Raw genomic sequence first — 70,318 nt, 5'->3', positions numbered from 1 at the left:
GGTTCATTGTAGAGTATGCAGTCAAATAAGAGCTTTAGCTAGATGTGACCAAAAAAAATTGATAAGGTTTTATGGTTTTGTGTAGAACAAATGGAAAGATTAAATTAAATTGAAATAAATACAAAGTTTTATGTTGTTGTTTGGTTGTATACCCTTATAGGGTTTTTTTTGGCAAAGATGCTGAAGTGGTTTGCCATTCCCTTCTCCAGCTCATTTTACAGATAAAGAAACTAAGGCAAACAGGAGTAAGTGACTTACCCAGCCACATAGCTAGTAACTGTCTGAGGGCCAGATCTGAAGAGGTACCTTCCTGAATCCAGGGCCAGTACTTTATCCACAGTGGCACTACCTAGCTGCCTCAATTATAAAACAACAATGTTTTGTAATGGGGTAAAAAAAATGTAATTTCACAAGTAAAAGATGGTAGAGATGTGGTTAAACATCAATTCTTTTGAAAAATATTTGGAGGCTTTAGTGGATTGTAAGCTCAGTGTGACTCAACAGTAAAATGGCAGCTAAGAAATTTAACATAGATTTAGATCTATAGAATTGGCAACATTAATATAGTATTAAAGATAGTAGTATTAAAGTTATATTACCATGACTGTATATTAATGTTAGATAATGCTATATTATATATTATATAAATTCAATTACATGATATTAATACTATATATTAGCACTACTAACAGTAATAATAATGTGTAGTATTAAAAACCTTAAACTATATTAAAGAGGCTGGGTGGTGAAGTAGATAGAATACCAGGCCTGAAGTCAGGAAGACTCATCTTTATGAGTTCAAATCCAGTGTCAGACATTTACTAGGTATGTGACCCTGGGCAAGTCACTAAATCATATCTTCCTCAGTTTCCTCATCTGTAAAATGAGCCAGAGAAGGAAATGGAAAGCTACTCCAGTATCTTTGCCAAAAAAATCCCAAATGGGGTGACAAAGAGTCAGAAACAACTGAAAAACAATAACACCAACAGTCCCTCTCTACCCTGATCAAAATATATTAGAAGTCTTATGTTTAGTCAGTTTTGGGTGCCACAAGAAAGATATTAATAATCTGGAAGGAATCTAGAAGAGGGCAATTAGGATGATGAAGGATCTTGACAACATGATTTATGAGAAACAATTGAAGGTACTGGGATGTTTAATCTGGAAGAGAGAAGATTAGGCGGTGGGCTGCATTATGACAACTGTCTTCAAGTATTTGAAGGGCTGTCATTTGGAAGGAGGATTATACTTAGTTTCATCAATAAAAAAAGGAGTTTGGGCAATGGCATGCTAGTAAATATTTAACAACTGGCTCTCTGGGATGGGGAGGAATATACATATAACACACTTTAAAATGAATGAATATTTTCTCTTTCTTAAATCTAAACAATAGCAAAACAATAAACAAATCCCTGTTTTGTAGCATTTTCCAATTTCCACGGTATAAATGCTGACATTGAAAACTTAATAACGAGCTCTTACAAGCCATTTAGCGAGGAACCCAGCATGTCTCATTGAATTAGATGACCTCTAAGATTACTTCGAACTCCAAATCGGTGATCTCAAGACTCATTCTACCTAGTCCACAGGGTTGAACTAGAGCTATGAGTAGGAGCACCAAAGGAAAAATTCAGGCCTGATGTGAGGAAATATCTTCCAATAATCCTAGCTTTCCCCAAGTAAAATGGGCTGCCTCGAAAGGCAGTGGGTTTCTTCTCAAAATGAATTTAAGTAAAAGCTGGATAACCACTTAGTGATATTCAAGAGTTTCCCTTTTCAGATCAGGTTTGGACCAGATGATCTCTGAGGTCTTTTCCAACCCTGAAATAATTTGGGATTCTCTGTGAACATTTAGCTGGAAGTAGTGATCACCAAGATCAATATTTTTGCCTTTCTTATTTCTTATTTTCTAGCATTGATAGCCCATTTGAATAGGTCAGACTGACTTCATTGTAATTACTTTTGGTATCCCCTCATCTTTAGCTTTTCTCTTATTTTGATGTTTCTTTTGACCTTTCTTCTAAATCGTCAATGGTCTAATTTCACAACAGTTATTAATTCAGATATGACTCCTATATCAGCAACCATTTTTTCCTGTCTGGTAGGAGACAACTAATCTCATTTTTTTTTTTTCGCAATGCTTGTCCTCCGACTCCTCTCTGGAAGGAAGTGTTCATAACAGCTAAGCATGAGGTTTTGTACTCATCTATAAGCCTTTGGGCCCCTTTTATCTCCAGTCTGAGTCATCTTTTCCAGCATACTTTTTACCCTACTCTTCTGTGCTCACACGCACCTTGAAGTGATAGATTATTAAAACATATATTGAGTAGAATTCAGGCTCCTTGAGGGCAGAAACTCTTTCCTTATCCCCAGTGCCTTGTGCAGTGCACCGTACATAGTAATTAAATACTTAATAAATGCTTGTTAAGTTGAGGGGGGGAAATCCCCACCAATAACAAAGTACATAGATTGACTTTTTTTTAGCAGAGTTGATAAGTGTCTTGGTAGAATTTCTTATTTTTTCATTTGCTGCAAACAGATGTTGGCACTTAAGCTATAATTAACTTCAAAGAAACTTTTTTGCTTATACTCATCCTGATTCCTAGAAAAAAAATATGAGATGACCAAGCGTTCCAGGAATTGGGTGCACAGTGAAACTATCTCCTCCAGTTCCTGTTTGCCTCTCCAAGGAAAATTTGTAAGTCAGCCTTCCATTTAGGTGCAATTTGCTTTTTTCTTCTGGCTTAATTTGTCACAAAAATATCAAAATTGATGTAGCTAGGTTATCTGATGCAGACGTCTCCATTTCTCCCATTCCTTGGTAACATCATAGCTAATCATCAATACTTTAGAGTTGTATCCTCAGCTTCTCCCATGTTTGGTAATATGGTGTAGATGATAATGGGCCAGTTCCTTGATGAATCAACAATCAAATGTTGCAAGTGGCCCTTGCTCCCTACTTTTCTTGGTAGTATCCTGATTGGTAGCTGATACTTTCCAGTTCTTTGAATAGGAAGCGGAAATGGAACAACCCACCCTCATCCATCAAGCAGCTGACAATTTAAGGATAGACACTAGACCTGTGATTTCATTGATATAGGGAACTCCTAGATGAGAAAACTCCTTTTACCAGTGCAGGTTGTCACCTTCTCCTATATTTATAATCTTAACAAGTTTCCTAGAGCAGTAAGAGTCAAGGTCAGCTAGTCAGTATGTTAGATCCCTCTAGCTCCTAATCCTGGGGCATATTTGCATAGGGAGATACTGATCAGCTTCCTAACCCCTACACCACTTAGTTCCTGTCAATGCAAAAGTGCTCCCCAATGAGTCAAAAGACGTGGGGGAAGGGGCGGCATTTTTCTTTCATAGATATAGGACTCAAACCTCTCAATTTAATATTGAGGCCCCAAAGTATGAGATGGATCTCTGTCAAGTAACGAAGGTCAGAATCTCTTGCTTCTAAAATGTCTTCTTGGCAGAGATTCCAATATATACACAGGTATTAAATTATAGTAGGTGGACTTCACAAAGATTTCATATCTAGCACAGCTACAACCAAGTTAATGATTTAGAGGTGATCTATTGTTGTTCAGTTGTTTTTCAGCTGTGTCTGACTCTTTGTGACCCCACTTGGGATTTTCTTGGCAAAGACACTGGAGTGGTTTGCCATTTCCTTCTCCAGTTCATTTTTACAGATGAGAAAACTGAGGCAAACAGGGTTAAGTGACTTGCCCAGGGTCACACAGCTAGTAAGTGTCTGAGGCCAGATTTGAACTGAGGGTTATGAGTCTTCCTGAATCCAGACACTCTGTCCACTGTACCACCAAAGCTGCCTTAGAGGTGATCTAAAACTGTATAATTCTTAGTACCCACCCTCAGTTCCCTTTTCAACTTCTCTCTCACCATTCCTAAAGAAGCTAAAGGAAGCTGCTCAGAACTGAACGTCATTTTTAATGTGACTTTGCTTCCTGTTTGCCATAGCCAAAGGATTCATCAGCAGGTAGGGCTTTGGGTTCATATTCTTATGAGGAGGGATCAGACTTTTTCTGTTTCCCCCGGTAGGGAAGAATTAGGAGAAACAATAATTATAATGATATATAATTATACATTAATGAAAATTATATACATATATAATTATAAATGAATAATAACAATAATATGTATTTATAAAGCACATTAAAATTTGCAAAGTGTTTTACATATTTTAGTTCATTCCATTTAAGCCTTACAACAATTCTGCAAGGCAGATTCCAAGCATTATTATGGCCATGTTACAAATTAGTCTCTGTGGATCAGAGAAGTAAATGATTTACCCATGATCATACAGCCAGTAACTGTCAGAGGCTGGAGTCAAATCTGTTTAACTTTAATCCTCTACCCAATTTGCCACAGAAGCCAGGAGAAGCTGCAAAGAGGCAAATTTGGGCTTGAGAAAAGGAAATACTTCCTAACAAATAGAGTGACATAAAAGGAATAAGAATGCCTTAGGTACTGAGTGTCCTTCAGAGAAGGTCATCAAGCAGAGGCTGAATGACCACTCACCCAGGATATTGTAGAAGGGATTCTTCTTCAGGAAACATTTCAATTATGCAGCCTCTGAGGTTGCTTCCAATTTTGATTCTGTGATTCCATAACGATTAGCCAACTTCTAGGTTGGTTCTCAACCAGCAGTATTTAAAGTGTGACTGTTGACTTTCCAAACTGTAGAACTTGCCAGAGCATATGATCTTTTGGCTAAGAACTCAAATCGCCTCCATGTCACAATAAGAAATCAGAGTAGAACATTACATTTCACCCTATCAAATTTCAACTTATTACGTTTGACCCAGTCTTCTAATTTGTTATAGTTCTGCCTTCCAGATTCTCCTCTCTCCTATCCATCCTCCACTCAGCTGCCAAGAAAATCTACCTAAAACACGTCTAACCATGTCATTCCCCTAAACAAGGATTCCAGTGCCTCCCTATTGCCTGCAAGATAAAATAGAAACACATCAGGAAGGCATTTTTCAATCTGACTCAAGCTTTTTTTGGCTTATTTAAGCACACTACTCCCCTTCAAGCACTCTTCATTTCCAAAATGGGATATTTGCTGTTCCTCAGACTTAGAAATCCATGTCCTGCCCCTATGTCACTGCCCAGGCTGTTCCCCATGCCTGGGATGAACTCCCTCACCATCTGGAATCCCTAACTTGCCTCGAGGCTCAGCCCCTATACTGCTCCTTGGTTAACAGCACTCTCTCCTCTCTCTTCAAATTGTCATGTAGATGAACTGAATATTTGAATGTTGCATCCCTGTCCTGCCCAATAGAACTTAAGCTCCTTGAACTCAGGGACTTTTTTGTTTTGTTTGTTTTAGGCTTTTGGTTTTTTGTTTTGTTTCTGTCCTAGCTTTGAACCCTAGCCACCTAAAGTGGTAGTTTTCACATAACAGAGGCACCTACTAAATCCTTGTCAGATTGGACAGTCTGTCATCGAACATGTTAACTGTCTCTCTCAGCTTTCTATCATCAGCAGACTGAATACATATGTCATCTAAGCTTTCTTGTCATCTATGCTACCCAATTGAGTGCTAAAAATATTGAATAAGAAAGAACCAATTAAGAATCCCTGTGCACTCCACTTTTAGATTCTATTCAACTTTAAAATGATATCAATCCATTAATGACTATTATTTTGAATTAATCATTCAAAAATTATTTTGAAATGAATCAATCATTCAAGCAGTTTCAAAGTAACACTATCATCAAGCTTCCACTATTTTGTCTGCAAGCATTCCATAAGAAACTTTATTAAATGCCTTCCCATGACCCGTGTCTGGTACATGCAAACACACACACACACACACAAAGGGAGGGGGGGAGAAGGGGGGAAGAGGGAGAGAGGGAGAGAGGGAGAGAGGAGGAGAGAGGGAGAGAGGAAGAGAGGGAGAGGGAGAGAGAGAGAGAGAGAGAGAGAGAGAGAGAGAGAGAGAGAGAGAGAGAGAGAGAGAGAGAGAGAGAGAGAGGCATTCCTTTCATCTCTATGTCTAATAATCCTATCAGAAAAGGAAACAAAGCTAGTCTGGCATGCCCTGTTTTTGTCTAACCAGAATGGTTCTTAGTGATCATTTTAGTCACTTCTAAATGCTCATAAACCATCCATTTAATAACACATTGCAGAACTAGTCAGGAATCTAAGTCAAGTACACTAGCCTATAGTTTTCAATCTCACTTTAAAAAAAAAATCCATTATTGCTCTGCTTCAGACAAGAGTCTATTAGTTAAATCTCATTACAAACATGTGTGGCAGCTGTGCCATTAACACAAGACACTCTTGTAATGCTTTCTCAGTCTCTAGCAGCATCCTTAAATCTGTGGGTTCCATAATAGGACCCCTCTCTCCTAGGAATAGTACTGTACTGAATCAGTGACCAAACCTTTTAGTCTTAAATAGGGCACACCAAATACATAAGAAGGAGAAGAGGATCAGTCCATACATTCAGAGATACATTCAGAGGTGTACAGTAAATGTTTAACAAAAAAGTATATACATGACATATTTTTATGTTTAATCTGCATTGTTTATACTTTCTTAAGTGAGGTTTATCTGGTGTTTGGGGAGGACTAGCACTTCTGGTATGTGGGCTTGCTGAGGGCTGCTCATCTTTGGTGCCCACTCGGCACTCAACTCTCACCTTTGGCTCCACAAAGTTGTAGCATGCACAGCAGTCACACCCTGGTAAAAACCTTCTTGGCATACGGCTGAACCAGGTTGAGGGTAATTGATAGACCTCAAATCCATTGGTGAATTAGGGAAATGTCTAACCCAAGCATGTAAAGACTTCCCCTGGCAGAATGGGTGGATAAGAACAATTTGTTCCAATAACCATGAAGGAGGCTAAAGAAGGAGCTGTGGAATGCTTAGAGCTTGGTCAGACATTGAAGATGCCAAAGTCATCCACCGAATCCTGGGCTGTCGCCAGTCTTTGACTTTTGCCTTGCCGCTGAATTTCAATGACTCTGGAAGAGAGAGTACAACTCTGCCTCCCTTTAATGCAATTCATGTACGAGTGAAGACATCAGTCTGTGATGTCATTGGTCTTTTTTGAAAATGAAAGATGAACAAGTCTAGACAATCAACAGAATAAATCAAGCCCTGATTTGTAGTATTCACCAATTTCTGAGGTACAAATGCTCATGCTGAAAATTTAACAATCCACATGAGCTGACTCCAGCACACTGCTGGTTGTTTTTAGATCCAGTAATCTTCTTAGATAGTCATAATGCGAGAGAAGTCCAGACACATTGCCTGTATACCGGATAACATCAATTATATAAAGTGATTGGATATGTGGAGATGACAGCCAACAACAGGTAAAAGTACTCTGCTGGTTCTAATAGCACCAATCACTAGCTGAATGAGAGATACAGCGTTAGTGTTGTGTTTTGAGATATAGAAAAAGTAGCCTCACTCCATAAAGCTTAGCACTGAAAACTGTGTACACTGGGGGGAGGTTACCACTCTTACAGGACCTCAGCACCTCAACTGATTACATGAAGTTGTTAAACTGATCTTATATCTGATGGTGCTGCCTGCCCACTAGGTCAGTACTTGAGACTCCAACAGGAAATTGTATATATCCCACCCTTGGTAATAGAAGCCACACAAATTGTTCTATTCTCCAGGACTTGGCCTGACTGATCAGGAGATTTGACTTAGAAATCTCAACTTGCTACTCAGAAGAAAAGAGAAATATATTTGTATTTGAGGAATGAATAAAACAAGTGAGAGTTGGGCAATGCTCCAGTTCTTTTTCCTCAAATATTTTGAGTGTTTTGAGCTTTTAGTGCAACCTAATTTGATAAGGAACACCTTGGAAAGGCTTGTCCAGTCATGCAAAAATTCTTTCTTTTTTTAATTCTTTGTAATTACAGGGATTTTTTGCATTACATGTTTGATTAGATAGGTAAAATGTTTTCATTTCCTACCTCAGCAGCAAAAACCATCATATTTACCTCCATTATGTGGAAGCTAGCAGCATGAGAAATGGAAGCCTAGCCAATGCCCTTTTTGCCCACTGACATCCAAGACAGGTAGGGCCACCAGGAAATAGGCTAATGAGCATGGGAACTGCTGAAGCATTGGGGAACAAATATTGGGAATACCCATAGAATTATAAAAATAAGATGTGAATCTGTTTCCAAGTACATATTATTAGCTATGTTATGCTGCCCTTCTGACTTACTATTTGTATGTTTTGTGGGTGCACTTGAGTTTCTTCTGCTCAAGTGCTGAGCTGTGGTTTTGTTTGAAGAGTTTGTTTCATGCCTATCTCTTGGTAACATAAAGTCCTGGAGTTGATATTTGAAGCAACACCTGGGTAAGTGGAATATATTTGAATTTAATGTATTTGGTTATCTGTTTATATACATGGAAATTAAAAATTGCTTTGTGTTCCCAATACGAGAGATCTCTTCTCTGGGTCACTCAAGAAATCACTTTACAATGTTTAATAGCAGTGGATCAAGATGAAAATGGTAATGAGTTTAATTTAATGCGAGCAGAGGGAATATAGCCTTGAAATCAACACTGTCCTGAAATAGTGATGACCTATACATGTGTATCTTTTATGAATATATAACCTTTTCATACATTGTCCATGCTCTGCAAAATGGTTGGTAGGTTAATGTGGTAGCAATTAGAAATGAAGTGGACAGGGGACATCAAATTGGGAACAGCTGAATAAACTTCTATGAAAATGTAATAAGGTGTCATTGGACAGAAAGAAATGATCAATATGAGGAATTCAGAGAAATGTGGAAAGACTTGTATGAAGTGATGCAGGGTAAAATGAAGAGAACTAAAAGAGTGGATGCACCAAGATTACAATAATTTAAATGAAAAGAACATTAAAAGGAAGTTAAACTGATGAATCTAGTTGCCAATCTAGGTCTCTGAAAACAATGAAATCTTCCTCTTTCCTCTCAGCAGAAATGTGAATACTATTGGGGCAGAATGCCATATGTCCTGTTAGAGGCAGTAACTATGTAGGGTTTTGGTGCTTAAATTTTCCTTTATACTAAAGTAAGTTTCAATTGCAGAGTAGCGACATTGTGTGTATTGGGTGGAGAGGGCTATATTCAGGAATGATTGAAATATAAGTTCTGACTTTGTAGGCAGAGAACCTTAATTCACACCCTCCTCCTGATGTTTATCAAATATGTGACTTCGGGAAAAATGCATAAACTTCCTGGACCTCAGTTCCTTATTTTCCTCAGCTTTAAAATGAGGATTTTGAGTCAGTGGCCTCTGAGGTCCCTTCCAGCTCCAGAACTGTGATTCTGTATTATCCTATGAATTAACAGCAAAGGTCACAGGATCTAAGCTTTAGAGGCAGGAGGGATCTTAAAGAACATTGAGCCAAACTCCTCAGTTTGTTGTTGTTGTTGTAGTTATGTAAATATTTCCATGTTAGTCATTTTGTACAAGACTCAAATAAAAGAAAAAAAAAGAAAGTGAAAAATAGCATGCTTCAGTCTGTTATTCAAACAATATCAGTTCTTACTCTGGAGGCAGACAGCATGCTTCATCATCAGTCCTTTGGGCTTGTCTTGTATCATTGTATTGCTGAGAATAGCTAAGTCATTCACAATTCTTTATCGAACAGTAATGCTGTTACTGTGTACAGCACTGTCCTGGTTCTGTTCACTTCATTATGCATCAGTTCATGTAAGTCTTTCCAGGTTTTTCTGAAATCATCCTGCTTGTCATTTCTTATAGCACAATAATATTCCATTATAACCACATACCACAGCTTGTTTAGCCATTCCCCAATTGATGGACATCCCCTCAATTTCCAATTCTTTGCCACCACAAAAAGAGCTGCTATAAATATTGTTGTACAAAGAAATCATTTTCCCCTTTTGTGGATATCTTTGGGATACAGACCTGAACAATTTTATAACCTTTTGGGCATAGTTCCAAATTGCTGTCCAGAATGGTTCAAACCCCTTGTTTTGCAAATGAAGAAACTGAGGTTTGGAGAAGGTAAGTGACTCCCCTATGATTAAATGGCTACTAAATATCACTGGCAAAATTTGAACTCAGGTCTTCATGACTCTAATTATCTATTGCTCTGTCCACTGTACCACATAGCTGCTTCTCTAACAGCATCAACAAAAAAGTTTTAAAAATAGAAATGACTGGTGAGCTACATTACTACAGATTTCTTTCTTTTTATTAAAAATTTTCAGGTGAAGAAAATTCACATGATTTGGGGTAAAAAATTCCAGGTTTTGACTGCCTGACTTATTTCTCTCTTATTTGGGCTGGGAGAACGGGAAGGAAGAGAGGTGAGGTATAGGAAACAAATATATTCATACATACATATAAGTATAGACACACAGGTGTATATACATATACATGTATACACCTACATATAAATATACACACATACACACATGGCAGCTAGCTGGTACAGCAGATAAAGTGCCAGACCTGGAGTCAGGAAGACTCATCTTCTTGAGTTCAAATCTGGCCTCATACACTAACTAGCTGTGTGACCTGGGCAAGTCACTTAACCCTGTTTGCCTCAGTTCCTCATCTATAAAATTATCTGGAGAAGAAAACGACAAACTATTCCAGTGTCTTTGCCAAGAAAACCCCAAATGGGGTCACAAAGAATTGGACACAACTGAACAACAACAAAAATATATATACACACACACAAGTATGTGTGTGTATTAGAATTGAAAGAGTGATAAACTTGGAAACTGGAGACCTAGGCTCCCGATTTAGACACTTAACTAGTTGTGTGATTATTAATTAAGCAGGATGATCTCCTTTGGGCCTCAGGCTTTCTCATCTTTGTAGTGGGAATAATAATACATTTACTACCTACCTCATAGGACTGTTGTGGAAGAAGCATTTTTGAAACCTTAAAGTGCTACAGTAATTTGAGCTATTGTTATCATCATGCTATCTTGCCTTACTTGTACACTTAACTGCAAGTGAATTAAATTTTCCTGGTCCATATCCCCTGCAATTGCAAAAGACCTGCATGATGCACTCTATAAATAAATCCACATTCCCTAACTGTGTAGCAAAGGGTCTTTGGCAGTTTCTTTTCTATAGGGTCTAGATATTAATGAGCTTAGCTATATGGGAATGGTGCAAAGTTAAAGGATTGCCAGGAGACCCCGTTGAAGGACGCTGTACTCTGATCAGCAACATAAAGCTAGCGATGTGAACAAGAAAATGAAATTTATTGGCTTTAACTTCATTGTTCCAGAATGGAAAATGAGACATTGAAGTGTATAATTGCTGTTAGCTCTGCTTCTTTCCATTTTGTATTAGTGTGTTCCCAATAAATGGGTCACTCCAGGTGATAGCTCGCTTCCTGCAGTTTGTAGGCTGGCTTTATTAGAGAAGCGACTTTCTTGGCCCCTGGTCTGGCAAAAGACCCGTACAATCATAATATTCACCCACCCCCACCTTTCCTGCCTGCACAGACTTACAACATTGCAAGTCTATCACTAATAACAGGAGCCGAGGAAAATTGTAAGGCAAAGCGAGCAATGGAGAACAGCCGAAGAGAAAGATAATTGCAAGTTGGAACGTAATTAAATCTTAATACAGTGTACAAAATATTTCAGAGCCAACTTAATGGTGTGTGCCTTAGCCAGATTACTCAGAACACAGATTCATTTCAAAAGCTCTCTGTTACAACCTATAATCCCAAAAGACAGCACCACATCGTTTGACTGAATATGGATCCTACCTACCAAGTGTTGAATCAAAACAAGACACTTTAAATATATAGATTTATAGATATATAAAATCAGGTGCTGATCATTTCACTAGTAATCCTCCTGTTGTTTCCTCTTTTGCCCAAGGAAAAGGCAAGGGGCATTCATTTTTTACTAACCTTTTTCTAACATGGTTGATTCCTCCCAAGCTAAACAGTTTTCTCTGAAAATCCTCAACCCATAATTAAGCCTTCCTCTCTGAAATGAGGAGAGTTTACTTAGTAGGGGGACTCAGTGCACAACTACCATCCCCCATAGAAGAGATTAGCTCCTGAGAGAAGGTGGGGGGTAGTGAAGAAAGCTGTTTGGCAAACAAACCTGTAGAGATGAAAGCAAGAGCATGCTGACGGGGAGGAAGAAGTATGCTTGGGTTCTACTCTGGCGGTCTAACTCCTCTAACATTTCCACTGGGTGTTAGAACCATGAGAAATGTTGTGGAGTGCAGAGAGGAAGAAAAAACTACCTAACACTTACATCAATCAGTAAGTATTTATTAACTACAAGCAGCTAGGTGTTTCAGTAGATACAGCTCTGAGCCTGGAGTCAGGAAGATCCGAGTTCAAATCCAGCCTCAGACACTTACTAGCTATATAACCCTGGGCAAGCGACTTAATCTGTTTGCCTTAATCCACTGGAAAAAGAAATGGCAAACCACTTTAGTATCTCTGCCAAGAAAACCCCAAGGACAGTGTTGGCAGACATAACTGAACAACAACATATACCAAGCTAGGCCCAAAGACACTGCACTAGTTATTATAATGCTAAAATACTAATAAATTTTTCACTCCAGGAAGTAAAATGAATTAGTTTAGTGGGATGTTGACAACATCCCTTTTAGTCATATTTGACCTTTGGGGCTAGGGAAGGTAAAAAAAAAAATTACCAGGGAAACTTACAGATTTTTGAAAGCAAACAACCTAAGGAATTATTTATGGGCCTGCAAAACTGATCCCCAGTGCTTCATAATGTAGTTTGCCCCACCTGAGTTTCTGATTTCCTTATTATCAGTCCATGGTGGTAAGTTCATGGAAGGGAAATTTCAATGAGTCAAAAACATTCTATCTCCTCTTGACCTACTGGGTACTAAGTGTTAAGAGGGAAGTAATAGGCTCTCATAGGCTCTCACAGTTACATGAACAGGGGCTTAGTCCCAGGGTTATGAGAAATACCAAAAAAAGTCTCTTGCCCAAAAATATCTTTTCTGCTGACCTGCCATGGTGGCTGAAATTTCTACTCTTATCATTATCCCCTCCTTGCTTATACTGCATTGAAAAGGGGGCAGCTAGGTAGCACTGAAGATAGAGAACCTGCCCTGGAGTCAGAGGATCTGAGTTCAAATTTGACTTTCAGACACTTGGCACATTTCAGCTTTGTGACCCTGGGCAAGTCGCTTAACCCCCATTGCAAAGAAGAATTTTTTTCTACCACCATGTTCACATAGCCCCTGTTCAAGAGACATCCATCCATACTGGCATCATTCCATTAATCACTACTTATTAGGCCTAGTCACTCAACCCGTTCTAAGTGCTATCTCCCAGCCCATATCTCACTATCGCGTCCACAAGGCTAATCTGAGACACTTTGCCAAATGTCTTGCTGAAATCCAAGTAGAATCAAAATATGATACTCTCCTGATCCATCAGTCTGATAACCTCCTCAAAAAAGAGAGTGCATTTAGTCCAACATGATTTGCTATTTTTGTGTCTCATATTGATTTGTAATGATCATTGCTTTGCCTTCTAAATGTTCAGCTTTTCTGAGCACTACCCCTTTAATTAAAGCATTTTAGAATTTTGCTGAGGATTCAAACAAGTTTGGCTGTAATTTGCACAATCAACCTTCTTCTTCCCCTTTCTGAAAATCTAGACAATGTTGGCCCATCTATAATCCTGAAGCACCTCCATACACTGTGATTTTTCAAAGATCATTAGTGGTGCCTCAACACACAATTGAAATCACATTAAATATATTGGATTACAGTTAATGTTGGATTGGTAACTTGAAGCATATGTGGAATGATCAATCAAAAAAGCCTTGGATTTGGCCTTAAAAGGACTGGGCATGAATTCTGACCACTATAAACAAACCATTTCACTTCACTGAGTCTCTGTTTCTTTATCTGTAAAATGGGGGTAATGATGCTGGCAGTGCCTCCCTAACAGTATTATTGTGAGGATCAAATCAGATGATACATGTAAAGTATTTTCTATGAAAATGATGGCTATTATTTAACTCACTGAGAACACTTAGGCAATCTCACTATTTTCTAATTTATTTTTCTTTTCTATTCTGTTAACCATGTTTGTTTTAATACAGGTCTTCATGATTTTTCCAAGATCCCTTATAGCAGCTCAGCAATTTTATCTACCTGCTCTTTCTGTATCTTGGGACATAACTTGCCTAGGACTAACTGTTTAAACATTATAAGGATATCAAAGTATTCTTTTCCTATTACTTTACTTATCTTGAGTTTTCATTCTCTGCTAATCATTTTAGCTCTGTTCTCCAAGGTCTGAAGATCATTCTCTTTGACAAAGGAAATAGTAAAAACAAATTGAATAGTTCTACCTTCTCAACTTTTATCTTTCCATCCATATCATGCAACAGTCTTATCCCTTCTTTGAGCCTCCCTTTTACCCCAAACACAAGAGCTAGACATGAGCCTTTATGTTGATCGCAAGGTCCTTGCCAGTCTCAGTTAATTCTGAACTTTAACACTCCTGGCACTATCTACTTACAGGATCATAACACTTTGAATTCATCCTCGGTCACCTTGACTTGTTTCTGTACATTAAAAAAATATCTAATCAAATTAAGCTTGATTGGTGATAAAATAAAATGTGATAGGTAAATTTCACATGTAAAAAAATTGGTCTTTCTATACAGTCCGTCTTTTTATCCTGTACAAAAATGTCATGATTACATTTTTAGAATTCCTTTCCTGATGTCTTCCTTTCTCTTCCCCTGCAGAATCTTAGGCCATGGGAAATTAACACACTATTGGTTGAGCTGTGAATTGACCTAATTGTTCTACTTTGGGGTCTAGGGAACAATTTTGGAATTATGCAAGAAGAATCATTAAATTCTAAATAAGTTTTGACCCAGCATTCCTAATACCATGCTTATAGCCCAAAGAAGTAATTAATACATAGAGAGGTCCTATTTACAACAAAATATTATTAGAATCACTCTTAGTGACAGCTAAAAGCTAAAATGTAATAGGTGTTCATTGAATGGACAATGTTTGAACAAATTATTTTAAATGAAAGTGATGTTATTTTACTACCAGGAATGACAAATGTAAGGATTTTAGGCAAACATTAAATATGTATGTTAATTGGTATGGAGTAAAAAAATGAGAAAAATATATAAGCTTGTATTTGTGTCTATATAGCTATATGTATATACAGTTATCCCTTCCACATTGTGATTTTCTCCATTGTGGTTTTTGCATATCATGGGTTGGCATAAGAAAATAAATGGGAATTTTGAGTTTTGTGGAAGCTGCAGAGGATGCAGAAAAAGTTAAGAAACTCAGAAATGCATAAAATATATGTGTAGTATTATATAATATAGCCTTTGACCAATATGTAGCCCAAATTTTATAATAAAGTACTGTAAACACCCCATAAAAGAAAAAGAAAAAAAAGTCAGACTTCTCTGGTACAAAGGAAGAGCCAAAAACTTTTAAGTGGATTTTCCAGATTGAAAGGGCACTGCACCCCTAACCTGAATCCAGGGCCGGTACTTTATCCACTGTGCCACCGAGCTGCCCCCTATATACAAATCTTTATACATATATACACAGGCATATACATATATTTAATACATTTCCACTTACATTTAATGACTACAATGATATAGACAAAAATAACAGCAAAATTCAGCTGAGATCAAATTAATTTCAATGGTCAAACTTAGTCTCAGGTAACAGGTCATGAAACACCCTTCCTGTCAGTAGAAAGAATTGCATACATTGTCATCTCTAGTTGCTGGACTGGTTGGGTTTTGCTTAACAGTCTTTCTTTGTTATAAATGAGTATTTGGAGGTGGTATTTTAAGAAATAACTATAGTGTAAAAACATATGGTGTCATTTTTAAAAAATGCATGGCTTTTGGCCATGTATCCTTTTACAGAAGAATCCTTTGAAATCTGTTTTCCCAATATCTAAGGTGCATCATCTGACTATGCTTGATTTATTTTTTCTATCATAGATTCTAAAGTAGACTGGTTCCTTTCCTCCACATTCACTGCTTTGGTAATTTTAAAGTCAATTGAAAATCTATCATATCTGAAATACTTATTCCAACCCAATTCAACAGGAATTTATTAAAGCATTTACTATATGCAAGGCACTATGCTAAATACAGGGTACACAAAAGCAAAACAAACAAAATAAAACAGTTCCAACCTTCAAGAAGTTTATAGGCTACTGAAGTATACCATATGCAAACAGAGTCAGCTGAAATATATGATAAATTGGGGAGGAAGGAGAGAGTACTAATAGTGAAGGGAATCAGGAAAGACTTCCTTTAGAAGATGGCACATGGGATGAACCCAAAAGGAAGCAAGAATTCTAAGAGGTAGAAGTGAGGGGGGCACCAACCAAGCGGCAATATCTTTGAGCTTCAGTTTTCTCACTTACGAAATTGGATTAGTAATACCTTTAATCATTGTGAAACTTACAGGAATACATGAAGCCAAAAGGAAATAATAAATGTAAATCACTTTGAAATTTTTTAAATGCTGAATAAATATCAATGATTATTATTATAAGACTCATTTTTTTTACCAGTTTCAATGATATTCAGTCAGTCTTTTTTACAGTTGGTCTGACTCTTTCTCATCCCATTTGGGGTTTTCTTGGCAAAGATACTGAAGTGGTTTGCCATTTCCTTCTCCAGCTCATTTTACAGATGAGGAAACTGAGGCAAACAGGGTGAAGTGACAGCTAGTAAATGTCTGAGGTTGGATTTGAACTCAGAAAGATGAGTTTTCCTGACTCCAGGCCCAGCACTCTATCCACTGTGCCACCTAACTGCCTCTTCAATGCTATCCAAGAGATCAAATATTCTTTCTTTCATTAAGATATTTTGCTTCCTCTATCTGTTACCCATCCTCTCAGCCCTTCAGTGAATTCTCTTACTGCATATTATCTGCTGGGTATCTGTTCTTCCTTCTATGTCTTACTTCCTACCTTCTGTAGAATCTTATTTCTTAAAAACCTAGATAGTTCTTGTCTTCCCACTCCATTTTCATTTTAAGCCCCTTTTGTTCAGTTCTAAAAGACACTAGACAAATATGTTCTTCTTAAGTATGCCATCCTTGCCTGGCCTCAAGTCTATTATTCCTTTCTTAAGCTCCAGTCTAAAATTTCAGATTCCATTTTTTGACACCATCTTCTTCATCAGCTAGTCACTCTCCATATCCTTTATCTTCTAAAGCCCCTATTTTTAACCAGGAGCAGTGATGAAAATACCACCTATGGCCTATATCATCTTTAGTTTCCCATCCTGGATTTCATAAAACCTAGAAGTACCCTCTAAGTTCTTTATGTTATTTATTCCTACATGAATCACCAGAACCAGTGGTCATCAAGTTTCACAAGTCAAGGGAAGCTTTTCCATATTTCCATCCATACTCCTAATTGGTCATTTCTAGTTGACACATAGACACCTCAGCAGAAAGTCACCCACTACCAAGACTTGTATCTTTTTCATATGGCTACTAATAAATGCCTTCTCTCATGGTACCACATGTGGATCTTCATCAGCATTCTATAACAAAGGAAAGTGCCTCCTTTCCAGAAGATAATCCCTTCCATATCACAAGGGACTAGGAGTACATCACCTCCAAAATTTGTAAAGTCCGTATAAAATTTTTTAGCCCTACCTTCATGCCACAGAAGAAGTCTGAACTTTTTTCTTTTTCTTTTATGGGTTATTTGCAGTATCTCATTGTAAAATTTGAGTTAAGTATTTGGTCATAGGTTCTGTGTCATCTGCTGGCCTTTACATGTCATTTGTGGCTTCTGCAAAACTCCAAAAAAATCTCCATTTAATTTCTTATGCCTACCCATGATATATCAAAACCTTGATGGGGAAGTCACAATGTAGAAGGGATAACCTATTTCATAACTCAAAAAGATTCCATGGTCCTTCCCTTCCTCCTCTGTGTCAGACTCTGATGATACAAATCAGGATTCCTCTTCCTCCTCACTCTATTCTTCTTTGTTTTCACTCAAAGAACTCCATTCTCCCTAATACGTTGGAAATTAGATATCCCATCATCCCTTTAAATTTTTCCTGTGACAGGGAGAAAAAGCTGCATTTTGTAAATGTGTAATTGTTAATTAATCACTAAGGTTTCTGAGAACCACTGAAACATTCCCTTCCCCCTCCATGCCTGCTCAAATGTCAATCTTCGGTTCACTGCAGCTCTTCTACCAATGTGCATAGTGAACTGCCATGGAAAGCTGTTTATTTGCTGCACCTGTTCATCTTTCTACAGACATTTTTTTTTTGCCAAGACTACTAAGTAAGCTTTTAGAGCAGGATTTCCTGCCTTTGCTATGGGGGGGGAGGTGCTTGCCCAGGTGTTTATGATCAGCAGTTAGCAGATTCCTGCCAACACCATAGTGCAAACAGTAACTCTGATCAGCTGGTATATCCTCAAAGGCGTTCTAAAGAAATGTAGCTATTTCTTCTCCCTTCTTTTGTCCTCTCCTCTCTCACCTACTAGTCAGACAGACATTGTCTCCTTGCTCTTCGTTATACCACCATCTTCTATGTGCCATGAAGAACTTTTGACTCTAATTTAAGAGAATCAGGACAAGTTATAAAGGATTTTTTTTTAAGTCAGAAATGTAATTTCATTTGCTCGGGGAACTCCTGGTGAGGAAACTTTATAAATACAGATCAACAGTTGTTCTGCAACTCATACTCTTAGTAAATTATACAGGGTCACATAGCAAGTATGTGTTCAGGTTAGAACTTGAACTCAGGTCTTCTTGACTCTGAGGCCAGCCTTCTGTCCACTACACAATGCTACTTTTAAAAAAGTAATATTATTTTTAATAAGTAAACAAGCATTTATTAAGGGCTATGTGCCAGGCATTGTGCTAAACACTCTTATTTATGCCTGGGATTTAAAGGTAGCTCAGTTCCCAGGGGGAAATGATTTTATTGTGTGTATGTATCTGTGTGTGTGTGTGTGTGTGTGTGTGTGTGTGTGTGCATGTATATATACATACACGCACACATATATATATATATATATATAAAACATTAATCATGAAAGATAAAGCTATCCAAAATGACATAATTATATCGACAGATACAGAAAAAAGTTTTTGACAAGGTATAGCACATTTATCCTAAAAGAAAAATCCTACAAAGCATAAGTGTAGAAGGATCTTTATAAAAAACTTGATATTAGTCCATGAAATAGGGAAACACTAGAACCTTCCTTAGGAAACAGAAGAATAGAGATATCAGCAAACACTACAAATCAGGTCTTGGTTTATTATTTTGTTAATTGCCTATACTTGGAGAAAATGTTAATATTGCAGATTAAATTTAAAAGTGTGTTGTGCAGACAATTTTAGGAGAACTTGTCATTAAACATATATTAACACACACTTATCCCATTCCTTATTATGTGATATGGTTCTAAAAATATTAGAAAGAGCAATAAAACAAAAGAATAAAATTTAAGTATAAAGATAACAAAGAAGAATCAAATCGATCCTCTTTGCTGGTGACATGAGGATTTCTGAGGCCCACAAAAGTTTGTTTTGAAGTTCATTAAGAAAGTCCTAGGAAATCAGCAAAGAAAAAAATTGAGATAGTAGCTTTAGCAAAGTAGAAGTTTACAAAATAGAACTGCAGAAATCAACCGCATTTCCCAATTGCAACAATAAAATTCAGGAGGGAATAATAGAAAAGGAAGTTCTATTCAAAAACAAACTTTAAAAATTCATAAAATATGTAAAAGTTAATCTACCAAAGCAAATTCAATACCTACTTAGATACAATTATAAAACATTATTTAAAGAAATAAAGTACAATTGGAAGTATTCCCAATGCTCCTGGCTGGACAATGCCAATATAATAAAAATGACAATACTACTTAAATGAATTTACAGATTAAATCCTATACCAACAAAACTACTAAAGTGATACTTTACAGAGCTAGATAATAAAATGACAAAATTCATTTAGATGAACAAAAACTCTGGGACTTAAAGTAGAATAATGAAAAAAAAATTAGGAATGAAGAGTACTTCCAGATCTTGAACTATAGTATGAAGTACTAATTATCACAATTATTTGGTACCGTTTAAAAAATTAAAAAGTAAATCAATATAATAGGTGGTACAATAGATAGAGTATTAGGGCTGGAATAAAGAAGACCTAAGTTTGAATCCTGCCTAAGACTATATATTAGGTATGTGATTCTGGGGGCAAGTCACTTAACTTTTCTGAGCTTTAGTTTCTTCTGCATCTGGAGAAAGAACTGACAATTAGAAGCATGTATAGAATGATTTTGCAAACATACACACATATACTTACATATGTGTATGTGTACACACACCCACACACACCCACACATACACACACACACACACACACACACTCACGCACATTTGTGTCTAATGGTAGCCATAGGAGAGTGGGGGAGAAGGAAGGGAAAAAAAGAAAGTTACTTTATTATATATTTGAAAGGAATAACAAGTGGTACATAATAGACTTGCACTTTCATGTGAAATCATTTTTTTCATTCGACTATGTTACAGAAATTCTTGTTTTATTCCATAAATTAAAAATATGATAACTAAAATTTTTAAAAAAAGAGAAAATGAAAGGGTTGGATTTGATGACCTGTAAGGTCCCTTCCAGTACTAAATCCATGATTCTGTGAATAGATTAGACAAGGAAGAATAATAAATAATTGAACTCAGGAATATAATGTTGGATAAATTCCAAAACATAAATGAACTAGGAAAGAACTTCCTATTTAATAAGAATTTCAGGGGAAAATAGAAAGCAATCTGGCACAAATTAGGTTTAGATAATCATCTTCTACTATACACCACAACAAACTAAAACCAGATATGTAATCTGAAGAGTTTAGATTACACCATAAAAAAAAATTAGAAGAGAACCAGATCAGGTACTTTTTATAGCTATAACTACAGGGCAAATTCTTAACCTAAAAAGGGATAAAGGTAATGATAAAAGATAAAGAGACAATTTTGATTATGTAAAATTGAAAAGCTTTTACATTAATGAAATGAATGCAACCAAGAATGGAAGTGGTTGATCAGGAAAAATTTGTATCATATATCTTTAAACAAGGTTTAATACATGAATACAATGGAATATGACTTTGCTAATAATAAGAAAGAATGAATATGATGAATAAGAGAAGCATGGGACATCATGAACTGATGCAAAGTGAAGTAAGTAGAACCAAGGAAACAATATACACAATGAATATGACAATATAAATGGAAACAACAACAGCAATAAAACAATTAAAGCTGAATTGTTCAGAAATTATTATGACCAACCTTAGCCCTGAAGAAGAGATATGAAATAATAACTCCCCCTACCTCCTTGCAAAAATAGGAAATTCGGTGTGGAACATTGTCTATAACATGAATCTTTTTTGATAGTTACATGTTGGCTAGTTTTGCTGAATTTTATTCTTTTTTATTCTAAAAATTATAAGGATAGTTGGAGGAGGGATACATTGCAAAATAATAACAATGAAAATTTGTTTTAAAAAATACCTTTAAAAAGTTAAAAATGTTTTTTAAAAACATTTTTTTTTAAAAAAAATAGCATCAACTATCTCCTAAAATTCTCAATCTATATTTTTCCTCTTTCATAGTCAAAGTCTTAGAAAATGTCGCTTATACTCATTGCCTCACTTTTCCAGCTCCCACTTGATTCTTAAAACCTCGAATTTTAGCTTCTGACCTAATCACTTAACTCAAACCATTCTTTCCAATGATCTCTTTATTGCCAAACTAAATGGACTTCCTATCAAGACAGCTGCCAAAAAGGAAGGCAGACCACCAAGCTCCCACATAATTAGTCAAGCAAAAACCTGACATTTTCACCAGACCTGAGAAAGATCAAGATATCCAACAAGAAACTATAGTAAGTGCTTTTTACAACAATACTGCAAAAAAGTTATCTAGAAGCCCACAGATAAAAGGAATAGGGCCTCTTCATCAAAGTCAGCAATGGCATGGGGTAACCTCCCACTACACCAGAGATAGACAGGGATGCATGAAATTTGCAAGGCTCTATGTCCAGAGCTTGCCAGAGTGGAAGGACCCCTGAGGAAAATCTACCTTACATATGGTTCATATCTAGAGCATCCCTAGAAGGAAATAACAGGGCACAAGTACTCAGTACACAAAATGGGTGCCAGGTACAGGACAGCAATTTATTTCTTCTACTACAGAAAATGATAAAAACACAAATGACTCCAAGATGTCATTAACAAATATTAACAAATACAGAAAATCATGAAACAATAACTCATAATATTCACTGTGCTTTCCTGACAGGCAAAAGCAACTTTGTGAGACTATTGAACAAACATTTCACACTCATCTCAGACCTACACTGTCAGAGCAATTCACAAGGTCCAAATCTCATGACCAGCCTATGCATGACTTGGGCTTGCTTTGGTCTTTGCACTACAGAATCCTCCTGGAAGTGGTGTTCTTTTCCTCCAAGAAGTAGTCCTGTTTTAGGAATTCTTCCTGCTGGACATCTGGCACCCAACCCCATAGCTCCTAAACTCTCAAATTTACAGAGTTGACACCAGGGATGGCAATGTCCTTTTCTCAAGATTGCTGATTGCTAGCCTATTCTTATGGAAGGAAATAGAAAGCAGAATGTGACCAGAGATTCAGGATCCCCAGGCAAGCACATGGTTCTTATGACATGTGCTTGTGGCTGACATTGCCGCATGGGGGAGGGGAAGGGAAAAACTCCCAACTTACCCCATTGGATGTCCATGGTGGAGAAAGCACTGGTTGCATTCCAAAAGAGGGAGGGCCAAAAAAAGAATAAGGAGTTATTTCCAACTCTCTTATAGAACACCAAGGAGGTAGGTTTCTACTGACTTAGTTGTCAATCATCTTTGACATAACCCTCTATTCTTGAGGAAACAGGAAGACTGGTCAGTTGCTCCATCATCCCAAAGAACATGTCCTTCAGTTCTGAGCCAGAGCCCAGGTCCACCACCAAATGTAATTCCGCTTTCTGACAAAGGTCTATTACGCTCTGTAATTTCACCAAATCGATTCAGGGACTCAGTTATCAATTTCCCTAGTCAGCTCCCCTCCCACTTCACTAGAATAAGACTCTTTAAAAAAAGAAGTATGATTCATTCCAAATGTACCAGAACATATACTGTTTTGAATTGTCTGATGGCAAAATGAGAGTTCATAGAGGGAGGAAGGAGGAGGATCTGTTTTCCATAAACCTTCTTTTTCCTTTGCAATAATAAACACTTCAAATCAGTATATGAACAATTTATTTTTCAAAATATATATAGAAATGATATTTATATTTTCTGGGATTCAAGATACAGGAAATCTTGAGTTATTTTTAAAGTCCAATCCCTTGTTATAAAGTTGATAAACCAAAATCCAGGGAGAAATTAAAGCAACTTGCCTAGTTAACAGAGTCAGAGAAGGGAAGAGCCAGTTCTGGGACCTAGTTTTCTTGGCTCCTGATACATGCCCATTCTATTATAACTAGCCATCAGTTGTGTTATTAGGCTTGCAAAATCCCAAATACTTTCAGCTTTACTTTGCATCTGGTCTCTTTGAATTTATATTCTTTCCAACATAAAAATATTATTATTTTTTGTTATCCTAATTCATGTCATTGGTTATCCATCTACACTGAAAGCATGTGGGTCAAGAAATATGTGTTATATCTCACAATTCTCAGAAATAAGCAAATGAAAAGGTAATCAGGTAGTACAGTTCTGACTTGGAGTCAGGAAGACCTGAGTTCCAATCCTGCCCTCTTGGATACTTGGAGGTTTGGAGTTTTAGACAATGTGTAATCCTGGACAAGTCATTTTATCTGTCTCAGCCTCAGATTCCTCATTTGAAATGGGGATAATAATGACATCCCTTCTGCAGGGTTGCTATGAGAATCAAATGAGATCACATATGTAAAGCACTTTACAAAACTTAAAGTACTTAATCAAAACTAGCTATTAATGTCTTTGCCATATTCATTACTAGTAAACAAGGATTTCACTCAAAGGAAGTGTTTGCTGCTCTGAGCAAGAGAGGGTTTACTTAAAAAACAAACAAGAAGTAGAAAATGAGAAGGTGGTACAGTGGATAGAGCAGCAAGAGTCAGGAATACTTGAGTTCAAATCCGGCCTCAGACATTTATTATATGAGCACAAGCAACTCCCTAAGCTCTGTCTACCTCAGTTTCTTCATCTGCAAAATGAGGACAATAACAGCGCCTACCTCCCAGGTAGGTGAAGATAAGGTGTCTGCGAAGATAAGATGACATAATATTTGTAAATCATTTTGCAAACCTTAAAGCATTATGTATGAGCTAGCTGTTATTTTTATTATTACCATTGTTATCTAGAGAACATCAGATACAACCTTGAAATGAAAGCATAATGAAGGAGGTAATCCATAGCAGAAAATAGTTAGGAAGGGGGATGGGAAGAATATGCATCAGATCTCTACACTCCAATGAATAATAACGGGTAATGTCCAATGGATAATAATAATTATTATAATAATTGATCATTATAATAATTATCCAATTTATAATAAAAAAGTAAATTTTAAATATTAATGAGAGTAGGCAAAGACTACTTAATAGTTTACATGCACATGCATGTATATGTGTGTTTATATGTAATATGCATGTGTTTATGTGTATATAGATCATTTGTACATAATTGCATGTTGTCTCCCCCAGCAGATTGTGAGCTCCTTGAAGACAGGTACTTTTGCCTTTTTTTATATCCCCAATACTTAGCACACTGTTTAGCACATTAAAAAAAACACTTAAATGCTTACTGACTGACTAAGGTAGAATTTTCATTCCTTTATAAATAGAGCATCTGATAATTTTTTCTTGTTTTCCTCACAATTTTATCTTTCCATAGGTTAAGGAAGCAACAAGAAGCACTACTGTGGGGGCAGCTAGGTGGCAGAGTGGATAGAGCGCCGGCCCTGAAATCAGGAGGACCTGAGTTCAAATTTTACCTCAGACCAAACATTTGACACTTACTAGCTGTGTGACCTTGGGCAAGTCACTTAATCCCAATTGCCACACACAAAAAAAGCACTACTGTGACTTAATTCTGATAAGTATAGAGGATCTGGTGAAGTGAAAATGATAGGTGTCTGGAGTAACCAATAGTGTGAAGTCACAGAACACTTGGCCTAGCACAGCACTCTGCATATCATAGTCACTTAAGAAATGTTTATAGAACTGAACGCTCAGATGTGTGCCCTCAACTTTAAGATAATTTTTTTTAATCCAGTAAAGACACAGATAATGGATCTCTTAACCAGGACCATTAAGAAGGAAAAGAACTTAAGAGGAAGAGGAAAAAATGAAATTCGGACAATATAATTGCATATAATCTTGATTAAAAAAAAAAAGAAATGACATCAAAAAGGACAGATGTGGCCACATGAGGAGCTCTTTGATGAACTCGGATTCTTAAAGAATATGTCCAAAGGGTAGGAGAGTGGACTTTCAAAATAGAGATATTTGGAGTAAGTAAAAGGACAAGGAAAGGGTAGGGTGGCTCTACTATTTGAGGCATATACTATAACATAAACACATGACAAAGAAAATGCCAAACTACTCAATTCCTCTTTCTTACTATTTTCTCCATCAATTACAACAATGTTAAATCTGAAATGATGGAACAAACATGTTTAAAAGAAAAATTAACCCTTATTAATTCATTATTGTTAAGAGATCTCCAGTGTTGGGCAGTAAGACTGTCCTCAGCCCTGTTCTGTTTAAAATGTTTATAAATGACTTGGATGAGGACACAGGTTGCAAACCTCAACTTTGATGACCCAAAGCTGGGAAGGATGGTTAATATATTGAGTAATATTGATCTGGAGCCAAAAGATCTCAGCAGGCTGACATGAGGAACTGAAACTAACAAGATTAAGCTACACTTAGGTCATAAAAATCCAATACACCCAGTGGGAAAGGCATGAGTAGATAGCAGAACATGTGAAAAAGAGTTAGTTATTTCACTGGACTACCAGCTCAATATGACTCAATCCATTCTATGTCTGACAACAAAAGCTAATCATATCTCAGGATACATTAATAAGAAGATAGTGTCCAGGCCACAGGACATAATAAACCTAGTATACTCCATGATGGGAATTATGTCCCATCTAGAATTCTGTGTTCATTTTGGAGAGGCAATGATGTCTCATAGTATTGGGAATGAGGTGACCTAGTTTCTTTTCCCCAGGGCTCTTCCTAGTTGAGATCCTGGGTAAGACAAATAATCTATCTGCTCCTCATTTTTTTTATGTATAGAATGAGGAGATTGAACTAGGTACCTTCTTCCAGGCAATCTCTTCCAGCTCTGACATGCCATGTATAATCTTAGGGATACTTAAAAGCCAGTTCTTCCCATAGAGGGCACCCAGGATGATAGGAGTCATACAAGGAGAAAAGCAAGAAACTAGGGATTAATTTCCCAGAGCATAAGAAGACATTGGAGGAATGGGGAGCATGTTTTCAAAGTGGATAGAGCACCAGGCCTGGAGTCAGAAAGACCTGAGTTCAAATCTGACCTCAGGCACTTCTAGCTGTGTGACCCTGGGCAAGTCACTTAACCCTGTTTGCCTCAGTTTCCTCATCTGTAAAATGCAAACCACTCCAGTACCTTTGCTAAGAAAAGTAGAAGAGTCAGACACAGCTGAACAACAAAATTATGTAGAAGAGAGAAGGGATATATTTTCCATAGCTCGATAGCTCTGCAAAGGAAAAACTAAGGCTAAGCTAGTAGAAGTTACAAGAATTTTGGTTCAATATAAGTTAAAGTATTATAAAAGAGCTGTTTGAAAATCAAGAGAGCCCAACATGTACAGCAGTGCATTTTCTGTCACTGAAATATGTAGTCTGAGGCTGGCTGTATAACCACCTGTGAGAGATGTTATAAAAGGGACTTGAAGTATGTGATAGGAGACTAGGCAAGCTGACTTTTAAGGTCCTTTCCAACTCAGCAATTCTATTCTTCTTTTTCTATGTCTCTATCCCTTTCCCTTAGGTCCTTGGTTTTCAAAATAAATATTTATTATTCTCTGACTTATTCAAGGTGGTGATGTAGATACTGCATTATTTTTAAGACTATAAATATAATCTTCACCTGGAAGAGACCCTAAAGATCACTTAATTCAACTCCCTTATTTTACATATCAGTAAACTGAGGAGGTCTGAGAGAGGATAAGGGACTTACCCAAGGTCATATAGATAGTAAATATGAGAGGTAGGATTTGAACCCAAGCCCTTTGACTCCAGTGCCAATACTTTGTCCATTATACTGTCAAAGAATGAGAACCTTACAATGAGAAAATATCAGATTTAGGAAGTATACAAAGAAAAACAGAGCACCAAAGAATCCAGGAACCTAAAAAGATCTTGCCCTGTGTCTATGAAAAATTGCTTTGCTTCTCCATGCTTTTTCTTACTCTACTCTTTAAGGTACAGTTTTGCCTGCTCAGGGAAATTCTGTAGCTTGCCTGTAAAGGTTTTCTAATTTTCCAAAATCACAACCACAGCAGAAGCTGACTTGGGATTTTTCATATCGTATTCTGTGCTTGTCCAATTACAGGCATACCATGAGGAGGAAAAAAAACCAGAAAATTCAGTATCTTCACAGTGCTCAGGCAGCGAGGCAGAGATCTCAGACTAAAGTACATGAGAATGCTATCTCTGGAAAACTTGAGTACTTTCTGGTAAGTGGGCCACGTTCTGATTCCTGAGAACCCCCTCTGTGCCCTAAATAAGGTCATTGGTTTTAAACAGAACTAAACAAAAATGTGTTACAGGAAGTGAAAGTGGTTGCTTTTTCCCGGTGTCAGAGAATCACCCAATTACAGCTGAGTTATACTTTGATTAATTGATTCGGAATGTCTCCTGTTGAGTAATTTTCTTCACTGAGGGTCTGCCAATATAATTTGCTCACAACTGTCACAGTTTTTCAAGTATGAATGATGCTGCATAATGGGTTCAGGTGCTCAGAGAAATCAACTGTCATAAACAGCTTATATGTCAAAATCCAGGGAAATAACGGCATTCAGAAAAGGAAAACAAAACAACTTAAAAGTAGTAACAGAGTAAGGGTGATAGCCATTCTCACTCTTGAATTAGTGTATGATACCTGAAAAGTGCTGATGATTTCCTGTTCACTGGGGGCCCTGAAAGGAGCCTTCCCAACCTAGCTAACTTGAGGCTTAATGAACACATGAAGAAGAGAAGAACCCCATCAGATAAACCTCAGATGCAGTACGAGGGACGCTGAGGTATCTTGAAAGTGTGCCTATAATTACCACCGCATCCCCATATTGTATTGTGATAGTGGGCGAGTTGCATAATTATCACTGATTATAACAAAAACATTAATTTACAATTTGTTGAGGCGTGTGCATGTGAGGCACCAGAGAGATAGCAGTGGGAGAGAAAGCACCAGGGATAGTGGGTTTATAGCAGAAATTAATTAGGCTGCAGGTAAGACCCTGCAGGTGCACATAGGAGCAGACACTATGGGCTATGGGCCTGGAGCAAACGCAGGTGGTAACTGACAATAGTGAGTTTTGAGCTCATATGATTTCGAATTGACAGAGACCTAGGAAACTTTGAAGTCCAAACCTCCTGTTTTATAGAAGAGAAAACTTGAAGCCAGAAAAGCTAAGTGGTTTGCCCTTGGTCTACACAGGTGGGTCTCTACCTTACCTTGATTGATGTAAGTCCATTCTTTGTAGGTGCAGTGAAGCAGAGTCAGACAGTGTAAAGAGTCAAGCTTTTGAATCCTGACTATTCCACTAACTACTTTGTGAGGGCCAGTTATTTCACCAACCTGGGCCTCAGTAGCATCTGTAAAACAAGAGCATTGGCCCAAAGGCATTCCAAGGTTCCTTCCAATTCTACATCTTTGATCCTCTGACCTGAAGTATGACAGTTACTGAATTCAAGAAGTTTCATCTTTATCTGGTTAGTCTCACTGCCAATTTTTTATAAAGTGTAAGTGAATCTTGTTACAAGTCGATGTCAGATAGATGTTGGATTTTAGAATTAAAATGAAACAGAAGGCTGAGGTAAAGATCTACCAATGTCATAACTCAATGTTTCTACAAACCCACATATCTTCAGCAGGTGGTGGTTCAAAATGTAGAGGGATTTTTTTAAAAAGTAGAGACAGAAAAAAATGAAAAAAAAAAACGAAGCATGGAACAAAGCTTTTCTAAATGAGTTTTCCTAAAGTACAGGTCTGACCATGTCATTCTCCTACCTCCCTTTTGCTTCTAGGGTAAAATATAAACCCTACTGGCATTTAAATTCCTTCCTATCCCAGGCCCAACCAACCTTTCCAATATTAAACAAAAACCTCCTTCCTTGCACTCTACAATCCAGCCAAACCAGCGTTATTACTCCTTATGCATGACATTACATTTCCCATCTCCAAACCTTTGCACTGGCTGGTTCCCTATGCCGAGAACATAGTTGCCTTTCACACCCTGCCTCTTAGGCTGCCTACGTTCCTGCAGAACTAGCTCAAGCACTATTTTCTACATGAAATCTCTCCTGAGCCCCATAGCTGCTAGTAGTGCCTTTCCCCTCAAAATTATCTTGCACTTATTTTGTGTGTGTTTTGTCCATCCCTAATATGTGTACCAGTTGTCTTCCCTGAGATAGGGCAGTAACTTTTTCCCTTATGTGTCTGTATCACCAGCACCCAGCACAGTGCTCTTTGTGACCTCATTTGGGTTTTCCTGGCAAAAATACTGGAGTGCTTTGCCATTTCCTTCTCTGGCTCATTTTACAGATGAGGAAACTGAAGAAAACAGGATTAAGTGACTTGCCCAGGGTCACACAGCTAGTAAGTATCTGGGGCCAGATTTGAACTCAGGTCTTCATGACTCCAGGCCCAGCACTCTATCCATTGTACCACCTAGCTGGCACATTGTGGGTTCTTAATAAATGCTTTGATTTATTTAATTTTTTAATTGATTGTAAATTATTTTGATCTTGAAACTCTATGTATACTGTTAAATCTAGGAGTACTACACTAAAGAGAATCACAAGTATTTCCTCACTTGGGGGACTATCTAGCCCTCTTATTGTAACTTCTTTCCTGTCTTTGAATAGCTTATCTCTGTTTGGGACCTACTATTGCCTGCTTTCTCCTGAGTTAGCACAACATGAACCAACCCTAGCAGTATTTAGAGGAGATTGTCTTGGCCTAGAAAGAGCTTTCTGGAGGAAGGATATTGGAAAGAAAGAACAGGAAAGAGAGTGAGGTAGATACTTTTTTTTTTTTGATGGGGTGAAGGTGGGAGAAATTCCATAGTGGGGACTGAAGTGAGAGAGAGGAATATCTTTGTCTTAGAAATTTATAGTGTTAGAAGTTGCAGAAAGACAGATTTATATTCAAAGTAAAAAAGATCTTTCTCACAATTAATGTCCCTAAAAGGAATGGGGTGGCTTCTGAAGATAAGGGATGCTGCCCCAGTAGAGGTCTACAACCAGATGCTGAAAGGCCATTTCTCGGGACTGTTATATAGGAGAATCTTGTTCAGTTACAGATTGTTTTATATAGCTTTTGAGCTCCCTTTCAACTTTGAGACTGGTAGAATTCTGGCACCTTGTGCCATTACACTTGTTGGACTAGACTTAATGGATTAATGTCTTTTTAGGGAAATGTATGTTAGGGTATTTGCCAGTGACAAATACACTAAGAAGTATAATCTGCACATACACTGTAAAATATACTAACATACTATTGCCTTAGAAGAAACAGCTAACCAAGACTGACAGTAAGGAAATTGTATATATACATATAGATATATAGATATATCCCTCTCCATTATCTCTCACAGCCATTTGATTACTACCAAGTCTTGTCAATTCTTATTTGGGTACTTGTAGCTAGATTTATATATAAATATGTGTGTGTGTGTGTGTGTGTGTATATACATATATATGTGTGTGTATATATATACATATATATGTGTGTGTATATATATATAGATAGATATAGATATGTATATATACACATATATACACATATATATACATAGATAATAGATGATACAGCTGCAGCCAGAAAGGCCCTGAGGGACATCTAGTTACACAATAATGGAATCACAGAACCCTATAGTTGGAAGGAACCACACAAGCCATCTTTTCTAATGTATAAAGTTAGTCATTTGACTGCATAGTCTCTCCCAGGATACAAATAGTATAATTTGATATATATTTACGGTGCTGAAGGAATCCTTCTCGTCGTGGTGTGAAGTTATAGCTTTTTGGATGGCTAGTTGAAGGCTGTGATTTGGTGGAGAAAAATTTGGTTTATCCCTAAACCAAAACTCTTCCTACTACTGGGCTTTCCCTGGCACCTGAAATCCTACTGTTAGAGATTCATTTATCATACTAGCTACTTGTCACCTTTGAAAACAGAGAAAAGACATTACAGAAACAGGATAAAAGACAGAAATAATTTAATTGTTAGAAGAGAAGGTGGTAGCTAAAGGAAGAGTCCAGAGAATGAGACAGCAGGGAGAGGAGGCCAGATCTCTGTGTGGAGCCAGAAGGAAGATGATGGACCAAGTAAATGCCTTGAAAGTAAAAGGGAATATGTGAAGGGAGAGAAGATCAAGGGGGTGGTGGTCACCATGTCAGTTTTGCCTCAGGTCATTTAGCATTCTCAAATCTCACTGCTAATACCAGTATTATTTATCATACCTTAAACCTTTAGAGATCTTTATTATCTACCTTCTTCACAATCCCTTAAAATCTGCCCCAACCACTCTACCAAACTACCCTCTCAGAGGCCACCAATAGCTAACCAAGTCATCACTAGATCCAATGACCTTACTTCAGTGTTGGGTTGTTGTTGTTGTTGTTGTTGGGGTTTTTTTTAAGAATTAATGTGAAAAAGTAGATAGAATGTTGGACTGGATTCAACAAAGTCTAGGGTAGAATCCTGCTTTGACACTTAACTATATAACTGTATAACTGCTGGTGAGTTAGTTAATCTCATTAAGCCACACAGTTTCCTCGTCTGTAAAACTGGGTTAAGGAGGAAAAAAAACTCTTGGTATTATCAATTTTCTCCATTATCTCTCATGGCCATTTGATTACCAAGTCTTGTCATTTCTTGTTTAGGTACTTAGAGCTATATTCATGAAATGATTGGTACCAGAACATCCTCCACTGGCCCAGAATGCATTGGCTCTACACCTTCTTATCCTGTGCAATCTAAGGTAATGTCTCCCGAGATTATCCACCCAAATCCCTAGAGACTTTCCTCTGCTCCTTTTAATATTTTGTGTGAAACAGTGCAGCACTCTGGCTGTCTGACTGCCATCTCTCACTCCTGCATTATAATTGGCCTTCCTTGTTTTCCAGACATACCTGTACTTGACCAGTTCTTTTATATCACATCTCATATGCAAGTCATCATTGGTAAGCTACTATAGACTACATCCTATGAACACACTATTCCGTTGCCCTTTGTGTCACCTACAATGTTGGATTTTTTTTTAATTGTGGTGTTAACAACGTACAACTACAGAGCATTACTCAGACATAATTTTTTTAAGGGTGCTGTTTTGTGACAATGAACAGCTTAGGTTCAATGAGAGTACTGTGTTAATTTTCCAAATGTGATTCCCCAATATCTTCCTCTTATTCAATTCTGGGATTTACTCATTGTCCATTGGTATTATATGCAAATGAAGTCAACGGATAGCCTATCTAATTACATGCTGCAATTCAGGCAATATCTCCTCCCCCTCCCCATCCCACCCTGTGGATAGTTTTTAGATAAATCTCATTTTAATGACTGTAGATTTCACTGAGGAGACTTTGTAGTGTCTTGGGGCTTGACTCAATTAGAGCAATATCATCTGTAAATAGGAGCACTAGAAAAACCTTGCCTTCTTTAGGGAATTCTTCTACTCAGATTTTTTGTAGGACATCTGTTCTAGTCCATTCCAATATCCCTAGAATTTACAGGGGGGCTTCAAAGGAGAACTAGACCAGCCATCCAGTGCTCAAAGCAATAGGCTTTTATTTGGCTCATTTTAATTCATACATGGAAACACTGTGTTCCTTAATTTGAGGCACCCATGGGTGAGAGCACAGAGAGGGAGTCAGGGGCAACCAGAAAAGGGCTCTAGGGTAGCAATTAAACATCTAAACTAGATTGAGGGGATTCTGGGAAAGGTGGCAGAATAAGGCAGGAAATTACCTGACTCTTTCAAATTCCCCCACAAATAATTGAAAATAATGCCTCAAAGTGAACTTTAGAGTGGCAGAAAAAAATTTAAGTCAGGGTAAACCAATTGTCCACCTAAAATAAGTTACTTCTAAGTCCTAAGAGGACATTAGGAAAGACCTGACCTCCCAGGGTGGTGTTCTGGCCTGGTTGAGGGTACCTCGGGGAAGATACCACTGAATCAACAAACCACAAACCCTGAAGGCAACTGTGATAGTTGCATCCTCAGCTTCACAAACTGTCTCCCCACTGACAGTGGAGGGGGAGGAATCATATGGCTGATCAGGGAAATATTACAGGGCCCTCTCCTGATGCTGGATATGGAGCCCAGATGCACTGACCAGTCACAGTCCCAGGCTATAGCTGTGGGCAAGGAGGAGTGAGTACATGCTGGTGAGTGTGCTAGCAGAGGGTAGGGACCCTGCTGGCTGTTGGCAATCACAAGAAAGTGGAGTGTCTGGTTTTGGTATCAGGGCAGAGGGGTAAGCTGAAGTTTACAGCCATGGGAAGGACCACAGAGAAAAAGAGTGTTTGCAATGACAGCACTACTGGGGGCTGTGGGCATGGCTTAGGGGCAGAGAGGAGTACCAGAGGTCAGGCCCCCAGATAGAGCTGAAAAAATAACAGCACAAAAAACCTGAAACCTGAGACATTACTCCCCATGCCTCGTGATTAGAGCCTAACTCTAACATAAAGTTAATAGCCAAGAAATTAGCTGCTTTTAAAAAAAATGAGTAAGCAAAAGAGAAATAATCTGATCATAGATAACTAATAAGGTGATAGAGAGGATTAGGGTTCAAACTCAAAAGAAGAGAGTAAAGTCAAAAACAGCTGCTTCCAAAGCTTCAAAGAAAAATGTAAAATGGTCACAAGCCCAAAAAGAGTTTTTGGAAGAACTTAAAAAAAAGAAAACTTTAAAACTCAAATGAGAGAAGTTGAGGAAAAATGAAGAAAAAAATAAAAATAATGTAAGAAAAACAAAAAAAATATGAAAAGAAAGTCAACCCAATTGGAAATAGAGATCCCAAAACTTACAGAAGAAAACAACTCCTTAAAACTTAGAATTGGGCAATGGAAAGCTTATGACTTCCTAAGACCCCAAGAAGTAATAAAACAAAATCAAAAGAATGAAAAAATAGAAGAGATTGTGAAATATCTCATTACAAAAATAACTGACCTGGAAAACAGATTGAAAAGAAATAATATAAGAATTGTTAGACTACTTGAAAGTTATTTTTTTTACAAAAAAGTCTAGACATTATAATTTAAGGAATTATCAAGGAGAATTGCCCTGAAGTTTTAGAACTAGAGGATAAAACAGAAATTTTAAAAAATTCACCAATCACAACCTGAAAAGATCCCAAGATGAAAACTCATAGGAATATTGTAGCTAAGTTTCAAAGCTCCCAGATCAAGGAGAAAATGCTACAAGCAATTAGAGTGAAATAATTTAAATACTGTGGAGTTACAGTCAAGATAACACAAGATTTAGCAGATTCTACATTAAAAGAGCATGGAGAATGATATTCTGAAGAGCAAAGGAACTGGATCTGCAACCAAGAATAACTTATGCATAAAAGCTGAATGTAATTCTGTGAGGAAAAAAATGGATATTTAATGAATTAAGGACTTCCAGGTATTTTGAGGAAAAGGTGAAAACTAAACAGAAAATATGATTTGCAAGAATCAGGAGAAACATAAGAAGGTAAGAATTAAAGGTATTTAATAAGATCAAAATGTTTACTTCTTATATGGGAAAACATTATCTGTAACTCTTAAGAATGTTTTCATTATTAGAGTAGTTTGAAAGAACATAGCATAGATAGAAGGCTTGGAGTTGAGCTGAGTATGGGATGATCCTAAAAAATTAAATTGAGTAGGCAGAGGTAGGAGCAATTATCTCATACAAATGAGGCATGAGCGGAAAAATGGTTACCCTAGAGGGTAGAAGGAGGTGGAGAGTTGGTAATGCTAGAACTTTATTCTCATCAGAACTGGGTTAAAGAGGGAGTGACATATACATCTGAAAGGGTATAAAACCTTCCTTAACTTATAGAGAAATAGAAGGACAAGGGGATAGGATAAGAGAGGGATTCTTAAAATGGTGTACAGATTAAGAAATAGGAAGGCAAGGGGAGAGGATAAGAGAAGGGTTCTTAGAAGGGGTAGAGATTAGGGAGGTGTGGTCAGAAGAAAATCAGACATCTGAGGAGTAAAAAGAGGGGGAGAGAAAAATAAACAGTAAGGAAAAATATCAATTATAAGTCTGAATGTGAATAGGATGGATTCACCCATAAAATTGAAATGAATAGAATGGATTAAAAATTGGAATCCAATAATATATCATGTACAAGAAACACATTTAAAAATGAGAGATAAACTTAGAGTAAAATTAAAGGGCTGGAATAGGATTTATTATCCTTCAGCTGATGAAAAGAAAAAGCAGGGGTAGCAACATGATTTCAGACAAAGTTAAAGCTAAAATGGATTTAATTAAAGGAGATAAACAGGGAAACTATGTTATGTTAAAAGGTAACACAGATAATGAAGTAATATCAATAGTAAACCTATGTTCACCAAATGCTATAACATCCAAATTGTTAAATGAAATGCTAAATGCATTACAGGTGGAAATAGGTAGAAAAACTATAATAGTGAGGGATTCAACCTTCTCTCAGAACTAGATAACTCTAACCAAAAAATAAATAAGAAAGAAGTCAAGGAGATTAACAGAATCTTAGAAGAGCCAGATATGATAGATATCTGGAAAGAACTGAATGGGAATAGAAAGGAATATACCTTTTTCTCAGTGGTACATAGTGCCTTTGGAAAAATTGACTATATATTAGGGCATAAAAACCTTATAGTTAAATACAAAAAAATCAGAAATAGTAAGTGCATCCTTTTAAAATCATAATGCAATAAAATTATATTTAATAAGGGACTATGGAAACACAGATTAAATTTTAATTAGACTCTAAATAATCTAATCCTAAAGAATGAGTGAGTTAAAGAACAAGTCATTAAAACAATAAATAATTTCATTAAAGAGAATGATAATAATGAGATCGCATACTCAAACCTATGAGATGTAGAAAAAGCAGTGGAAGAGGAAAATTTATATCTCTAAATGCTTACATCAACAAAATAGAGAAAGAGCAGATCAACAAATTGGGTATGCAATTTAAAAAATAGAAAACAAACATAAATTTAAAATGCCCAATTAAACACCAAATTGGAAATCCTAAAAATCAAAGGTGAGATTAATGAAATTGAATGTAAAAAAACTCACTGAATTAATTAAAGTAGGAGTTAGTTTTATAGAAAAAAACATAAAATAGATAAACCATTGGTTAATATGATTTAAAAAGAGAGAGAAAACCAAACCACTAGTATCAAAAATGAAAAGAATGAATATACCACTAATGAAGATTAAATCATTGAAACTGTAAGAAGTTATTTGCCCAATTACATGCCAATAAATTTAACAATTTAAGTGAAATGGAGGAACACTTGCAAAAATGTAAACTGCCTAGATTAGCAGAAGAGAAAACAGAATATCTAAATAAACCTATTTTAGAAAAAGAAATTGAAAAGGCCATAAATGAGCTTCCTAAGAAAAAATCATCAGGACCAGATGGATTCACAAGTGAGTTCTACCAAAGATTCAAAGATCAACTAATTCTAATATTAAATAAGTTATTTGGAATAATAGGCAAAGGAGTCCTACCAAACTCCTTTTATGAAACAAATATGGTGCTAATACCTAAACCAGGAAAAGCAAACACAGAGAAAGAAAATTATAGACCAATTTCACTAATAAATATGGAAGCAAAAATCCTAGCCATTTTGGAGGGTAATCTGGAATTATACCTTTTGACCAAGCAATAACAATTAGGTCTATTTCCCAAGGTGATCAGAGAAAAAAGAAAATAACCTATATGTTCTTTGTGGTGGCAAAGTACTGGAAATTGAGGGGACACCCATCAATTGGGGAAGTTGTGGTATATGATTGTGATGGAATATTACTGTGCTGTAAGAAATGATGAGCAGGCTGATTTTAGAAAAAACATGGAAAGATTTGCATGAAATAATGAAGAGTGAAATGAGTAGAACCAAGAAAACATTGTATATGATAACAGCAATATTGTTTGAAGAATAACTGTGAAGAAATAAGCTATTCTGAGTATTATAAATATTTAAATCATCTATAAAGGATCCATGAAAGAAGATGCTATCTACCTCCAGAGAAAGATCTTACAAACAGAAGTATGAATAATATGGTTTTACATATGTACATATCTATGTCAAATGAAATGGTGGCCTTCTCTAGTGAGGAGTGAAGAGGGAGGGAGACAGTTCAGGACTTAAAACCCTAAAAATTTTATTTTAATTTGAAAAACAAACCCCCAAAATAAGACATGGAACTATTACTTCCAGCTCCTCACCCCCAACTAGAAGCTCTGCCAACACCTACAAAATAGAACAAGTTAGGAAAGTATAGGGGAGATATGCAATTAAGGATTCTTCCTACTAGCATCTATTCTAGAAAGCAAAAAAAAAGAAAAATTCTGCAAAGAACTTGATAAGTACCTTGACTTTTGGTGACTTAAATGAGGCAGTAGCTTCAAGGGAGAAATGGTAAAAAAAAAATATGCTGGAAAATTTAGCCAGGATAAACAAAAATAAACTTAGATTATTCAGAAGGTTTATGCCTGCACATCATGAATAGTTTCTTCGAGAAGAACATCAGTGGGCACTGAAGAGAGTAAGCATCAAACCCATCAGAAACAATGAAATTAACTTTATCTCATCAGAGAGGAAGTCAACATTTACTGATGAAGAAGTCATTTTAGAAAATAGATGGCTATGTACAGTTATCACACTGGTTAGAGCCAGAGTCAAAATCAATACCAAACTAGAAGAAAGAATGTTAAAAAGAAGACATTGCTTGTAATTAAAGCAATTTCAACTAGACCCCTTTAAATCAAGTGCTTGGATTCACCTGCTCTGATTCTTTCAATGACCTTGTGAAATAGACCACCTCGCTGAGACCCAGTTTCCTCATCCATAAAATGGAGATAATAGTACTTGTACTCTCTTTAGCATAAGGTTGGTGTGAAGAAAGTCCTTTGTAAATTTTTAATGGAATTGTAAGGGAGGTAGCTCCTTTGCTAAATTTCTAATGTTCTTATTTGTCATGTAAGCTATTGACAGCATATTTTCTATATTTTGGTGGAATAGAGAGTTTATGAAGACCATACAACAGATACAGGCAGGACTCAATAAATGAGGACAATTATTCTGTGAACTTTTAATTTCTGGCTCTGTCATCTTAAAAATAGTTTAAGGGGTACTAGAGAACTATCAACCTTTATCATAAGTCCCACATACTATCTACAACCAAGGGAGCATACCTCTCCCCATTCCCAAGTCAGAGTCCTGCACTGCAATCTTCTCAGTAATTTCATTCATTTTGTTATTTATAGATTGATTTTTGTTTAGGGGATAGGTGATTTTTTGTTGGAGATGTTCTCCATATGTATGGCAGAACAGTGGTTGAGCAAACCATTTTGTGCCTGGTATGTAGTGTAAAGGTGGCCCTTTGATTTGAGCCTGCAGACATTAACTATAAACCCTTTCAGTTTCATAGCGCTGCTTCTTCCTAGAATTGGCTTTCCAATTTGTTGTTGTTGTTCAGTCATTTCAGTCATGTCCAACTCTTCATGACCCTATTTGGGAGTGTCTTGCAAAGATATGGCAGTGGTTTCCCATTTCCTTCTCCAGTTCATTTTACAGATGAGGAACTGAGGCAAACGGTTAAATGACTTGCCCAGGGTCACACAAGCTAGTAAATGTCCAAGGCCAGGTTTGAATAGAGGAAGATGAGTCTTCCTGACTCAAGTCATAAGTATTCTTATCCACTATGCCACATAGCTGCCCTACAGGTTTGATTACATGTTAAAATAATAATAACAATAAGGTCCTATGTAACTAGGAATTCTTTATTAGAAATTTCTAATATAATGATTAGTAAAATCACATAAATCAATTGACATCTCTATCACTTATGCCTAAGATGATTAGATATCCTGGTTTGTCTAATATAGCCTGATTTTTTTATACTTCTTATAAGATAGTAAATTCTTTGCTATACAGTCTAACCAATATATTATGAAATGCCCAGCATCTTTTCATGAATTATCGTATTCATTCATCCATTCATTTGTTCTTTCATGCATTCAAAAATTAATTATAGTATATATGATGAATTATGTTTTACATATTCATTATATATATTGAATTATATATTTGGGACCTAAGTTTTTTTTTTCATTCATAACTATGGTATTTTGCACTTTGCCAATAGCATCCAGTTCTACAATTCTTTCCCAGAGAGTTGGCCAGAGGAAAGACACTGTCCAGCCTTTGGGGCTCCAAGCTATTTTTAATTAGGGGAAAGTAAGAGTCTTGTAATAAAGAAGGATAAGAGAAGCCTGGGGCTATTGTGTCCTCTCATCCCCAGCCACTAATGAGCCTGAGGCTTATGAATAAAGATTGATATTAAAAAATGGGGGAATGAAAGGACTCATCCTTCTTCTTTTACCCATCCCCATTATCTCCTGATGTCAGTCAGATGTCAAAAGTTTACTAGCAGGAAATCTGGTGGCCTAAATTTCCTCGACATTTTGGGACAATTCTTTCCCTCGTCTCCATGCAGGTCTTTACTGGTAAGCGGGTTGTCTCCATTCTTTCTCAAGCTAGAGACCTAAATATTCAGACTCACTTTTAGCCCCTGCTTCTATCAGTTAAGTGCAGTTAGGTGGCACAGTGGATAGAGCACTGGGATTGAAATCAGGAAAACTCATCTTCATGAGTTCAAAGGGGGCATCATACACTTACTGGCTTTGAGACTTTAAGCAAGATACTTAACCCTGTTTGCCTCAGTTCCTCATCTGTAAAATTAACTAGAGAAGGAAAACCACTGGAGAATGACAAACCACTCCAGTATTTTTGCCAAGAAAACTCCAAAATGGGGTCACGAAGAATTGGACAAGACTGAGCAATAAATCTGTCTGTTAAATCATCATCCTTCCTTCCATTGGCTATCTATGATCTGAATCCACAATACAAGCCTTTGGCTCTGTGGACTTTGCCTTGCTGTTTCCTCCAAGAGATAAGATCTGCCTTCCTGCTTCACCTGATCCCCTTAAGCCTTTTACAATAGCTCTTTCTTCTTGATTTACTTAGGATTTCTATCCCAACAGATTTATCCAGGGGTCCTCCTAGCTCTATCCTAAAGCACTGTATCTGATGACAAGCTAGGAGGGTGAGAAGGAGGAGGACTTCCAGGATATTGGAAGAGGAATACAATGAAAAGAAACTGCAAAGAAGTGGTTGGTCAATAATTACTGCATTTAAAATAGGCATCCAAATGTAAGTTAAGTAACGTGATCTCTAAATACATAGAGATTATCCTTCACCATTTATAATAATTGCTTCAATTCATATGCTGCTTTATGATTCACAATGCCCTGGCCTTTCCCCAAAATAACCCATCAAGAAGAAGAATACAATTATCATCTCCATCCTACAGCTGGGACACCCCGGCACTTAAGCAACTCTCTGCTAGCTAATTAAATAGCCATGTTTCAAAAAACTGTCTCCTGGATTCGATCTGGGTATTCTTTCTAATAAACAAAACTATATCTTCATGTCTTTTGAGTTGTTCTTCACAGTAGTGAGATTACTTTGAGCCCTACTCAATCTTTCAGTTAGTTCCTTTATTGATCAAAGACAAGCATTTGCAAAACAACTGGTGGGGGATTATAAGTGAAATCCCAGACCATGGAACAGTTGTTCTCCATGCAAGGCTAATGGCCCAGATGGAACCTTAGACAGATGCAAATTAATACACTACAAAGTGAGTACATGAGATGATACTAAATAGAAGAGTAATCAGAATCAACAGGATTTCATCAGAGAATGAATGAATGCCTGATTCTGGAGCAGGAAAATCTTGTGTCTGGTATGGAAGGTTAAGAAGACATTTCTTTTTGAGTTGTATCTGAGATTCCATTGGTGGTTTAGCACCACAGGCACCACATAGCAGGCACTTAATAAATTACTCATTGATTGACTGAAACTAGACCAGACAGCTAGGTGGCACAGCACATAGAGTACTGGGTCTGAGATCAAGAAGTAGAGTTCAAATTTGACTTCAGATTCTTATTAGCTCTGTGACTTTGAATAAGTCACTTAACCATTGTTTGCCTCAGTTCTCTCATCTATAAAGTGGAGATTGTAATAGCACGTGCCATGAAGGGTTGTTGTGAACATCAAATTAAATAATATTTATACATTGCTTAGCACATGCCTGGCATTATATTTTAGGCTACATAAATGCTAGTTACTATTATTGTTAGTTCAAGTCAAGTCAACAAGAACTTATTAAGGCTTGCTATGTGCCAGGCACCATGCTAAACCTTGGAGATACAAATACGGGCAAAGAGAAAGACAGTCCCTGCCTTCAAAGGAGCTTACATTCCACTGAGAGAAGACAACACATAAAAGAACTTCCAAAAAGAAGTTTAAAGAATTTGTGTCATTGGACTGAAAAGACCATCAATTACTTGACAAATTTAGAATCTGAAAGAATTGCCCAGGGCACTGAGAAGTTATGTGATTTTCAGTGCATCACTGAGCAATTCTGAGTCAAAGGTATTTCTGAGTCTGAGGACCAACCTCTATGAACTAATCCATGCTGCCTCTCTCCAACAATACATATTTTGGGTATAAATGCTTGCTTTCCAAGTGAAGGAGACAGTATATACAAAGGCTGGTATGAACAAATCATTTTAGTTTGTTAGGAGTGTGAGTAAGGAGTCCTGAGAAATGAGGCTGTTAGATTGGTGAGGTAATAAGGATAGTCGTTGGTACCAGCTTGAAATCTCTTGTAAACAATACGGCTATGGGAAAGCAATTCACTGACTTTCCCAGAAAGAAACTTTTGTCACCTCCAAGCAAATGTCTGTCAGGCCACCAACTTAACTGAACCCAGTCAATAAAGAAAGGCATCCCTGATCAAGATAAAGGGATTTAATAAGTATTGCAAAACACAAACTCTCAAAGACATTTCTAGCTCAGAACAAACATTCAAATACATCAAAAGTTATTTCTATAATATGAAGAGATGAGTTGTAACCCTAAAAATACAGCCACATAGGTAGGCCAGCCAAGATGGTAGAATCAGAGGAAGCAGTACAGTCCTACTTCCTCATCTCCCACAAGTACTCCAGCAGAGATGTAAGAATTTCAGACCAAGTAGTGATCTGGAAATTTAAGGAGAAACCACAGTGGGTCATCTGATGCAAAATCACAAATTTTACTAAGAGAGAAGTGACCAAAGCAGGAAATATGGCACAGAGGATCTTGTAGCCAGACCCTAGGAGCTTAACAGAACTGAAGCACTGTTGCTCTGATCCCAGACAGGGATTGGCCAACTCAACCCTACCCTTAGAATAAGGCCTCACAGCTACGTCTTCTGACACTCAGAGGGGATCATGATCTCACACCTAGGGACAGAACAGGGGTAGGGTGCTTACAGACTTGTACCAAGCCACAGTGTTATTGATCTGATGCCAAAGAAATGATCATAGGTACATTCTGGGAACAAGAACACAGATTCAGTAATGTCTGTCCAACTAAAAGAGGGAATAGCAGACTTAGGTCCTAGAACAGGGATGGCAGCACTGTCCCTCTGACTCAATAAAGTGAGATTCAACCCCCTGGCAAAAAAGTAGGAATTAGCAGGTCATGCTATTTCTGTGAACGGGCAGAACCTTCTAGATGGCTAGCTCAGGGTAGGGCCAGCAACTGCCTACTAGAACTGTACTTGGAGGCAAGTCTACAGCTGTATTGCCTAGACCCAAACCAGCTTCTGAAGACTGGAAAGTCCTGGAGGGTATTAATTAGACTGTGCCCTTGATTAGAACACACAGAGGCTGCTGAAAATTTGCTGCTCCCCAGCCCAAGCTGTCCCTGTGGTCCTAGAAGAATATAGCATATAATATTCCAGAGAATATAGTAGTAAGACAACAAATAAGACAGACCAGGACTGTATAAAATCACAACAATCCTGCCAGAAGTTTAAAAAACTGACCCTAATACAAAGTCTCAATTCATGAATAGTAAATAAGTAGATAAATTAAAAAAAAAAACTATCATGATACCAGGAAATGCCCAAGATACAAACCCAGAAGAGAATAATTTAAAAATGACCTAAAAGGATACCTTACAAGAACAAGACAGTTTGACCACAAGATCAATTAGAACTCCTAGAAGAAATAAAGCAAGAACTTTAAAAAAAATGTTAAAATACTATTACAGATGAAATGAGAGTGCTAGAGCAAAGAATTGGGAATGAAACAAGAACTATAGAAGAAACACTTGGAAAAAGAATTAATTAACAGTTTAGCAAAAGCCATATAAAACCTTTCCCAAGTAACAGGCTCCTTGATAAGTACAATGTGCCAAAGAAACGTTAATTATTCAGTGAAGCCAGAAACATCCAAACAAAATCAAAACATTGAAAAGCTAGAAGAAAGAAGAAAGCTAGAAAGAAAGAAAGATAGAAAGAAACAACTGACCTGGTGAACAGAACAAGGAGAGAAAATTCCAGAGACATTAGACTACCTGATAGCCATAAAAAAAAAAGAAGCCTAGATGTCATATTTCAAGAAATCATGAAAGAAAACTGCCAGACATACTCAAACACGAAGGTAAAAAGAAAATACAAAGAATCCACCAGTCACCTCCTTTAAAAAATGCCAAAATGAACACTCCCAAGCATTTCATAAAAGAAGAAAGGAAGAAGGAAAAGGATACACTAGGGAAGAAATAGGGAATAAGGACAATAGAAATTGTTATTTCATATAATTGGGATATTCAAGTAGAAAACTATATAGATGAAGAAGGGACGGGGGAAGTGTCTTCCTTTCATCTGAACTAGTCAAATGTATTCAACTCAAAAGGGAAATATGGGATGGGGGGAGGGGTGGGGTGGAGAACACGAAGAGAGGAAAGGGAGGAGTAAAAAGGACCATAGATTCAGGAAGGGATTGGTCATAAGCAAAACAAACCCTAAGCTGGGAATGGACCTCATGAAGAGGGGTTTAAAAGTAAAAGAAAGGATAAAAACGTATACCTTGCCCTACTCAGACTAAATCTGAGTCTTGCATTCAGTTTAGCTTGTCATATATTAGGAAGGACTTTAATAAGCTGGAGAGCATCTGAGATAGTCAATCAGAGTGGTGAAGGTCTTGAGATCACCCATAAGAACAGAGGTATCAAACACGCCACCAGAGAGCCCCGAGAAACCCCTGAGGGCAGCCAAAACCAGATTAAAACATAATTGGGAAATATTTAACAAAATAAATTAAAATACACGTGACCTGCAGGTATCCATTTCTGTTTGAGTTTGACAACACCGCACAAGAGGACCAATTGGAGAACCTGGGAATGTGCAACATGGAGAAGAGAAGACTTTGGTAGGAAGAAAGCTGATTTTAAGTATTTGAAGGGCTAGCATGTGAAAGAGGCACTAAATTTGTTCTATTGACCTCCAACAGCAGAGCTAGGATCAATAAATGACAGTTCGGGCAGATTTTCCTTATTTTAAATATTTAAACTTAAAACGAGAAAAACCTTCCCAACAAGTTTAGCCACCTAAGAAAGGAAGGGGCCACCTCTTGCTTTAGGAGGATTCCTTTCACTAGAAGCTTTCAAGCAAAGGTTAGATATCTATTCATTGAGCATTTTGCAGAGGAGAGTCTTTTTTCAGACATGGGTTAATTGGCCTCTGAGCTCTGTGATTCTCTAATTTCATGAGTTTTCCCTATAAAAGTGTAACTACGATATTCCTTGAAGGAATAACACATTAAGCACTTGCCATCTTAGCATGAATGAGTTTATCAGACCCTTTCTAAAGATAATGGCTGAGTAAGAATTCCTGGATAATCTATCATGGTACAAAAAGGGTAAGAATTGATGGCGGACAGTGTCTACAATCAGGGTTCTGACTTAAGAGGGTGGGCTTGGGAGGCAGTGGGGAGAGCTGGCTGGCCAAAGCACAGCATGAAAGGTGTCTTCATAGACACCTTATGTGAGAAATAAATGTTTGGCAAGGGTGCCAAAAAGTTGTTCAAAGGAGAAGTCAGCCAGTCAAAAAAATCATTTATTATCATTTACTATGTATCAGGCACTACGCTAAGCCCTGGACATACAGAGAAAAATGAAAACATATTCTTTACCCTCATAGAGCTCACAGCCTTATGGGGGAGGCCATATGCCAACAACTATATATAAGATATATACAGGGTAAATGGGAGGTGGAGAAATACCTCCAATAGCCTCCTTCACTGTGTTGAGGGCCCATACTGAGCACCACAAATAGTGTAAATGGATAGGAAGAGCCAAGGTAACAAGGCCTTAAGTAATGACTCAGGGCCAGGTCTTTGGCCACACTTATTCTTTCAGAGTCTAGGTTCATAGGTAATTCAACTAATTTCACTACATAGTGTTTGTAGGTTATGGAGATATTTTGTGATGGAGTGACAATCCTTTCGCAGTACATAAAGGCACAGAAGAACTGTTCAGATTCCTTCCATGTTCTCATATATTCCAGCTCCCCAGCAGACAGATGAAAATAGCTTGTTACTTTCTCATTTGCTGTAACATTACAGTAGTTGAGGACTAATTAGACCAGTTATCATTGTCATGTTTACAAGTGATTCCTTTCATAAGGTTTTCTTTTTATATACCACATTACATTCTGGTTGCAATTTTCAGAGAGGTTTGTCTATTATCCAATCATATGTTTAGGTAGCACTGCCTTTCATCCTTTGGTATTGACTCTGTTTTCTCTGTCCTGGGTATGTGTATTATGGGTATTTTAGCCTTTCAGGTCCACGTAAAAGCTAATGCACTTTCTGATCTTAGATAATGTTGGTGAAGCCGTGTGGGGTCTTCAGATTACAGGCACTTTAAAAACATCAGAGGCTAATATGTTATACTGTATCAATTGTGTAAATGACTTTCTGCTTAGTGTGTGTTTATTTTTGTGTTCTCCATTTTCTAAGAAATATTTTAAAGACTCATAAAGAAAACATGCTTTCCTTTAGCTAAAATAATGTTGATGTTGTTTAATGAAAATATTTAATTTATCACTAAAGTATATATATGTATGTGTGTGTGTGGTGTGTGTGTGTCTATATATATTTTTACAGATCATAGGATCATAGAGCTGGAGCAGGAAGGGTCCTCAGCGGCCTTTTAGCACACCATCACATTTTGACAAGTGAAGTCCAGAAGAATTAAGTCATTTGCCCAAAGTTACACTGGGAGAAAGCATTAGAAGTTTTGAATCCAGGTCCTCTCACTCCAGAGCCTCTGTGCGTGTGTGTTTTTGTCTGTGTGCACACACATGCACATGTGTATACATGCATCTATCTATAGATGTATAAATATATATCTTATGATTAAGATATATATGTACGTGTGTGTGTGTGCATGTGTGTGTGTATGCATGTTTCTGCTTCCTGTGCTCAAAATTCTTAATCCTGCAAATCAAAACAACTCTGAGGTACCACATCACACCTATATCACACCTATTAGAATGACCAAAATGACAAAACAGGAAAATGATAAATGGAAAATTGGAAGACTAATGCATTGTTGGTGGAGTTGTGAAATGATCTAACCATTTTGCAGAGCAGCTTGGAACTATGCCCAAAGGGCTATAAAAATGTGCATACCTTTGACTCAGCAATAGTACTTCTAGGGCTGTATCCCAAAGAGGTCATACAAGTGGGAAAAGGACCAACATGTACAAAAATATTTATAGTAGCTCTTTCTGTGGTGGCAAAGAATTGGAAATTGAGAGGATGCCCATCAATTGGGGAATGGCTGAAGAAGTTGTGGTATATGAATGTAATGGAATACTGTTGTGCTATAAGAAATGATGAGCAGGCAAACTTCAGAAAAACCTGGAAAGGCTGGACAGATGCTGAGTGAAGTGAGCAAAACCAGGAAAACATTGTATACAGTAACAGCCATGTTGTGCAATGAGCAACATTGATAGATTTAGCCTTTCTCAGCAATGCAAGGATCTAAGACATCTCCAAAGGTCTCATGATAGAAAATGCTAGCCACATCCAAAGAAAGAACTATGGAGTTTGAATGCAGATCAAAGCATACTATTTGCTATATTTTTTTCTTCTGTTTTGTTTCCTGTTTCTGATGGTTCCTCCTATTAGTTCTAATTCTTACTTACAACATCACTAATGTGAAAACGTGTTTAATAAGAATGTATATGTATAGCCTATATCAGATTGCGAGCTGTCTTGGGGAGGAAGGTGGGGAAGAAGGGGGGAAAATTTTAAATTCAAAAGCTTATGGAAGTGATTGTTGATAAATCAAAATAAATTAATAAAAAAGTCTTAATCCTGATTACAGCTTTGAGTCACATGAGGGGAATTTAGGCTATGTTTATATTATTTTCATGTTCCTTTCCAAATTCAATACACATTAATTAATCACCTCCTGTGTTCATGGACATAATCCCAGTCCTCATGAAGTTTTCCTTTGTAGGGAACATACTTGCATATAAATAAGTCTAATATACAGTTAAACAAAATAGAGAGTTAAGGAATTAAAGAATATATCAGAGAATGTATTCTGGAAATATCTAAGGAAGCTATGTACATATATATATATACATATATATACACACACACACATTTATACATATATGTACGCATATATATGTATGTAATAATAGCTGGCATTTATATAGATAGCACTTTATCATTTAGAAATCACTTTAGATGTGTTATTCCATTTGATCTTCACAATAACTTTGTAAGGCAAATACTATTTATCTTCCTCTCACAGATAATGAAGCTGAGGCTGAGAAGGATTAAGTAACTTGCTCAGGGTCGCACAGCTAGCAAGTATTTGAGGTAGGATTTGAATGCATACTTTCCCAATTCCAAGTCTAAGACTCTATCCACTGTCTACATGCACGTATATATCTCTGGCCATTTCCATGTCCATGTTATATCCATATTTATGCCTCTGTCTACATCCATGACCATGTCCATGTCCATCTCCAAGTCTATGTCCATGTCTATATTTATGTCTATGCCTACATGTGTGAAGGGAGACTCTCAAGTAAGAGCTGGTACTCCCTTCATTTTGCAAAGAAGGAAACTAAGGGAAACAACACTTTTAGCCAGGAGACAAGGAAAGATTACGTGAATGTGTCAATTGAGCTTAGCCTTAATGGATTCTGAAAAACAGAGATGACAAAAAAAAACACTCATCCTAGGCACTGGGAGAGGGAGGAGATATGGAGATAAGCAGTTGGTGTCAAGATTTAAAAGATGTATAAATACATAGAAAGGCAGCAAGGTGGTGCAGTGGATAAAACATTGGGCTTGGAATCAGGAAGACTCATGAGTTTAAATCTGGCCTCAGACTTACTGTGTAAACCTGGGCAAGTCACTTAACCCCCTATTTGCTTCATTTCCTCATCTATAAAATGAGCTGGAGAAGGAAATGGCAAACAATTCCAGTATCTTTGCCAAGAAAACCCTGAAATGGGGTCATGAAAAGTCAGACTGAAACAACTGAATGACGAAAAAATGCATGGAGGCAGAGGATGGTATTATGAATTTTTTTTCTCCTGTTAACTAATCTCTTTTCTAAATATATATTTTCTTTCCCCCCAATTACATATTAAAACAATTTTAAACATTATTAAATAAAGTTTCGAGTTTCAAATTCTATCCCTCCCTGAAACAGTAAGCAATCAGATAGGTTATACTTGTGTAAGGTATGATGAACGCTAAGAATAGTTTGCACTTCAGTTTTGCTAGCCCTTTTAGCATGTGAAAGAGAACAGAGTGAAATAAGGTTGGTTGGAGCTAAGCTGTAGGGCACCTTAAATGCCTGCATTAAGGAGTTTGTATTTTATCCTAGAGGCAATAGAGAAACACTGGAGGTTTTTTGAACAGGCAAAGGGCCAAGTCTTCCCTGTGCTTTAGGAAAGTTTTTCTGGCAAGTCTGAATAACAGATTGGAGAAGGGAGAGATTAGAAGCAACTCCAGCTAAGAGTATGTAGAACCAATAAAGTAGAGATGTGATGATGATTCAAAATAGCATTGCATACTTTTTAAAAATAGATTTCTATTGATATTTTGACTTCTAACATTACCTAGATTTCCCCCTCTATCCCTTCCCTTCCTACTTCCATGTAGAATGAATAGGATTTAGCCATTGATCAAATGAGGAGGGTGAAGGCTGAAGGAGAGTAAAGAGTCAAAGGTATGGAGTTTATTAAGCTGAACAATCAGGAAAATGAAGGTGTTCTCCACAAAGAAACAAAAATTTGAGGGAAGGGTATTTTTTTGATGGAGATGTTCTCCATGAGTATGAAAGCACAGTAGTTGGACAAACCACTTTGTGATCAGTATGTAATATAAAAGTAACCCTTTGGTTTGAGCCTGTAATCATTAATTATAAACCCTTTCAATACAGTAAGGCTTCTTCCTTGAATTGGTTTTCCAATTTGTTGTTGTTCAGTCATTTCAGTTGCGTCCAACTCTTCACAACCCCATTTGAAATTTGTTTTTTGGCAAAGATACTAAAGTGGTTTGCTATTTCCTTCTCCAGCTCATTTTACAGATGAGGAAACTGAGGAAAATAGGGTTAAGTGACTTGCCCAGGGTTACATAGCTAGTGTCTGAGGCTAGATTTGAAATCAAGCCTTCCTGACTCCAGGTCCAGTGTTCTATCCACTATAATACTATCTAGCTGCCCTAGCTGGTTTTCCAAAACTTTTCCTCAAAATGAGTTAACCTGACTCCAACTTGCTAAACCCCAGGTTGGTCTGATTGTTTTTCCGCAGGTGAGCCTTGTTATTTTCAGTTGCACTTCTATGTTCATAGAATCCAAATTTTACCCTCCAAGATGTTTATGTCCACCTTTCAGAGTTTTATACAGTAACTGCTTAAATATTATTCCATTACTCCTTCTTTCCATGTGCAGAACCCAGTTAATGCAGGCTGAAGAATATTGTGTCATAGGCATGTTCATAGGTACTTGTCCAAACTCAAAAATCAATACAGCTCCCTTTGCATATGAGAATGTCAGCTGAAGGGTAATGATCTGCACCCACAATGATTTGTGATGCAATTCTTGCTCACACAAAAAGAACACTTTTCCCGACCCTCAGACTATATGCCTCGTATTGAATTGAATGTCAATGTGTATTGGTTTTCTGAAAGCATAAACCTCATCTTTTGTTTTAGAAGCTAAGAAAAATCTGTCAGAATGGAAAATGCTTCAGTGAGCCAGAAAGACTAATTGGAGGATCTGACAGTGAGGATTATTTTACATATACAGAAACAAAAGGGTGATTTGAGTAGAAAAGTGAATGCAATGTTACATTTAAGTAGCCATGAAATTCTGTGGTTGTTCTGGCCTTTTTTTGTACTATAGGTTGTCTTCATGCCTACATATTCAGCATTAGTCAAAATAGGTAAGTAGCCAATATATGTAATTGTGGTTCACAGGTAGGCATATATGCACATCAAAGGTTTTTATAAGTGAATAAAGTACTTTCAATTTCTATAAAAAGAAGCAAAATTTAAAATTGAGAGAAAAAAAGGTCAATGGAACAAAATAGAAATACCCAAAATGAAATAAAATGCCTATAAAAGGTTAGTGTAAGGAAAACATGATATAAAACTTTTGGGAAAGGATTTTATTATTTGATAAATATTACTGGGGGAACTATGTAGCAATATGGCAAAAAAATGAATTTAGACCCATACCTCCCACTATATACCACAATCAAATTCCAGGGGTAATCAATAAATTGAATATTAAACAAAAAAAAATAAACAAGACAAAAATAGAATCCTTTTTATCTCAATTATGGTGATTATTCAATAAACTGAAACAAATATAGTTATAAGGAAAAACAATTTGATTGTATATATTTTAACTTTTATAAAGCAAAACTATTTTAGTCCAAATCTGTAAGTTCAGCAGAATGAAGAAATTCCCAGAGTGAGGAAAATTCCTTCCACACATGAAGCTCTGTAAATCATCTGTGATTTGTATTTTTAGAGAATTTCTTAAATCTAGAACAATATAACTAAAATAAGAATGAAAATAAGAGATTCAGTAAAGCCTTTGAGTTAAAATTATCATATTAAACCAAAAACACAAGTTGCTGATAAAAAATGTATAAAAGCAAAATACAATCCCTAAAGGACAAATGATGAAAGGTTATAATAAACCCTTGGGACTTACTCATCCAACTTGTACTGACTAGTACTGGCAGGTTGTACCTTCAGAGGAGTGGCTGCTACTTACTTTCAGGTTTCTGAGGGTACCTCTGAAAGGCAGTGAAGTTCTTTTAATAGTACTGGCTTATAGCCCCATACAGCCTGTGTTATCCCCATGTCAATTGCCCAGTGGCATTGATTATCTTGATGTCATTGAAACTGGTGTTTAATGCCCCATTATGAACTTAATTAGTTTCTTTTTCTTCAGTATCAATTGAACAATTAATACCAATTAGATTTTACAAAGAGATATTTACTAAAAAAAAAAAAGATCTAGAAAGAACTAATGTACAAAAAGTATCTCCATGAACCAAGGCACATTCTCCCTCTGCATGTTAGTCCCCGGGGAAAGCCGACTCAAACCTAGAGTAGCTACAAACATTTTTCCTACCAACAACTTTCTGAGTGCTGCATAATTAATGTCACCCCCTTGCTTGAAGGACCTGGAATATCAGCTGTTGGGTCTATCTACTTCTGAGCTGGGTGAAACAGGCTGCTTCGTAGAGCTATCTTCCTCCTGGACTCATTTGCTAGACCTCTGGTGGTTCTCAAGATCAGAGCTTAGTCCACTTCATTTTGATATTCAAGAAAAAACAGGAACAAAAACAGGAACAAAAACAGGCCAAGAAACAGAAATGCCATACGTTCATGGCCACAGGTTAGCCTGGGTAAGAAGACAATAACTGCCCTTCCCCTACCCTGAGGCTTATAGCAGTTTTTCCTACTCTGAAAAGAGAGAGAGAGAGAGAGAGAGAGAGAGAGAGAGAGAGAGAGAGAGAGAGAGAGAGAGAGAGAGAGAGAGAGAGAGAGAGAGAGGAACAGAAGACAGACAGTCAGATGGAGAGAGACCCCATAACTCTGTTGGTGCCTCTCACATTCTGTTCCAGCTCAGCAGCCAATTAAAAGGCTTGCCTTCTTTACTCAGTAAATATACAGGAAATAGTCACAGATTACCTGCTCATGCTAAGAATTGAGGGCAAGACCTCTCCATCGCACTTCATTACTTCCAGGAGCACGTAGCAGACAGAGCATATCGTTTTCCTTTATTCAAAGAAACAAGCCCTGAGGACTGGAACCCCACTGGTTAGACCCTATAACCAGATAATTTACAAAAACAAGTTACTTTTAAAAGGAAACATTTTAAATATCATATTATGAAGCTTAACCTTCTCCATCTTCTTGACAGATTCCTTGCCACTCTAGAGAGGCCTCCGCCCTCAGGTCCCATCTTCCCAATTGATGATTCCTTTACCTAGATTATCATTTGAGGCGGTGTCCTAGCCATACTGACTTCACTCATGAATTGACTCTGCCTCTGAACTTTATCTTTTGACCAGCCACATTGTCCCTTTGACTCTTACTAGCTGTGTGACCCTGGGAAAGAGACTTAACCTCTTTTTGCCTCAGTTTCTGAAAACTGTAAAATAGCGATAATAATAGTACCTACTTCACAGGGTTGTTGTGAAGATATTATTTGACAAAAAAAGTGCTTAGCACAGTGCCTGGCACATAGTAGGCCTTATATAAACATTTATTCTTTCCTTTCCTCACCCCTACTTTTCAGCTTCCCTTTTCTTCTCCCATTAGAATATGAGCTTCTTAAAGGTAAGGACTGTCTTATTTGCTTATATTTGTATCCTGGGCACAGTGCCTGGAACAGTTTAAAAGATTGATAAATGTTTTATCTATCTCATCTTCACTAATACTCAAATAAATATACATTTATAAATAATTTGGGGATGTCACTTCACAGCCTTAAATTGAAAAAAAAAAAGCTAAAAACTCTGTGTGGCTCAGCTATGCAGAAATTGGTACCAGAAATGCGTTAACAGTGGGATTTCAAATTAATACTGAACAAATTGTGACTTCAAGTCTCAGCAAAAATCCCACTTTCTGCAAGAAGTCTTTCCAGGTCCCCTTTCTCACTAGTGCCTTCTCCCTGTGATTACCTCCAACTTATTCCATATTTACCTTCTCATATGTGGTTATTTGCATGTTGTCTCCTACCTTAGATTGTGAGCTCCTTGAAAGCAGGACCATTTTTGCTGGGTTTTGTTTTTTTACTTTTTTGTATCCTCAATGCTTAGCAGAGTGCCTAGCACATAGAAGGCTTTTAATAAATGTTTATTGACTTGACTACGTAAACATAATTTTAGGAATACAAATTAATGTAGGACATATAAAATAATTCAATATGAGGGAAGCAGAAATAGAAAAGTACCGTTATTAACTGTTACTATATTAATAAACGTATAGATACTAATCAGCATATAATAAGCCTGTACTTAGGGAGCAATGAATAAGTTCTTATCATTACTAATTTGTTATATTTAAATTTTATTCATACTTATTAGAGTGTTTGGGACATGTGAAGTGAATAATGAGATAATATTTGTAAAGTACTTTGCAAACCTTAAATCACTATATAAATCTTAGATGTTATTATTAATGGAAGGATTTTTCAATAAATTAAGAGCTTACAAAATTGAAATAAGGTTAAAAACGTCTAATCTCTAATTTATTTTATTTAGTCCAATATCATTCCACACGTTTTGTGCACAGAAAAATTATCTCAGTTCACTCCTGCCTACTGTGGGAATATGTCCCTGAACTTTCACTAATAGATCTTACTTTTATGTGTCACTGTTGGATTTCTGAAACGGACTTGTGAGAAGGTCAAGACATGTGCATGGACTTCCCAAATACTTCTCCCTGCTTTCAGAGTAAGAGCATCCCTATGTGAACAGCTCAGGTCAATACTTTTCAGGATGCCCTGTCTACTAATAGGCACCTGGCTCCTAGAGGACCAAGCCTCATGATAATTTATAGCTTGGATATTTGTTATTAATTCTTTTTACAGAATGTTTGAGAGTCAAATTGCTGAGAAATATATGCTTTCATTCAGACCAGGGATTTCCCGAACTTTGAATAAATTGGGAATCCTGGGAAGCAGTCAGACAGGGCCTCTTGCAGTTGTCAGGGGTCTCTAATCTCTGTCACAGATGTTCCTTAAAGCAAAGAAAATGGCCTGAAAGATGCATGGGTTGCAGCTTTCACTGTCTTGGATGTCTGGACACCTCTCAGACAGCAACTCTTAGGTCCTGTGTGGCTTAAGCCCTAAAACTTGCTTTACCAGTAGGGTGCAGACACACAACTTGACCAAAGTGAATATATTTGACACATCTCCATAGACTTCCCCAGAAAAGAGATGTCCCAACAGGTCACAATATAGACACACAAGGAAAAGCTCCAGGGGAATTCCCCTAACTGACCCATCTAGATATCTCCAGACCTTTATCTTATTTGCAAATAATTGCTCAGTCTGCAGTAGTAGTGGATTTACACTACAAGCTTCTACATCAAAGGGATTAAATATCAGTAATGTTAACTGCCTCTGTGACTTAAGTAGGTGAGCAGAGTGCAAGCATAGACCTAACAGAAACACCAAGGGAGCTTCCTTCCCTGAACTCTGCATCTCCAATGCCTTGCTTTCGCTGCTATGCTAACAGAAACATCTTCAATGGCAGGATCAGGTTATTATTGGTAGGAGAGATTTAACAGGGGCTATCTGTGACAGTGAAGGTAGGAGGAGATAAGAGAAGAGGGAAATCCCCAGCAGCAATGTCAGTGGGAGAAAAGAAAGTGGAAGTTCATTCAAACATACCAGACCAGGAGGTGAATCCTCAAGTAGGGTAGCTACTCATACATAAAGGATATTCCTAAGTAAAGTGTTCATAAGTCAGGACTATCCCTGAATCCATAAAAAGTAATCTTAGCTGAAAAAGTGGTTATTTAATGGGTAACATTTAATGGGAGTGCAACCACAATGGTCTGTCTATGTTGTCTGAATGCCAAATGTATGCTTGCCAAAAAGACTATTTTATGGAGAATTCACACAGGGCAATTCACATGGTGGTCAGAAGAAGCAATACAAGAACACTCTCAAGGTCTCTCTTAAGAACTTTGGAATTAATTGTGTGACATGGGAGACACTGGCACAGGACTGCCCAGCATGGCATGCCTTCATCAGAGAAGGTGCTGTGCTCTATGAGCAGAGAGAATGGCAGTAGCTCAAAAGAAACGCAATGCACAAATTTAGAGAATCCACCTCAAATGTTCACGTAGACTATTTGTGCCTGACTTGTGGTAAAGCATCCGAGCTTGTATTGGTCTGATCAGCTACAGTCAGATACACTGTAACTTGACTCTAGCATGGTGATGTCCTTTTGATCCTCTTCAAGAACAAAGGAAAACAACCAACACATATAATAAAATGTAATATAATAAATATATGCTTATATATTAATTTATTTGCATATATTGTATTCATACAAAGTCTTAGTACTTTGGGAGCAGCCTATATATGTGTATACATGCACACATGTGTATATGGGTGCATATATACATGTAATACAAACACAAGCATATTACATATATGCACATACACATACATATATGTATTTACTAATTAATTTAGAGTGGGGAGAATCAGGAAGGGCATTGTGTAGAAGGTGACCCTTGAGCTGGGCCGTGAAGGAAGCCATGGATTTTAAAAGAAGTAGGTGGGAGCACACCCCAGGTACGGGTTACAATTTGTGCAAAGACACAGAGACAGGAGATGTCCTGTTGTATGTGAAGAACTGCAAAAAGGTCGGTTTGGCAAAAATGGAAATGGTATAAAAGGGAATAATATAATAAACACAGGTCTTCTTAACCCCAAAGCTGGTCTTCTATCCAATTTGCTACAAAGCCTCTCATAAGACACTAAATATTGTGAAAAATAACTATGGTAATACAGTATATAGACACAAGTCAGAAGGGAAAGCTAGCTCCTATACCCCAATCAGGTAAGCAAAACTACTTATTAACTGAAATAGGCCATGTCCCCAGAGAACTGAGTGCCCTAAATTCTGTCTTTATTTATCAAAAAATCTGGATTCTCTTTGATAGAAAGTAGAGTTGATTATTGATTTATCTGACTTTTAAAAAAACATTATTGTTAGATTTTGTTTTGACACAACAGATACTTCCCAACAAACCTCTTTACAAGGTGGGGGCTTATCTACAGTCATCCTAATGTCTTGCCACTGGACCCAGATGGCTCCAGAGGAGAGAGTGAGGCTGGTGATTTTACACAGCCCTGCCTCCCTTAAATCCAATTCACTTGCAAGTCATGCCACCCCCTTCCTGATGTCATGGTCCTCTTCGAGAACGAAGGACAAACAACAATTTTACAAAGTGTATTCCCTGAAAAAAAAATAAACAAAACAAAACAAGAGATTAACTTTGACTGATCTTACCATAAGCCACAGAGATACAATTTAATGTACAGAGAGTGACAATAAACTCAAGCTATATGAGTTATTGTAAACATACACACAAGCCCTTGGAAAATAACAATAGTTGCAGGTTCATTTTTGTTTGGTTTAATCTTGAATATTTGCCTAAGTCTTGTAAATATCAAGAAAGTTTTCTTTGAAACCATAAAAAATCCTAGTATATTTATATGGACGATGTTATAACCTGTATAATAGTCAATCAATATCATTGGATAGAATTAACCATACAGGTATATGTATGTGTGTATATCATAATACACACATATGTACATATATAAGTACATACATATACAAATTGTATATGTATACACACACTTTAGTTTCTTAATTTAGGTATTGTTTCTTTCCCTAGGAGGAAAAAATTGTTCAAAACATCTGTTTCAAAATGACATGTTCCACAGCACTGAGGGGAGTTTCCCATATAAAAACCTCCTGCCTGCTATCTGTTGTCCACACCTGTTCAATTCCCATCAGCCTTACTTTATCACCCATTATATCTCCCTGTAGGCAAACCACAAGGGGAGTGGAGGGGATTGCAGTACTAAACACTATATTATTCTTGGAAAATGCTTACTCTGAGGCCTGGGCCAATTCCACACATAGGGAGACTAGGCGAATACTGCCCCTCACCTCACCCCCACCCCATCTCTTTTATTTTCTCCTTTTACGCCCAACCTGGCCTGAAACTCACAATATCAGTGTTATTCCTTGGCACTAGGCACTAAAGGTAAGGTCAGTAGTGACTCCAGCAAATCATTGTTAAAAAATGCAAGTTACCAGAATAGGGAAAACGGTGCCCTGGTGGAGAAAGTCTTCTCTAGCCCCCTCCAATGAGCTCATGCTTACAGATTTGTTAATTGTCACCATGAAAAGCACAGGGAGTTTTGACCTGAGGAACTGAGGCATAGCAGAAGCACAAAATTTTGGAATTGGAAGAAAAGCCTCATAGAGACTTTCTCTGTAACACCCCTGAGGAGGGATCATCAGCCTCCACCACCTAAAGACCTCCTGTGATAGGTAATCGATCTCCTACTTCCTGAAGCAGCTAGTTCCTTTTTACTTACTTAAAGCCCCAAGCTTCTACTCTGAACATTTGAACCTTTCTTCCTAGTTCTGCTCTCTGGGACCAAAAAGAAGTCAATTCCCTTTTTTGCAGGAAATCTCTTCAAATACCTGAAATTAGTCATCACGCCATTCCTAACTCTACTCTTTTACAATCTGAACATTGCTCTCACTGTCTGGCATGATTTCCAGTCCTCTCATCATCCCTCATCTGATCCTCTTCCTAGTTTATTCAATGTCCTTCCTAAAAGGGGATGTCCTGACTTGAACACAGTACTCTGATGTGGTCTACCCAGGGAAAAGGCTAGCATGCTGGACTGCCTCGTCCTTCATTCCAGACTACACTGGGGAGCCTTGCCACAGCAATGCCCTGAAGGCTGAGTATTTGACATTTCTGGTGCAGTGTGGTGCTGGACTTGTGCTCAGGAAGATCTGAATTCAAATGCTGTCTAAGATACTTACATCATCAGGATAATAACTACCAGTTATATAGCACTTACTATGTGCCAGGCACTGTGATAAAACTTTGTACAAAAATTATCTAATTTGATTCTCACAACTCTGGGATCTATTATTGTTCCCATTTTACAACTGAGGAAACTGAGGCAGACAGCTCTCAAGAGACTTGCTCAAGGTCACAAAGCTAGTAATTATCTGAGGTAAGGTTTGAATTCAAGTCTTTCTGCTTTCAGAAGCACTACACTGCCTGGCTGTGTAACTCTGGGCAAGTCACTTAACCTATCTTATCCCTAGTTTCTTCACCTATAAAATGAGAATGATAATAGCATCTACCTTCCAAGGTTGCTGTGAGGATCAAATAAAATAATATTTGTACAGTACTTTGCAAGCCTAAAAGTGCTATATAAATGGTTATTATTACTAGTGTACCCCTCAGTAGTTGCATATAAAAGCCTAGCAGCTAAGACTGAGTGACCATGATAAGAGTGAAACAATATAGCAAAAAGCTTTAATTACAGGCATAGCCCTACCTAATGTCATTAATTGGTTCAGTGAAAATACAGTTTTAAAGGAAGTAATTAATTCCATATGAACAATGTTATAGGTGTCATTGCTATTGTTAACACTTAGGTTTCCCACCTCTGTGGTGGGGTTTTGTTATCTTTGTACGTTATTGAAGTCATTACCAAAAATTGTTGATCAGGGCAACCTTACACAGAGCATACCTGTACGCAATTACAGTTACACTATGTGTCCCTTTTGCTCTAAGTCCAGGTAGCTTTCAAGCTTGTTTTCCAGTCCTTTTAGTGAAGCAAATACTACATCTGCCTAGCTTCAAGTCTAGGAATAGATTTGACATAGACTAAATGCCAGTCACTTGTATATGTTAAAATCAGAAATGTAGTTAGGCTACATGAAAATAATGACCTTCTCCTGTGGGCTTTATGCTTGATAGATTCTTTTGAATGACAAACCTAAAGGTCCTAAACTGTCATAAGGAGTAAGACCCATGCAGCTCTGTGGGGCCGTATATATTATCTCCAAGAAGAAATAAGCAGGGTGATAATAGGAAGTCCTGACCCTAATTTGGATGGAGGCATCTGACAAAGATCCTACTCTGGGTGAGCAAGAATCTAAGGTGAAAATAGGCATAAGCTATTATCTGGATAGTAGTTAGCTGGACTATTTAGAGTTCCAAAAAGCTTGAATCCTGGGATTCATCCTTTTAGAGGAAAATGCCTATTTCAGCTAATCTACCTGAAAATAGACTCTCTTTGTGGAAGGAAAAGTCACTAATGTTTTGTTTTGTTTTGTCCCCCAAATCCAATAACTGGGTGTGTGAAAGCTCTGCCTTTCTAAAAGAGATAAAGCAAAAAGCTTCTGGGCTTTAGGCAAAAAGAAAGATGAAAACACTTTTCTATTATGAGGAGGAAGTAGGATCTCAGCAGAGAACACCAGCTGAATCTAGAATTTAACAGAAGAAGGTCCACAAGCTTGCGTCCACTGAGATATACTTGGGAGAAAATAGCACTGATGATGGGACTGCTACATGTCTGTCAAACAATGGCCACATGAGCCCAGCAGGAAAAAATAAAAACAGCCAACAGAAAGAGCATGCCTCACAAGAGCAGCTTCAAGGCACCCCAGGAGGAGCAACATGATAACATCACCAGAAAGCATTAGCATTCCTGCAGCATCACAGGTTTGGGTTGCTCCTGCGTTTGTATGGCTTTGCCATACATGCTTCCTACCTGGGTGCTCTTCCCTGAATGTTCTCTCTGTAACACAGACTACAGTGGCCCTCACAGCCTGGAAGGCTAGGAAGGTTAAACTTCACTCTTCCTTCAGGGTTCTCCAGTACCGGGATTTTGAGGGAGTAGTCTAGGCTCTTTGCAAATGCCTCCAGCCCCTACCGATGGCGTTCCCTCAATTATAGGGGGCGGTCCTCTGCACCCTAGTTCCAGTTAGCCATTAATACAGTCAGATTAGTTTTTACATAGAAGCATTTAGTTCCAAAGGGATAATCACAAATATGTAAATGTACTCCCCTAACCTGTGAAAGGCATAATCGTCCTCCCCAAGCCCCACCACCTCCACCAACTTCCTCTCTGGGGAGGGAAAGGGGATTAAGTTCATAATTTAGTTGTATGAATTGCCGAGTGTATGCCCTGGGTTTATGGGGAGGATTTTTTTTATTGGTATTTTTCTTAACTGTGCTATTTCATTAAGTTCTATGACTTTGAATGAATTGTGTCTGTTGGCTGACTAGGAAACAATAAACATGTTAGTGGAAGATCCTGAGCTATGGGTTTAAGTACATGAAGACCTACAAAGTGCCTTAAATGGGATTGGGCCAACTGGTCCTGGGAAACACATATGCAAAGTAGATGGTCTTCCCAGAGGCTATATAACAATTAAGTTAATAGCTGAGAATGAAGTTTGGGGAAGGATATCAGTTTGGGTGGTCCAACATAATGAAATTCTTTCAAATAAAATAAAAGTGGTGAGTCAAAGATCAATTTTCAAAGTTTTGTGATCCTTTTTTATAAAAGACATTCTATAAAAATGAAACAATATTGTCATGAAAAAAGCAAATTTTAAAGGAATAGACACAATTATATTTTGGTTTACTTCCCCAATTAGCACAATTTAATGCCTTATCTAATTAAACCGAAGGAATGATATCTTGGCCAGATAAATTAGTTAATATATCTTGAAATTTGGCTTAAAATCATATTATTTTGTCAAACATGTCCATCATGGTTATTTAATAATAAACCAAATGAAAATGTTGAGATGAAAATTGATTGATGAACCATATGGAAGCATTTGGGGAAAGACAAACTGCAGAGGAAAGCTGCCTTATTCACGTAGCCATTGAGGAGATTACTGTATAACTTCATTTAAAAACTGTTTCAATTGTGCTCTAAGATGTTGGGAGAGGGAACAGAGCCTCTTTAAAAAAAAAGCTGCTTGTGAAGGTCATCAAAATGCTTTTATGCATAAGTAAGATAGTGTGAAGAAAGGTCATGTGAAAGAATATAGCCAAAGACACTCCAAACTGCAAGAGACAATCACAGAGTTCTTCCTGCACAGAGGCTAGGGCAGCCAGATGACCTCTGACTCCTCTGCTTTGCTGCTGTGACCATCATAAAAAGCAGAAGCAGTGAGAAGCACAAAAAAGATGAAAACTAAGGATCGTAAAGCAATGTTAACTGGAAAAAGAGGAGATACTTAAAACTTTCCTTCCAACAGCAGCAAGCAAAAACACAATAGTTAAAGATTTTAGGCAAAAAAGCTGTTTGTAAAACAAGTGGGGAGAGAGCAGCAGATCATATACTATCAAAGCAAGTATAGCCCAGGCCTCTGGCAACCAGGAGTTAAGGTTATTTTGCTACCTAGTTCAGGTTAGTTAGGCATCCAGAGGCAGCTAGGGGAGCTCAGTGGATAGAGAGCTTGGACCTAAAGTCAGGAAGACTTGAATTCAAATCCTGCCTCAGACACTTATACAACCCTGAGCAAGTTATTTAACCTCTGTCTGCCTCAGTTTCCTCATCTGTAAAATGGAGGATAATAATAGCACCTCCCTCCCAAGGGTATTATGAGGATTAAATGAAGCAATATTGGTTAAGCTCTTTGTAAACTTTAAAGCCCTACATAAATGCTATCTGTTATTATAATTGAATATGAACCAATTAAGTCTAATGAGAAAAAAGGTATTTAACTTTTACCTAAGTAAGTGTATATCTCTAAATCGTGCTCCATGTTGTATCTCTTCATTTATATCTAGCAACTGTAAGTGGTGTAATTTGATGTTTATACTATTATTTAAGAAAAGAGCTTCATTTTTAACTAAAGACTCCCAGGTGGCTCAATCAGGTGCCATTGTTTCTCTATCTGTGCTAACTTATCCATTAATAGTCAAGACCATTCACCTGGTAGTAGCTTCCTGAATTTTCAGGCAGGTGCCTAAGAGAAAATCATTTGCCTCTGTTGGACTGGACCTGGAAAATAAAGTCTTTTGAGTAATGGTAAATGACATGTTTTCTTTTTTCTAGTGAAAGAGGAATAAGTAATGGCTGAGGACTAAGGATTGTTCTCTTTTCCACACCTGCATTCAGTCTGCCCACCTGGTGGCAGGTTGTAGAAGGGTTGAATAGAAGGGAAGGGCTGAAATGGGTGAAGGCCACTATCAAGGAGAGCATGATAGGACCAGTGCTTTTCTGATGCGACTTCTTTGCTCCCACACACAAAATACAGGGTTTCACCCAAAAGAAGCAAAAGCTATGTCCTCCTGGGAGGAGGCTGATTGGAGCCTAATTGATTTCAGCATCCCTAACACAGCTTCCTGGTCATCTAGTGGCATAAAATGTCCCAGCCATGTATAGTCTGCATCTCTCAGAATTGGTGGGTGCCTTAGACCACGAATCTCCATACCCCTGTAACAACCCCTGACAAAAGGGCAACAAAACTCATTGGGATTTATAGTTCTCAATCTGGGAGGAGGAGAAGCTAATGAGAGATGAGCCCTCAGAAGGGACGGAAGGAGAGGGACAGAGGTTTTGTATTTGGGTTTGTTTGATTTTTTTTTTCATGCTTAGTGACAGCATAGAAGACTACTGAAGAGAAGAGAGAGGTAGCAGTCACCTCACTGCAGCAGCAAGAGACTGGAGTAGCAGCCAATATCTGCCATATCTGCAGTTCCCTTCCATAAGACCAGGAGAGATGACCTCCATTTGAATGGATAAACTAGGAGGTGGGTATGTGACAGTGTTTCATCTCTGGTATTTGCTCACCCAAGAACAAGATCCATGAGAGAAACAAGCCTACTAAGAAGAGTGCAGGGTCAGGACCTACCCTGCCCCAGACCTACTTCTGTTTGTGTTTTCTTAAATTTAGTCTGTTAAAGAACACATTGGCAATATTTAATATTATTTTGAATAAACTCTTGCAGTCAGCCATGTCATTATGTTGCTAGGCATGCCTTCACAGAATGAAGCCGTGGGAGCCATGCAGGAGAATGAGATCTTTCCTAGCTTAGAACTAGGAATCTGGAAAAACATCAGTTGCTCTTGGGTAGGCCAAACTAATATAATAAAAATGACAATTCTACCTAAGTTAATTTACTTATTCAGTGCCATACCAAATCAAACTTCCAAAAATTATTTTATAGAGCTAGAAAAAATAATAACAAGATTCATTTGGAAGAAGAAAAGATCCAGAATATCAAGGGAAGCAAATGAAAAGAAATGCTAGGGAAGGTGGCCTAGCTGTTCCAGATCATAAATTGTGTTAGAAAGCAGCAATCATCAAAACTACTTGGTACTGGCTAAGAAACAGAGTGGTGGATCAGTGGAATGGATTAAGTATGTAAGACATAGTAGTCAATGACTATAGTAATCTACTATTTGATAAACCCAAAGACCTCAGATTCTGAGATAAGAACTCACTATTTGACAAAAAAACTGCTGGGAAAACTGGAAGAGAGTATGGCAGAAACTAGCAAAAATCTTACACCATATACCAAAATAAAGTCAAAATGAGTTCATGATTGAGATATAAAGGCTAATACCTGTCAGATTTGTGGAGAACAGAAAAATTTATGACCAAACAAGAGATAGAGAACATTATGAAATGCAAAATGGATAATTTTTATTACATTTGATTACATTAAATTGAAAAGTTTTTGCACAAATAAAGCCAATGCAATCAAGATCAGAAGCATAGAACTGGGAAAGAATTTTTACAACCAGTGTCTCTGATAAGGGCCTCATTTCTAATATATATAAAGAACTAAGTCAAATTTATAAGAATACAAGTCATTCCCCAATTGATAAATGGTCAAAAGATATGAACAGGCAGTTTTCAGATTAAGAAATTAAGGCTATCTATAGTCACATAAAAATGTTCTAGGTCACTATTGATTAGACAAATGCAAATCAAAACAACTCTGAGATACCACATCACACCTATCAATTTGGCCAACATGACAAAAGAGGAAAATGATAAATGTTGGAGAAGATATGGGAAAATTGGAACACTAATGCATTGTTGGTGGACTTGTGAAATGATCCAACCATTTTGGAAAGCAATTTGGAACTATGCCCAAAGGGCTATAAAAATGTGCATACCCTTTAACCTAGAAATAGCATTTCTAGGGCTATATCCCAAAGAGATCATGCAAATGGAAAAAGGACCCACATGTACAAAAATATTTATAGCAGCTCTTTCTGTGGTGACAAAGAATTGGAAACTGAGGGGATGTCTATCAATTGGGGAATGGCTGAACAAGTTGTGGCATATAAATGTAACAGACTACTAGTGTACTATAAGAAATGATGAACAGGCGGATTTCCAAAAATCCTGGAAAGACTTGTATGAACTGATGCTGAGTGAAGTAAGCAAAACCAGGAGAATGTTGAACACAGTAAAAGCCATGTTGTGCGATGACCAAGTTTGATAGACTTAGCCCTTCTTAGCAATGCAAGGATCTACGACATCTCCAAAAGTCTCATGATAGAAAATGCTATCCACCTCCAAAGAAAGAATTATGGAGTTTGAATGCAGATTGAAGCATACTATTTCCTGTCTTTTTCTTCTGTTGTTTTGTTTTATTCTTTCTCATGGTTTCTCCCATTAGTTCCAGTTCTTCTCTACATCATGACTAATGTGAAAATATATTTAATAGGAATGTATATGTAGAGCCTCTATCAGATTGCACACCTTCTTGGGGAGGGAGGCAGGGAAAGGGAGAAAAAAAATTTAAATTCAAAACCTTATGGACGTGATTGCTAAAAACTAAAAATAAATCAATAAAAAAAATTTTTAGAAAAAAGAAAAAAAAAGAACAGGGAATCAACTCATTGTTAGAGAGTTTTGTCCTCTCACTGGAAACAAAAGCCATGGGCCATTTCATTATTGCATGCATCTACCTCATAGACCCAAGTCAATTTTACACTCTGATGTTCTATTAACCAGACACACTTCTAGTTGTAGTTGTGGGGCAGCTCAAGTCCAGAGCTGGTAAGTGCCCATGTATCCTTATTATCTATCATTGGTATGTAGGTCAAAGTAGGCCTCCTTTGTTAAATGTTCATTGATTTGCACATGCTATGCTTCATTTCATGCCAAAATCAAACCTGAACTAAGAGGGCCAGTGTGAAAGTAGAACTTAAAACTGACATGTGTGTCAGTAGGGAAGCAGAATGAGAAAGCAAGACAAGAAGGCAACAGCAGAAATGACAGATCTTGTGACTGGGAAAAGACAGTCCTACTTAATATGTTTAAACTTCTGTTTACCTATACACACGTGTTTTTTGTTCATTTGTTTTATTGTTCCAACCATTTAGTTATATTTTTCAACCCCAGGCAAAGGAACTGACTCAAATGCCACTACTCAAGTTAATTCCATTTAAAAATCGAGTTTCTACGATGCTATTTTGCCATCAACATTAATTCACAAACCAAAACGTGTTCTTTGCAGAACAAAGTCATTTAACATTATTAGTTCTAGAAGCAGGTACTGTGTTCTATTTAGCATTTACTTAAAGACTTGAAAACAGGTACCAGACTAATGATAGATTTCATTATTTCCCTAGGTGGAAAGTTAGATTTGCTAACTAAAAGGTATTTAAATTTTAGTTTAATTTTGATGTAGGCATTTCTACCAGGAGACCTTGAGTTCTGAAAACATATATAATCATCTGAAAAGTTGCACAATGAATTCTAGAAAGATTCTATTAGCCCGAAAGAACTGCATTGACAAAATCAAACAAAACAAGGTGAAACAAACGGGTTTCTTAAGATCTATGAAGGAAAATGCTATCTGCAGAGAAAGAAGTGATAAATAAAAGTATGAATAGAATGATTTTACATATGTATACATATTTGTCTCTAATGGTAGCCATCTCTAGGGTGAGAAGGTAAGAAAAAAAGGGGGGAAAAGAAAGTTACATGATAACTTTCTTATATATTTAAAAGGAATAGCAAGTTGCACATAATAGATTTGCAGTTTCACATACAATCATCTTTTTTTTTATTCTACTATGTTATGGAAATTTGTTTTATTTCATAAATTAAAAATAAAATAAATAAAATTGTTAAAAAAAAAAGACATCTAGTAAAGATCTCCTGTTCAAGAAGGCATCCTATATTTCTCCTCTCAGCATCCCATTCTAGAAGTCTTATTGTTTCAGGTTGTCATCTAGCAGGACAGAGAAAGGAAGATAATCTTTGGACGTGTTATTCCATACAGGAGAATAAAAACATAGAGCTAGAGCGAGAAGGGACCTCAAAGGTCTTCTAGTTCAATTCTCTTATTATACAGATAATGAAAGTAGAGTACAAAGAGAAGGCACACCCCAACTCACACAAGCAGTAAGCCTCAAAGGTAGGATTTGAACCCAGTTCCTGTGACTTAAAAAAACCTTTAGACTCACAGCAGAATGCATTAGCATATTTGTTTAATAAGATTCTGCAAGGTACTCTAAAGATTATCTTACATGCTTCTCTCATAAGAAGCTTAGGGTAAGGACTGTCAGTATTCAAAACTGTGAATTAGGAAAATCATTGCTTATACAGGCTTTTACCCCCACTTGGGGACCCTTTCAATCTCCACTGATGGCCCCTAGTTTTCTCACCCTGGACCAACCAGAACTACTCTCTGCAGGAAAGCCCATAAATGATAAGATTTAACATATTCCAGGGCTATATTAATATCCCATTTATCCAGAGTTAGGTCCCTGAAAGGCCCAACTAACCAGAATGAGTTAAAAACTGAACAGAAGATATAGCTTTCACCAAGTCTTAACATTCAAGTCCATCAACTTGACTCTATAGGAGATGAGTAGAAGGCCTCACACAAACATATTTATTCTATTTTACATACAGTTCTGTTAAGGAGGGTTATCTGATTTCCCAAGACAGAAGAGAGTTGAAGCAGTAAATTAAATAATGACAACAAGAGATGGCTATCATTTCTTCTGAAAACCAAGAATCAGTAGATTGCTGTCTGAAAGCCAGAAGAAAGTTATAAAATTAGACAAAGAGCCCAAAACACAGCAATCTGGGGCCATTTAATGAGAGAGTAAAGAGCCCTACCAATTTCTTTTTTTTTTTTTTTTTTTTTTTAGGATAGTCAATGGGGTTAAGTGACTTGCCCAGGGTCACACAGCTAGTAAGTGTTATGTGATGAGGCTGGATTTGAACTCAGGTCCTCCTGAATCCAAGGCCAGTCCTCTATCCACTGAGCCTTCTAGCTTCCCCAACCAATTTCAATAACAATTGAAATCATCATGTATATATCACCCATAATAAGTTTTCTTCCTAATAATGCCCTGCTCAGTGCAGGGCAATAGTAAATACTTAATAAATGCTTTTAAGCAGACAATGAATGATCAAGAATTATTATGTTCTACATATGCAATATAAAGATATATTTTAGAAACATTTCCATCTAGACAATTTCGGTTTTTTAGAAAGTTTGCTTGTTTGGAGTGCCATATTATCTGGCAATTCCAGTAAATTCAGTCTTTTAATGAGTGACAAAGTCTTTATCCAAAGAAATGAAGTCATAATTTTGTGATCTCAGTGATCATAGTATGTATGGGAGAGTTATAATTTTGGCTAGGGAAACTTTCTTAGTGTCCTTGAAATCACATAGTGGAAGTAGCCAAGTACTCTGTCAAGTTATAAAGCTTACCCTGCCCATGTGGATGATAAAAAACAAAAATTGGGCAATCTACAGGTTGGGGAAGGTGGCTCTAGTAATCATTTCTTCTATAAGAATTCTGTCAGTTACTAGTAAACAGCTTTAGATTCTCTTTTTTCTATTTTTTTGCTCCTTATCTACCTCAAGAAGCATAAATGAAAAAGTAGTCTGGAATCAAAAATTGCATATGTAATTAATAAACATAGAAAATGTCACCTTCACCTCTGGCACTATAATGCATCATAACTATAATTTGTTTTCTGTGTGTATGTGTGTATGTGTCATGTGGGGTTTTTCTATGCTTAGAGAGTGGAATGATGACAAAATTCACTTTAAGCCAAAGGCTAAAGAAGGACAATTAGCAAAATCATGTGTTATTTTTTGCTCTTTCATTTCCAAGGTGAACTCTTTGCTTCTATATTTATTATAGTGTTTATATTTCCACTTGCTTTAATTTTGTAACAGGAAAAAATTATCATGTGCTCACTGCTCTAATCATGCCTTGTCTTTACTTATATAATTAATAACAGAACTAGAAATATAAACAAAACACTCCATAAATTTGCTAATTGTTCTTCCTTTCTATTTTTAGTAGTTCGATTTTGGTGTGTGGCCACATCACATGTATTTGGGTCCTTAAAAAAAAAGTGTTACTGATAGAACTACCATTTGCTGTGTGTACCTGTAAAGATTACTGTGACGCCAATAAATTTATAAAATGGACATAAACATCATTGACAATGACAAAAGTTCTGTCAATTTGAATGGATAATCATGAACCAAGATTGGTTTATTATGTTATATTGCTCTTAAATGAGAGTTTCTCAAATGATTGTCCAATCTCATTGACTCAGAAGTTGTGTCCGATGATGTATATGGCAACCCAACCAAGACTGCTCATAGTGTTTGCCTTTCACCCATGCGCTTCCATAAGTTCAACACAACGTACACCAATGGTCATTTTCTCCCAGCAAGTGAAGAACATGCAGACTTTTGGAATCATGATTGGTCATAGCATTGATCATAGTTCTTAGGTCTTTCACAGTTGTTTTCCTTTACAATATTACAGTCATTATATAAATTATGCCTCTGGTTTTGCTTACTTTATTCTGAGAAGACTTGAGAGAAAAACAACACTTCAGAAACAAAAGTACTGACTTAAGGTAAAGATGGATACCATGCATTGTTTCCAAGCAACTAACTTACATATAATAATTTTTTTAGAACTTGGAAGTTTATAGCTAAGAAATTCTGAATCAAAGAACTGTTTGGAGACCATAAGACATTTGTATATTGACTATTAAGATATCTGACAGATCTGTGGATTTGGTGTTTCTCAGAGGTGGAGGTGGGTCCCTACACATGAAGAAGCGATGACTGAGGCCAAAGAGACATGAGAACTCAGAGTAGAAGCTGATGTGAAAATTACAAACAGAAGACAGAAGCCAATGGAACTGCAAAGCGGGGTGGGAGAAAATAATAGCAGGTGCTTTCATCTGAGACCAGTTAAGTAGAGACAGACAGGTTTTGCAGTTGAGAAGAGGAGCTGATCTGATTGCAGGAAAGGTCTGAGGATGAGAACTGAAAGGAGAAAGTAAAATTCTTTTATGTTTAAAGAACTGTCTGGGGAAAACTGCCTTGTTTTCTAGTCCTATCTATGGACTGTGAGAAGAGGAACCTCTCAGAGACTTGAATTTGTTGCCTTCCAGGCATAAGAGGGTATATGTCCTCCAGGACATAAGAGGGGGGAAACTCCTCAAAAACCAGAGAATAGACTGGAATAACTTTGCAGATCTTAAGCTCTAGGGAATTGCTTTACACTGAGAGCATAACACTGAAACAGTATAATACAGAAAGCTCTGTACATCTCACACTGCGATTTGCTGAAAAGATTTTGATATTGATTCAACAGCCAAAGAGTAGTAAAGAAACAGCTTTATCCAGCAGGAGACTGAAGAAGCCTAGAAGAGGAATCATTTTAC

At 37.2% G+C, this 70,318-nt stretch overlaps 1 long non-coding RNA gene across 1 annotated transcript; it reads left to right on the top strand.

The window, feature by feature from the left end:
- Positions 1–32,242: 32,242 nt before the first annotated feature.
- LOC110224097 (uncharacterized) lies at positions 32,243–41,016 on the top strand. Its single transcript, XR_002328880.2, has 3 exons — positions 32,243–32,335; positions 32,481–32,537; positions 40,620–41,016. It is a non-coding gene; the product is annotated as an uncharacterized LOC110224097 (long non-coding RNA).
- Positions 41,017–70,318: the final 29,302 nt, after the last annotated feature.

This window comes from Phascolarctos cinereus, unplaced genomic scaffold, assembly GCF_003287225.1.
Source record: "Phascolarctos cinereus isolate Bilbo 61053 unplaced genomic scaffold, phaCin_HiC Scaffold_4;HRSCAF=312, whole genome shotgun sequence".
Classification (NCBI taxonomy): domain Eukaryota; kingdom Metazoa; phylum Chordata; class Mammalia; order Diprotodontia; family Phascolarctidae; genus Phascolarctos; species Phascolarctos cinereus.
The sequence above is the reverse complement of the archived record's forward strand: the minus strand, read 5'-3'. Positions and strand labels throughout refer to the sequence as shown.